Below are 60,405 nucleotides of genomic sequence, written 5' to 3'. Positions count from 1 at the left end.
CGAGCCGTACTGTGAGCAGGAGAACGAAGACCAGTTCCGCGACCCCGAGCCCGAAGGACAGGACTTCCCCGAAGGCTGCGAAGACGGCAAGTTCAATCACATCCTTTGATGCATGTTTCTGTCCTAGTTTTTATAAACACCACCCAATGGCCTGTTTTATAAATTGCATATGTTTTGCTTGCATGAAAACACGGTTGGATAGCCACCCCTTGACTTGTGATGACCATTCCTTGACCACCTAGATTAATGTCTGATTTTGCTTGGACGTTAATCGATATTAGAACGCTCAGGACTTTACTCATAATATGATTTATTTGATAAAGAAAATGTGTGCGTGTGGGAAGGGATAAAATGTGGATTTCAAAAGATGAGTATGGACGAGATGGACGGCATTTCTGTGTGATTTGCCGATTGGTGTGCTTGTGCCTGTGTAGCAGGGCAAGGAAGGGAGATATCCATCTTGTCGTGTCTAAGGACCGAGTTGGTGTGTCATCTCACCTAACTCCATTATCGTGCAAACCACTCGACCGTTGAATGGGCAACGGCGTAGCATAAATCCCACTAGTTGGTGTGGTAGCCATCAGGAGAGCTGAGAGCAACGGGTGACTAAGGAAAAGGGATAAGCCCCGAGTGACTTATGCCCGGTTATACCTAAGTGAACGGTCAATGACCCCCTGGTGCGTCCCGTGATGGCTAGTCAGGCTTAGCTATGGTGGGTAATGGCTATGTTGGGATCTACACCGACACGACGGTGTTCGAGTTGTGGTATCCTACTTGTGGGTAAAGTTGCACACCTCTGCAGAGTTAAGAATCTATTCGAATAGTCCGTGCCCACGGTATTGGGTGGGTTATGGTGTGGTCACATAACTAGTGTTCTTTGGGATGGGCTGGTGTGAGTTGTTTTGGAATTGGTCCCGGCAGTTGTGCCGTGTGCTACGTCGGACGGGGAGTCCGGTAGCAGTTTTAAAACCTGAACTCTGTGTTAATGCCAAAAACTGATTTCTAAATGGTTTTCTATAAAGTAAACCCCTGCATAAAGTATCGCTTTTCGGCAAATTAAACCGTAACCTTATCCTTGATTTACCTATGCATATTATTCTGTTATAACCCCCTCCGTGGGTGTGGTTGGACTTGCTGAGTACGTTTGTACTCACCCCACTCTTACTTTTTACAGAAGAAGACCCGGACTTCGTACCAGACGACGCCGAGTAGGGTTATCGTTCTACACCCAACCTTACCTGTGGAACCGGCCCTGTTGAGATGCCTCCGCTGTCGCAGTACTCTGAGCCCGTAGTAGACCCTATGTGGTTCGCGGTCTGGTGTTATGTCGTAGCCTGGTTAATTATTATTATCATCTGTATCGAGTGTCCGCCAAGGTTTGTAAGGTTTTGAACCATCTGATGTAATAAATGTGGCATCAGCCTCCTGGGACTGATGTTTTGTATCACATTTAAGTCTTCTCTTATGAGGGGACGCCTCAGGGAGCGAAGCGGATCCACCGGCGGGGCGCAGAGCAAGCGGTGGGGGCGGCGCGGAGCTCTTGGCGGGAGCTGGGGTGGTGCGCGGGACCGCCGGCGGTGATGCGGAGCAGGTGGCGCGGGACAGGGCGGGGGCGGCGCTCGCTGGCGGCCCAAGATAGCGGGGGCGGTGCTCGGGGGCGGCCAGGGACGGCGGTGGCGGGGGTGGGTGCGGTGTTCGACGGTGGCTCGGGACGGCGAGGGTAGGGGCCGCGCTCGCCGGCAGCTTGGGACAGCGGCGACGGCGCTCGGGGAGGCCCTGGACGGCGGTGGCAGGGGCAATGCTTGACGGCGGCCTCGGCGCCTCCCCGCGCCGGCCATCCTCCTCCCCGGCGGCCATCCCCACACGCGACGGAGCAGGGGCGGAGGAGGCGAGCAGGGGCCGCGCGCGTCAACTGTTGTGTCAAGGTAGGACCAACGTGGCAGGCCACGTAGGCGGTCAGACCCGGTCAAAGGGGTTTTAGACCTCCAGTGACACACTTAAATAGATTAGGGGGCCGAATCTACATTTTCGGAGTTCGTGGACCTACTTGACACACCCTCACTAGTTTAAGGACCCGCAGTGCATTTTACTCTTTTTTTTTGAAACGGAACCGGCGGGAGAGCTGCCAGTCATATTAGTAAGAAGAAGACTTCAGTGTTCATGATTCTTCATGTCGCATTGTGCTGCCTGTTGTGCTTCCAGCATTTAGAATCAGAAATTTGCAGTTTCGAGGCGATCCACATGCCGTCCAAATTTCTTGACCTTGGATCTATCGGCAGAAAGAATCAGTTATCAGTATGGCAGCTTACTTTAGAGATAATCATCAATTGTGAGCTCAAATCTCGTGGCTGGAGCTGGCATGCTAGCTGTTAAGCAGAGCAAGATCCACTTTGCAAGGATCTTGTGTCTGTTGTTGAGCCACATCACATGTGAATATTAACAGTGGCCATCTCATCGAACAACTAATTATTTATTTTTATAATAAGGAGTAAGGATAATTTAAGGCTATGTTGTTGTTGTTGTTGAAGGAGTAAGGATAATTATAGGGAATTTTTTTTAATACCAATTCATCAGAAGCTCCTGATTTCAGGTTATTCCCTTCAGCAATTTAACTATGTTCCGTGACAATTCGGACAACAAAATGAAATGGTCAGAGAAATTGATAACACGAAATGGTCAAAACTTTGCTCTTTCATCGAGTATTTTCCTGTACACTTTGTCTCATATATACATCAAAATTGTTTCGATGATCAGCCAATCCTCTAAAAGGTGGGATGCTAATCACAGGGAATCAGAGTTGGTTGTTGTATGATCTTTCTACAGGCTAAGAGTATTCAGAAGGGAGACCCTGCATTGGATCAGTCTCCTAAAGACAATCTGAACTTGGCTTTCAAGGTCAACAATCTCCAACTCCAACACCTGCAATTGCCCCTCCTCGCATGTGACTCTCTTCTTCTGGAATGCCTTGGAGACAAGAGACCACTTGCTAGCACTCGGCATCGTGATCTCCTTCGATAGGAGGTCCAATGTTGATTCCAACATCGATATAGCGATCTCTCTTGCTTCAGACAACAACTTGATCATCCTGCAGCTTTCATTGTCAAGAGCAACTTTCTTGTTGATCTTCTTGATTTGCTTCTGCGCCTTCTTGGCCAAGCGAGCATAAGACACAGCCTTGGCCTGAACAGCCACATCGTCTCCTCTCTTGAGAGCCAAATGAATCTCTTGGATGCTCGCCCTGAGCTCCGCAAAGCTCTCTTGCACAGCATTGCAGAGGTCGAGCAAGATGAGAGAGCACTCAAGCTCTTCCTCCACTGCCTTCCTCTGCAGACGCTGGCTGCTTGGAAAGCATATGAGATCATCAATGCAGCTGTAGATGCTCCCGAGCTTGGATAGACCATCAACTATTGTTTCAATGGTTGGAGAGGGTGCAGAGATGGTTGCCTTCAGGTTCTGGAGCTGCTCCTCGATATCGGTTTGGTTGGAGTGAGGGCTTGAGGGCACACTTGCGGATCTCAGGTGGCAGGCCATGTTTGGAATGGAAAAGAAGCTATGGAGCCTCTTTCTGGAGATGAAAGAGAAGTGAAGCTGCTGAAATTGTGTCTTCCCAACTTTGGCTTCCCTGTTTATATAGTGAAAGAGGTTGAAGCAACTGCACAGCTGAACCAGCAGACAACAAGAATCATTCTCATGTGTAATCGTGGTTAGCTGCAACAGAAGCCACCCAACCCAAGAGGCATCTCTAGTAGAGCTTGATTAAGAGGCTGTCATGTCTGCATTGTGGGTGGCAAACTGACTTGCACGGGTGAGGTGCAGTCGAGTTTAGTATCAGAATCAGATTGTGTGGTCCATTAATTAACATGCAAGTTGCCGGTGGAAGAATGAACAGCTAGTTGCCTTCGCCTCACCTCCAGACTCTTAGACACGTTTAACCATCTGATCACAGCATTACACAATGGTTCAATGATAGCTCCTGTCCTCATGTTTCAGCTCTCCATTTTCTGCTTGTTGGTAACTATAGCCAGCTCGAGTGTCCCCACATGTTTCTGCAATTTTCTAGCACACTAAACTCTAAATAATTAGCTTAATCATGCTTTCATGTTGTAATTACCAATAGCAAAGAATCCATTAGAGTGTATAGTATGCACACGCTTTGCCACAGATACCCATCTATCCTAAGCACCATGAGAAAAAAAATGATTTTTTCTTAAAGAGGGAAACAACAGATAAGAGAAGTTATTAACTGTTTCATATTAGCACAATTCACTATTTTGTTCACGGTGGTCTTCAGAGGTAAAGAAAGGCACTCACAAGTACATATTTCCTGAACTGACATTTGATTTTCTAATGCATCGCCAATGCAGAATATTTTACTCCTACAAAAAAGTTACATTCAGTCCATCACATTTGTTTGAACAAGGAGAAAATAGATTTTTTCTAGAAAAATAGCATGGTAGTATCATAGGCATAATGTAAAATGACAATTGCCCCCCTGTCTACCTGTTGACGACCAAAATTGGCAGTAGACTAGACCAACCGGTCTGACCGGTCGCTCCAGGCGGTTTGACCGGTCTTTGACGATGTAGCCGATTCGGCAGGAGCCGACCGGTCTGACCGGTAGGTTTGACCGGTCCAAGCAGAGTCCGAGTACAACTAGAGATTTTCATAGATTTAGATCTTGTAATAGGATTTCTTACGGGACAAGTCCACCCACCCTATAAATATAAAGGGCCACAGCCGATTGAGACATCCAATCGATCAAAATACATCAATATATTACTTTTCTTTATGTTTATTGCCTTTACTTTTGTCTCTAAACCCTAGCTCCTTCCAACCCTTTTCTGCTGTTCTTCCTTCGTCTCCGCGACGTCTGAAGGCGTTCTAGGTGGCCTGCCGATCCTAGAACAACCCTACGCGCGCTTGCCCTGACGGGGTCCCTCCCGGGCGAGCGTTCGTCGGATTTCGCCGTTCTGCACCGGCGAACCGGTCTGACCGGTTACCCCGACCGGTCTGACCGGTCTGAGCATCGGCGCTGCAAATTGTGCCGTCGCTCGCTGCGCGATCAAACGCGTTCGTGTGTTGGCCCTAGATTGGCGCCAATATATTTTGGCGACTCCGCTGGGGAAGAAAGATCTTGGTTGTAAAACCGATCTAATCTACTCCATCTACTACCATGGTGAAGCTGTCGAATCCTGGTGAGATCGATCCCGATAACATCAGCAGACCGTCTGTTGATGAATTGCCGCCCGAGGATCGTCAAGCTTATGAAGCATTCATAAAGGAGTGTGAAGAGGAGAACAAGCGGCGCAAGGAAAAAGAACTTGAAGAAAAGCGTCGGTGGTTCTTGTCTCACTTTTCCAAGAATCGGAAGGGTGATATCTCTAAAGACAAGGAGGTGGTCATTCTTTCGGATGAAGATGAGCAAGTCAAATCAAGTGCTACTGTAAGTGCTACAACACCGCCTACTTTAGAGCAAATTACTCAATTGGTGGTTAATGGTCAAGAAAAGATTATTGCTACTGTTCAAAATATGATTGATAAATCATTAGGCAAGCAACTTTTGATTGATGATAGTGGTACTCCTAGACCTAATATAGATGGCACTTTTTATCATAATACTATGCATCCTGAATCATCGGCAATACCTGCACCACAGTACGGCATGCCGATGAATTTTTATGATGGTCAGAAACCTCCAGAGCAGTGCAATGTGAATGGAACGGTCAGACCGGTTGCACAAACCGGTCAGACCGGTCTCGGTGGGCCGGTTCCAACCGGTCAGACCGGTTTCCCGACCGGTCAGACCGGTCCTGGTGCTCTGGTGGCGTATCAGTCGTCTCCTGAACCTATTATTAGTATGCCTCCTGTTCAGGCTGATTTTAGCCGAACAAATGGGTTTACTAGTTATGGTGTTCCTCCATACGCCACTATGACTTATAATCCGTATACTATGCCTCCCCAAAATTCGGGCTATTCATATGGTGCAATGCCAAACCATGATTATTCGCAGCAAACACCATATACACAGCCGAATCATGCACCGCAAATGCCGAATAGTTCTAGCGCCAATGTTCAGATGCCAAATAATTCTTATTTTAATCAAATACTTGAGAAACATAAGAAAGATTTGGCTAATATGTTCAAAGAAACTTTCGGCGTAGAATTGAAGGACAAAACTCTAGTGTGTCAAAAGCCGTATCCTGAGAGTTTTGATTCTATTCCTTATCCTCAGAATTTTAGAGTACCAGAATTTATTAAATTTACTGGGGAGGATAGTAGAACTACATGGGAGCATGTTAGTCAGTTTAATGCACAAATGGGAACTTATGGGAGTCTTGATCATTTGAAAATTAGAATGTTCCCTTTGTCTTTATCTGGCACTGCTTTTTCATGGTTTTCGGCATTAGCTCCTAATTCTGTGCAAATATGGTCTCAATTAGAGCGTAAATTTCATGATCATTTTTATAATGGTGAAAATGTGTTGAGGCTATGTCATTTAACATCGGTTAAGCAAAAGCATGATGAGTCTATTGCTGAATTTATTAGAAGATTTAGAGATACAAAAAACCGATGTTATAGTTTGGTTATTTCTGAAAAGAATCTTACCGAATTAGCTCTTAATGGTTTGAGGTCTCATATTAAAGAAAGATTAGAAGGATATGAGTTTCTAACTGTTGATCAAGTGTTGCAGAGGGCTTTGGCTCAAGAAAGCCAAAGCAAAGAGTCTAAGTTTAAACCCGATCGTCTTAGTATGCATATGCTACAAGGAGAATCTTCAGACGATGAGGGTAATGAAGTATATGCTGCTGAATTTGTATGGTCATCTAGTGATAAGCCCAGCACTTGTACTTCTTTAAATCCGATTTCTAAAAATCGGCAAGATGAGATTAAATTCACCTTTGATGTGACAAAGTGTGATAGAATTTTTGATGAATTGGCAAAGCTTGGGAAGATTAAGTTCTCTCACACTATTCCATCAGCGGAGGAATTGAAGCGGCGTGCATATTGTAAGTTACACAATATTTTTTCACATGCCACTAATGATTGCAATGTTCTTCGTAGACAAATACAATCGGCTATAAATGAAGGACGATTGGTTATTTCTGCGATGCAAATTGATCAAAATCCTTTTCCCGTTCATACACTTGAGTTGTCAAATCCAAAAGTATTGATTCGGCCGCATCAAGCCGAATCGACTAAAGGGAAAAATGTGGTGATTGGTGAGGAAAGGCATGAGAAAAGGGTGCTGCAGAGTAATACTCCTCGAGCTTCAACGAGGACATCAACACTCGGGGGGCAACGCAAAGAAAATAAGACCGGCAGCAATCTAACCGGTCAGACCGGTGCGTCGAACGGTCTGACCGGTCCACAGGGCGGTCTGACCGGTACCCAGACCGGTCTGACCGGTACTCCTAGTGATTCTGGAAATTCCTCCTCGACCAAATTTAGAACAAGGTCGAGCTTCAAAAAGCTCCTGGCAAAGTATGAGAAGGATGGAATTGTTCAGAGGCACAAGAAACGGCCAGATGAAGCCAAGGGTACCAAGTCAACGTCAACATCCAGTGAGCAATCGGATTCTCGCATACATCAAGGTAATTTTGTTGTTATGCCAAATTTTGAGCCGATCGCTCCATGGTTCTGGTCGTATCCTTGTTATTATACACCTTTGGATTATAGTGGGATGTATATGCAGCCCTATTATATTCAACATCCTTCTATATATCCAAATTGTATTCCACAAAGACCGATTAGCAATAATCTAGTCGAAAAAGAGCTTAATTGCAGCAAAGAATGTGAGAAGGACGTGAAGAAAGATTCAAAATACTTACAGCCGAGGTGGTGTCCCTCCGGTTTATCTCACACTCAAAAGCGAAGATGGCAACGTTTACGCAAGCAAGAAACGATGGGGCAAGAAGTGGAGGTCAAGCCAACAAAGCCAATAGTCATGAAGAAAGTTTGGAGACCGAAGCAAATTGATTCATCATCAACTTGAAGGAAAGCAAGACATGGCCGATATTTTTTATCGCCCTTAGCACAAAAAATGGCCGATGTATCATTGATCATCGCCTTTAGATAATTTTGGTCCAGAAGAATGTTCTTTGGCACGCAAGCTTTGCCAAAGAACAGGGGGGCATATGTTGACGACCAAAATTGGCAGCAGACTAGACCAACCGGTCTGACCGGTCGCTCCAGGCGATTTGACCGGTCTTTGACGATGTAGCCGATTCGGCAGGAGCCGACCGGTCTGACCGGTCTGACCGGTCCAAGCAGAGTCCGAGTACAACTAGAGATTTTCATAGATTTAGATCTTGTAATAGGATTTCTTGCGGGACAAGTCCACCCACCCTATAAATATAAAGGGTCACGGCCGATTGAGACATCCAATCGATCAAAATACATCAATATATTACTTTTCTTTATGTTTATTGCCTTTACTTTTGTCTCTAAACCCTAGCTCCTTCCAACCCTTTTCTGCTGTTCTTCCTTCGTCTCCGCGACGTCTGAAGGTGTTCTAGGTGGCCTGCCGATCCTAGAACAACCCTACGCGCGCTTGCCCTGACGGGGTCCCTCCCGGGCGAGCGTTCGTCGGATTTCACCGTTCTGCACCGGCGAACCGGTCTAACCGGTTACCCCGACCGGTCTGACCGGTCTGAGCATCGGCGCTGCAAATTGTGCCGTCGCTCGCTGCGCGATCAAGCACGTTCGTGTGTTGGCCCTAGATTGGCGCCAACACTACCAAATGCAGGACTTGCTTCATGCACACATGGCACAAGGCAAAAAGCCAGTGCACTATTAACCAATATTCTTAGAAATGTGCGGTTAGATTAAAGAGCAAATGGGGTAATTTACTCACAACAGACATAACCGTGAGTTAGCTTTCTAAGTTTGCTGAAGGTATTGGGTAAATAATCAATACATTCTGTGCCATTTTCATAAGCAAATAAACCTCACCTCAGCTCAGTTGGCTTCAACCTCTGCCCAAATCCTGATCTGTTTCATGTGTGGTGAAATGTGAAGCAGGTCTCCCTAAGGGAATTCGGATTGCTGTCGGCGCTTCTGGCTTTCAGAAAAGTGGATCCTCTACATCTCAGTAATATTCTGCTTGGAAACAAGCAAGACCTCTCAGAGACTCATCAATCGAGTGCCATGATTTACCTGAATACTAGCTGCGGGAAAATACCAATCGCGCTTATGGAGTGGGGGAGGAAGCGGGCTGAAGCTCACCACTTCGTTCGCTCGCCAGTGGTTGTGGCCACCGCCCACCGAGGACCGCGGTTCAAACGCCCGTGTCCCTGCTTCGAATGCCAAACAATAACGATGGCGATCTTGGAGGGCGGTCCATCCTGTGGGGCCTCCGCCGCCGGTGTTCTTCTGCTTCCCCTCGCTGCCTTTTACAGCTGACCTAGCATTTTGCGAAATACCCCCCGAATCGGATCGCGACTATTAATCGCGATCCAAATTTTTGCTCTAGACCCCCTAGATGGTCCAAGTTTTTATAGAAAACACCCCAAATAGTATCGTAATAAATAATCTTGATCCAACTTTTTTCAAAAAACCCCTACATTGGATCGCCTTCGTTTGCTTCTGCTATCCCCATGGCATCCGTTCCCCCGCTGGCGGCCGGCGGTGCCGCCACAAGCGGCCGGAGATCTGGTGGTGGGAGTATCGCCAGATAGAACCTGCCCACTCGTCCTTCGGCTTCTTCTCCCCTCGGTACGGGCGCTGGACGGAGATCAAGGGCGAGCTGCTGCCGCGCCGCGGCCACCGTGCTACGGAACCGCCCCCGGCATTCGATCTGCCCCTCGATCGGGAGTGGTTCCGAGTCAACGATGCGCCCTCATCCTTCTCCGACCGAACCTACTCCATCAGCGGAGGTAAAGATCAAACCTTTAATGATTTGATTCCAGGTGAAATTGCTTGGATTTGGGTGTGTTCTGATCCTTGGCTTGCCGTTGCGTCTTGTGAAATGATGAAGCTAATGGTTGTTTGGACGATTGAAAAGCATTCGGTCAACTGCAAAATCAGTAGCACTGCATAATATGCTTGGCAATGGATACAACAAAATCACTAAATCAGTAGCTCTATACAATATGCTTGGAAATGCATACTGCAAAATGTATGCCTTTTTTTTTGTCTGTCCAGCTTAAGAGGAACCTCTAGCTACACTTGAGGTTAAGATAAGCATGAGATGTTTCGGTAATTGGTGGCAAAATCATCTGCACGGGTGCATAGTTTAATATCAGATTCAGATTGTGAGATCAGAGGGCAAGCTGTGCAATTAGAATTTAGAAGAGCTATTGGCTACGCTGGTTGATGCATGGTAGTAGAAGGCACAGTTGACTTCAGCATTCACGGTGCTTCAGCCTTCATGTCACGCTGGCATGTTCCTCCTGCCTGCTGTGCATTCGGCATTTAGCCCTGTTATTAAAACGACGTTTTCACGACGTGAAAACGACGTTTTCACGAGAAAACGTTCATGTGAAACGGACGTTTAAACGTTAAAACGGACGTTTAAACGTTAAAACGTCCATCGTTTCATTAAAATCTACCCTCCATTCGTTTCAACGTTTTATCGTGCTAATAACCTTGGCATTTAGAATCTAAGTTTTGGAATTTCAAGATGATCCACATGCCGTCCAATTTCTTGTGTGTTGGCAGCTTAATCAAGTGCTGATCAATTATCAGTTGCGCGGCTCATGGCTAGAGCTGTCAGCTGGCATGGTATTAGTTAGGGGAGCAAGATCCAGTTTACATGGATCTTGTGCCTGTTGTTAGCATCAAGAAATTTTTTTCTCACTTATAGACTAATAATGGTGAGCATCTTCTGAGTAAATTTTTTTTCTTTTCCTGAAGAAACTTCAATTGCAGGTCTGCAGCACTTCAATTTAACAGTGGTTGTTTATTTGTTTAGCTGTTGTACATGTCAAGTTAGGAGATAATAAAAGAAAAAAATAATAAAAAAAGTTGACAGCAGGAAATGGATCCAGAACTTTGCTTTCCAATTGAGTATATTTCTGTACACTTTCTCTCATATATACATCAAAATTGTTTCGATGATCAGCAGATCCTCTAAAATGCGGGTGCTAATCGCAGGGGTCAGAGTTGTTGTGTGATCTATCTACAAGGTGAGAGTGTTCAGAAGGGAAACTCTGCTCTGGATCAGTGTCCTGAACAAAGTCTCAACTCCATTTTCAAGATCGACGATGTCCAACTCCAACGCCTGCAATTGCTCCTCCTCGCACACAACTTTCTTCTTCTGGAATGCCTTGGACACAAGAGACCACTTGCTAGCACTTGGCATCGAGATCTGCTTTGAGAGGAGATGCAATGTTGATTCGAGCATTGACACCGCGATCTCCCTTGCTTCAGCCAACAGCATGACTACCCTGCATCCTTGAATGTCAGAAGTAGCCTTGCTGTTGATCTTCTTGAACTGCTTCTGTGCCTTCCTGGCCAATCAGGCATAAGATTGAACCTTGGCCCAAAGAGAGGTATCGTCACCTCTCTTGAGAACCAGCTGCATCTCCTGTACGCTGACCTTGAGCTCTCCAAAGTTCTCTTGAATGGCATTACAGAGGTCGAGCAGGACAAGAGAGCGTTCAAGCTCCTCCTCCACTGCCTTCCTCTGCTGATGCTAGTTGCTGGGCAGACATGTAAGCTCGTCAATGCAGCTGTAGATGGTCACGATCTTGTTCAGACCATCAACCATGGTTTCAATGGCCACTGAAGGTGAGGAGATGGTTGCCTTCAGGTTCTGGAGCTGTTCCTCGATGTTGGCTTTGTTGGATCGAGGGCTGGAAGGCACACTTACGGATCTAAGGTGGCAAGCCATGATTTGAATGGAAGCTGAGGCTGAGAAGCTTCTTTTTTTCTTTGAATGGAAGAGAGAGAAGGCAAGCTGCTGCAATGGTGCCTTCCCAGCTTTGGCTTCCCTCTATATATAGTGAAAGAGGTGAAAGAAACTGCACAGCTGAACCGGCAGACAGCAAGAATAATTCTCATGTGTAAACAACTGGTGAGCTGCAACCGAAGCCACCAAACACAAGAAGCATCGCCAACTGAGTTTTGATTACGACGCTGTGGTGTCTGCAATATGAACGGCAAACTTGCCTGCATGGTTGAAGGGCGGTGATATGAGCATCGGATCCAGATCATGAGATGATTGATTAACAGGCAAGTTGTCGCTAGAGGAAGGAACACCTAGTTGACTTTGCTCACCCCAACTCCAGGTTCCCAAGCAAGTCACATATACTCACCTGATTCCGATGTAATTATAGCATTACACGGTGGATTAGTGAAAATAGCGATACTCTGTTGCCATGTCTCTCTGCTTTTCATTGCTTGTCTGCTAGCAGTATATATCCTTAATCATCCATGTGTTTATGCGACTTTGTAGACCTGAATAACTAGCATAGATTGCTGTCATGCTGCAATTACCAGATTACAGGGTGCGGTCAGGCTACTTACAAAAATGATGTGAACACTATTACATTAGAAATCACACTACATCTTGTGCCCAACAAATTTGGATGTCAAGTACTGGAAAGTGTCCTGCATGACGAAATTGCTTCTATGGGAAGATCATTAAGGTGGACAATAGTTGTATGGAACAAGAAACTACAGTTTAGAGTGTGGTGTCGAAAGCTTATTCAGAAAATTGATCCAGAATAGACTCTCTCCTACCCATCTCTGCCTTCATGTGGTCCACATCCACATTTTAAAGGATTCAGTGATCATCCAAATAGATTTCAACACGCAGAAAAAAGGAAATGTGTATCAAATACAGCAACTTTAAATGTCCACAGAAGTTCGTATGTATTACCCATATGTCAGTGCGTACCATTACAGTTGTCTTGATTTTCTGGGACATTCACTCATGAAACAAGAAAAGATGATTGAGCAAGGGTTTGAAATGGACCTTGGTGGAAACACAGCAACAGAGGGATAATAACAGAGTGGGACACTATTTTCTTCACCTCATTCTCTTCATTTCAAGCATAGGGGCTGGGCAGTGCTTGCACCCTGTCTTCCTGTCAGGCAATTCTCTTCATTTCAAACATAGGGGCTGGGCAGTGCTTGCACCCTGTCTTCCTGTCAGGCCAAGTCATGCTGTGCAATGCCAATGTTGGTCCAACATTAGCTCGACATAAAACATGAAAACTCACTCTGTTCGCTTGGCTTGTCAGCCAACCAGCCAGTAGTACTTTTCTCTCGTACCAAATCAGCACCAGCCACCAGCCAGCCAGCAGTACTTTTCTCTCATAATAAATCAGCACCAGCCACAACCAAGCGAACAAAGCAGTATTTTTCTCTCATAACAAATCAGCCACCAGCCACAACCAAGCGAACAATGTTGCCTAAGGAGGTTAGTCATCCTGTAATGTTAAGTATCATGTGCATGATCTAAATCTTAAAACAAAACTAGATTCCTGTGTGCGTGTTTGCCTCCAACAATTGAGACAAGACAGGCTCCTACACTTATTTAGTTGCCTGAGTTATTAAATTATCAAAAAGAAAAGCATCAACCTGCCTTAGAGATGGGCGACAAACTCACAAGCAACTTAATTGGAACTATTCTTCTTGTCTGCTGATTCAAGTATGCGATGCTTCTACTTATTTCATTATATATAGAGAACCCCAAGGAGGATATCCAACATTAGAACACCATTCCTCTTCCCTTCTCTAGAAAGCAAGATAGCGCTGCAGTTTTTGCTTCAAGCATGGCTTGCCATTTAAGATCTGTGAGTGCGCCTTCTAGCCCTCGCTCCAACGAAACCAGCGTTGAGGATCAGTTGCAGATCATTAAGGAAACCGTCTCTTCAGCCTCCGCATCCATTGAAACAATGTCTGATGTTTTGAGGAGGCTTGGAAGTGTGTACAACACCATCGAGGAGATCATGTGCTTGCCAAGAAGCCAAGTCAGCCTGTGTCAGCCAAAGCAAAAGAAAGCAGTGGAGGACGAGCTCGAGGGCTCTCTTCTGCTGCTTGATCTCTGCAGTGCCATGCAAGAGAGTTTCTCAGATATTAAGGCGAGAGTTCAGGAGATGCAATTCATTACCAAAAGAGGAGACGTTGCAGCAGCCGAAGGCAAGATTCAGTTTCAGTCCTATATCTTCTTTGCAAAGAAGGTCCAGAAGCAGTCCAAGAAAATCAACGAGTCAGCTAACCAGGAGAGCTGCAGGGTGGTGAAGCTGTTGGTTGAACCTTGAAACTAGAGATATTGCTGTCTCGATTCTTGGGTCCTTGTTGCATATCATGTCGAAGCGTATTGCAACGCAAAGTTCTAGCAAGTGGTCTCTCATCCACAAGACATTACAGAAGAGAAGAGTTGTATGCGAACTGGAGCAATTACAAATCTTGGAGTTGGAGATTGCTGATCTAGAGGATGGAGTCGAGACCCTGTTCAAAAAATTGATCCAAAGCAGAGTTTCCCTTCGTAACACTCTCAGCTTGTAGACAGGTGTACCAGTAATGAGCCCATATGATTAGCATCCGCCTTTTAGAGGATCAGCTGATCACTGTATATGAGAAGAATAGTACAGTAAATACTCAGTTGAAAACAAAAACACAATTTTGGTTCACTTCGTTGTTTTACTGTTATAAATCATATGATACAATGACCCAAGTTTGGAGCATTCATTCAAAAGACTTTTTTTCTGTTAATATTGATGATTGTTTTTCGAAGTAGTTAGGGCACATTGCCCAAGATTTTTTAGGAAAAGAAAATCTTTGCATGACTTTATTATGAGATGACCATGTTGCTCGGATGCAATATGTTGCATCAGCAACAAGCAGCAGATCCTTGTCCAGTGGATCTTGTTATCTACAGCTAAGGCAAGCCAGCTCCAATACACAAGGTAGAACGTGTAAGTTGCATGAGTTGCGCAGAATAAAATAGCTACTGACATTGACAACTGTGCAACTACTACATAACACGCATTTCGCCAATAATACTTGGTTAATGATCACTAAACTAATCTCTTGAGCATGCAATTAGGTCAAGATTGGTCAGTAGAGTAAGTTAGTAACTAACATGTTGATTCTTGTTGGCAATAATTGGAACACGAAATGTGATAGATCATTGGGAAATGCACTAAAAAATTTAAAAACACGTGATGAAGGGAACAGACTCCATATGCTGCTGCCAGATCTCAAACCTTGGTAGACAACATTGAGGAGATGAAATGGCAAGATTCTGTTTGCCTACCTTCAAATGATGCCGTCTCATACCCTTTCTGCTTATAAATAGGCCTCAGAAGAGGACTTTACTCATCAAACAAAATTTGTTCTTTGCTTCTCATCTCTTCCCCCTCAATACAGAAAGAAGTTTCAGCTGCATCTTACAGATATGGCTTGCCATCTAAGATCGATAAGCTTGCCATCCAGGCCTCACTCCAGCGAAGCTGAAGTACAACAAGAGCTGGACATTCTAGAGACAATCATCTCCTCACCATCCACATGTATCGTTACAATGTGTGATGGTTTGAGGAGGCTTGGAGACATCTACAGCAGTGTCGAGGAGAGGATTCACTTGCCAAGCAACCAAGTTTGCTCTTCCCAGCAAAGGAGAATGTTGGATGGGGAAATCGAGTCTTCTCTTAAGTTGCTGGATCTCTGCAACACCATGCAAGAGATCTTTGTTGAGTTGAAGGCCATCATCCAGGAGCTTCAAATGGCTCTGAGGAAAGGAGATGATGCAACTGTTCAAGCCAGGATCCACTCCTATAGCCGTTTGGTGAAGAAGGCTAAACAGCATTTCAAGAAGGCAAGCAAGAAGGCCACTTCTGACAAGACAGATTGCGTGATGATCATGCTGCTGACCAAGGCTAGGGAGATCACCATCTCTCTACTTGAGTCCACACTGCAGCTCTTGTCAAAGAAAATCGAAATGCCCAAGCAGTCTCTTGTCTCAAAGGCATTTTACAAGAGAAAAGCAGTTGTTTGCGAGGAGGACCAGTTGCAGGTGTTGGAGTGCAACATTGGAGAGCTTGAGAGCGGAGCAGGACATCTGTTTAGGATATTGGTCCAGAGCAGAGTTTCTCTCCTAAACATCCTTAGCTCATAGATACCCCTTGCACTCTCGACATCCTGTGATTGGCATCCGCATATTTGAGGATCTGCCGATCTTGATACAAATTTCCATTTGTATATATAGTAAGATGTACAGAAAGATTCAGAAAGGAAAAGAAGGCAAAGTTTTGATCCATTTCTTGTTAAATGATGTGATTGTGTACAGTTAGAATAAGATCCACATTTAGCGGATCTTGCTATGTGTCACTAAACATGCAAGATCAAAGCCACATGGGTTAAGCTGTGGTTAGCATGATAAGTTAATCAGCCAGATTCCCCCCTAGCATTTTTGTGCTGTTAATCACTACCATTAAATATTACCTGTACAGAATGGATATAAATTCCCATGCCATGTATTGCAAAATTAATAGCTTTAGCATCTGCATCATTTTGTTAGCATGTTACGGTGTAAAGTACCGTGTGCTTCCTTCTCAAGGATAAAGCACTGGATACATTCTATCGTGCGACTAGCAAAATATCTAGATGATTGGCCAATTACAGATTTGAGCAAGGAAGGCAGGCGAGGTCGACGACACAGGTGGTTGCTTCGGTGGAGTCGAATTGGCCGGACCCGTGGCCGCAGATGAGCCAGCTGCGGTGAGTAGCGGCAATCTGGTAGGTGAAGGGCGTGCCGGTGGAGTCAATTGAGGCTGATATTTGGGAGGGAGATTAGGGATGACAAGTAGGGCCCAACTTTCGTTGGAAGGCAAGATGATAATCAGTGGGCTCATGAGGGCATATGAGGTAATTTCGCATGGTTCATCCAAGCTGGACGTCTGACGTGGATGCAAACTGTGGAAAATATGCAGTGGCATTCGTAAAACTGGCATTTGAATGTTGGTCATCTATAAGAGTGGCAAAAAATTAAACATCCTGCGAATTACACTTTTACAAAATGACCCCTAACCGGTCAAAGATTTAATGGACTAGTTCCCTATTTTTCCGGACAACCCCTTGCTCCTCCTTCCATGGCCATGGACCCCCCATGGGATTGGTCTCCTTCCAGTCCGCTGGCAGCCAACACCCCCGCCGCTGATGAAGTGAACATGCCGGAGAACTGCAGCCAGTGTTGGAAGTGGATCTCCCGGTTGCACGGCCCCTTCCTAGTGACCTTCCTTTTGCTTTCCTTCACCTACTCATCCATGTTCAGATCCACCTTCCCCTTCTCGTCTCCGGCGCGGTGGGCCGCCTATGCTCGTCGAAGCTCAAGGGTGAGGTCCCAGTTCTTTGCGACATGAATACATTTCAGCAACCAGGCGGGCGAGGTCTAGAATGCCGCGAGGCTGAACAGCGCCGCGAGTTTAGTATGTTCGATGGTCTAAATCATGACGCATTCTGCTGATCAGAAGCGACCTGAACTTGTGTACCTTGTTCATGATTGTCGGGTATAAACACACTGGATACCTAAAGATTAAGGGTTAAGGGCTAAGTCGCTCCGTCAGACAGACTGATAGCGGCATCGGTCATCCCCGACCTAGTGGGGGCTTTCCACCTCGTCCGACCCAAGGGGCGGACCCTTTCCGCCCGACCTAAGGGAGAGGTCCGCGCCCCGCCCTACCTATCGACCGAGCCCGTCTTGTTAGGCGGATGGATGGACAGAGGAGGATGTTGGGTTTAGTCCCACATTGGAAATAAATTGTGGAATCCTGAAACTAGAAAGACTTTCATGAGCAGAAGTGTTGTTTTCAATGAATCTGTGATGTTTACTGACAGTTTGTCCACAGATGATGCTTTAGTTGAGAAATTGCAGTCACAAGTTAGTGTGCAGGTGGAGCTTATGGATGACCAGAAAAATGAAGTTGTTGGTAATGATGTTTCAGATAGTGTTCATGATACTGTTCAGCACTCACCTCCAGTTTCACAGTCTGATTTGCAGCATGAGGAGGATGTAGATTTACCTATTGCTCTTCGCAGATCAAAGAGGAGTTGTGGACCTCCAAACTGTTTAATTGAGGAGTGTAATCTAACTTATTATGCTTTGAGTTGTGCTGAACAGGTGGAGGATGCTAGTGAGCCAGCAACATATTCTGAAGCCATTGATTCTGTTGATAAGGAGAAGTGGATCTCAGCTATGCATGAGGAGATGCAGTCTCTTGAGAAGAATGGCACATGGGAGATTGTAAGCTTGCCTGAGAAAAAGAAGACTATTCGCTGCAAATGGGTCTTCAAGAGAAAGGAGGGTTTGTCTTCTAGTGAGCCTCCAAGATTTAAGGGAAGGTTAGTTGCAAAGGGTTTCAGTCAGATTTCTGGTGTTGACTATAATAATGTGTTCTCTCCAGTTGTGAAGTATAGCTCAATTCGGACTTTCTTTAGTATTGTTGCTATGCATGATCTTGAGCTTGAGCAGTTAGATGTGAAGACTGCATTTTTGCATGGAGAGCTCGAGGAGGAAATTTACATGGATCAGCCAGAAGGATTCATAGTGCCAAGCAAAGAGAATTATGTTTGCAAATTAAAGAAGTCCTTGTATGGTTTGAAACAGTCTCCTCGTCAGTGGTATAAGAGGTTTGATTCATTTATGTTGTTACATGGTTTTAAAAGATCTGAATATGATAGCTGTGTTTACATTAAGATTGTTGAGGAATCACCTATATACTTGCTGTTATATGTTGATGACATGCTTATTGCTGCCAAGAGCAGAAAAGAAATCACTACAGTAAAGAAATTGTTGAGTAGTGAATTTGATATGAAGGATCTTGGTGTTGCTAAGAAAATTCTAGGTATGGAGATTACTAGAGACAGAAAATCTGGTTTATTATTTCTTAGTCAGCATAATTACATTAACAAGGTTCTTCAGCATTTCAATATGCATGATTCAAAGCCAGTTAGTACTCCTATTGCACCTCACTTTAAATTGTCAGCTGCTCAGTGCCCTAGTTCTGAGGAGGATGTTGAATACATGTCAAAAGTCTCATATTCTAGTGCTGTTGGTTCTTTGATGTATGCCATGGTTTGCTCTCGCCCAGATTTATCATATGCTATGAGTTTGGTTAGCAGATACATGTCTAATCCTGGTAAAGAACACTGGAAGGCAGTTCAGTGGATTTTCAGGTACCTCAGAGGAACAGCAGATTCTTGTTTGAAGTTTGGGAGAACTGATCAGGGACTCATTGGTTATGTGGATTCAGATTATGCTGCTGATTTGGATAGGCGCAGGTCACTCACAGGTTATGTGTTCACTGTTAGTAGTTGTGCTGTGAGTTGGAAGGCTACTTTGCAGCCTGTTGTTGCTATGTCTACCACAGAAGCAGAATATATGGCTATTGCTGAAGCGTGCAAGGAGGCAGTTTGGCTGAAGGCTTGTTTGCTGAGCTGTGTGGAGTTGGTTCTTGCATTGATCTATTCTGTGACAGTCAAAGTGCTATTTGCCTCACTAAAGATCAGATGTTTCATGAAAGGACAAAGCATATTGATGTCAAGTACCATTATGTTCGTGATGCTATTTCACAAGGTAAATTGAAGGTATGCAAGATCAGTACTCATGATAATCCAGCTGATATGATGACCAAACCAGTTCTTGTAGCTAAGTTTGAGCTTTGCTCAAACTTAGTTGGTTTGACAGTTTAGCCCAAGAGGCTATTTGGCGCCAGAAGTTCTGTTCTTTGTTGTGTTCAGGTGATGATTTTGATATGCTACAAGAAGGAATTTGTCTCAAGGTGGAGTATGTTATATTGTGATCCAAATTCTGATGGGAGATTGTTGGAATTTGGGTTTGGCCCATTAAGGCCCATGTGGTGCAAACTTTTAATCCCACATTGCTAGTAGAAGTTGAGGAGACCACGTGACTCTCCTATATATCTAACCCATATGCTTCACCGGAGAATATCAATCCTATTATTCCTCTTGTAAGCCGCCGCTAGGCGTTGTACACAAACACCCGATATAGTGAAGTTCTTGCTGGCTGGCGCCCGTGGTTTTTACCCTTCGCATTGGAGGGGTTTTCCACGTTAAATCCTCATGTCTTTCTACGGTTTGATCTTTCTATTTTTCATCATTTTGTTCGCCGTCGCTTCTAACAAGTGGTATCAGAGCCCATGGGTTAACAATCTCTTTCACACGTTGACGGGGGAGCCCGTTATCTCCGTTCAATAGTCACGTCTTTGTGACATTGGAGATGAAATTACTCTTGTGACGGGGGAGCTCGTTCGGATCCACATTTGGAGAGTTTTAAAAAAAATTGGCGGCAGCAGCAAAAACATCTCCGTTCGGATTAAAAAAACTTAAGGCCCGTGATGATGACTTCTAATAGAAGATTTGGGCCCAATGTGTGACCGGGGGAGATTGTTGGGTTTAGTCCCACATTGGAAATTAATGTAGGGGGAGTACAACATATAAGACTAAGCAATCCTCACCTATCAGACTAGTCTTTTGGGTTGAGTTAGGCCCATTATCTTAATCCGTTGTGCTCCGTTATGTCTGGGCCTCCATATAGTTTCTAACAGAGGAAACGCGCCCGGCCTATAGCTGGGGCCCGCCATGACCTGTGCCGAACGGTTCTGACAGTGGCACAGGCGGACAGGCGACCAAGCATGCTCTGGCGCCACCTGCGCTATCACAGCGCACAGTGGAGCGCCCCTTCCCATTATGTCCTACGGCGTAGTAGGACGTAGGGTAGGGGCCGGGCGTGCTGCACCAGAACCAAGATATCGCCGCGTATCCCGCTCCGCAGACTACGGGGTCAGATGAAGCCAGCCGCAGAGGCAGAGGGCGGCGACGGTAGGGCTAGGAGGGTCCATGGCGATCAATGGCGACCAGGATGACGGAGGGAGGGCTCCGCAAACTTCTACCTCCTCCTCCCTTCCCTCTCTACGATTGTACACTGTTCTCTCCCCTGTGGTATAAAGGGCAGAGAACGGGCCCCTATGCGGGGGATCGAGCCCAGAGCAGACTCACGAGACTGGGATTGGTCCCTAGATGAACACACCCACGAGCACACCCTCGCCACTAGGAAAGAAGCAGGCGGAGCTCCGAGCAGCTTCTCACCGGCAGCTACCCTAACCAGACGAGGGCCATGAACACTCCAACTTCTCATCAATCTCAGAGACTTGGGACGCCCGTCCCTCTCTCGACCGTTTGTAACCCCCTACCACAAACCAGTGCAAGATACACAAGCAGAACGAACTGGACGTAGGGTTTTACGCCTCCCAGCAGTCCGAACCAGTATAAATCCTTGTGTCTTTCTACACTACCATCCGCCCCTAAACACGCATCCACGAGAATCACTAGCCGGTGCTAAAAAAACACCGACAATGATGAATGCATGTTGGTGGTTTACTCTGTACCTTGTTCCCGATAAAGCAATATAACTTCAACTCAGTTGGTTACATTATTTGTGTGCCGAACCTCAGTTGGGAACTTCAACTCACTGTTTCTACTGCCTTATGCAAGCTTGATAGAACTGCACAAAACCTGAAAGAACTTTCAACTCATGTTTACTGTAATGTGTTGGCATAATTATCAGAAGCTCATCAAATAGGAAAATTAAACCGTGAGCTAAAAAATTAAAATTGTGACAAAATTTTCAGAAATAGAGTCTATTGCTTTCAGCATACAGATTGCAACTTGCAGAAAGATTACGGAGTTCCTAAAAAAGCAATGGCAGCAATTTGGAAACCATGCTGCTACAAATCACACTCACCTAGAAATATAGTTCTACCAACATGTTTCTTAAGCTAAACCCGTCTGCAACTATCCATTTTGTTAGAATCACTGCAGCTGTATGCTTATATCTTTGATGGCTTCACATAACTGCATCTAGGATACATGCCGAGGATGTACTCTTGTAAGGTTATGACTACTGTGTGCATGCACAATTTCATAATTGTTCTTTTTTGCCCGATTTGCTAGTGCATGTATATTTTTCCATTCCTCTTAGAAAGTGAAAATGAGGATGAGGATGAGAAAAACCTAAAAAAATCCACAAATCACATGTGACCTTGGCTGCCATGATAAAAAACATGAGGATGAGAAAAACATGCATGAACATTTCACTGTTGTTCCATGATACCATTCCTATCTTTCCAACTTCAAATTAATCCCCCGTATCCTCCATGTGAGTATTCAAATACACAAAACTACATACTTATTTGAATTGTATGAACATGGTAAATGTTAACAAATATCAAGAGCTATATGAATTGTATGAACAGAGTACATGTTCAATCAGATACACATAAAAAAGGACACATCTCTCTACTTTGAAATGTTACCTGCACCTCTATGGAAAATACAACATCAATTCACATATTCACACTGTTGAGGATAAAAATGCATACTCGAGAAGGTTCTAGAAGAATTTAAAAATGGCAAGAGAGAGGAGTTGCTATGCTTTATGGGAAGATAAGAATTCTCTAGAATTAGATATTTTGCATAGTTGGATAAGGATGAGAAAATTTTTAGAGTTGGATAATTTGTAAAGAAGAGTGTGGAGTTGACACATGGCAACACCATAACAACCATTAATACCTATAAATAAAGGGTCTCCCCTCCTCTCTTGCCATATAATGGCATAAGAGCTCTCAAGTTGAGGGCATGAGCATAATTCTTACTAATTCCAAACATAGACAAGGATGCTTATTACTAATAACATCATCAACTATTACTTCCTCGCTAATTTTTTTCTCATGAACAGTGCAGACTTGACATCCTCCTCCTCATGCGAAGCATGCTTTCTTACCAAAGGAGAAAAACTTATATTATACAGTCTTAGACATTTCAACAGATGAGCTAAATCTTCCAGGATTTGATAAGAAGAATGGATGTCAATGTGAATGATGTTAGCTAAAACATGCATATTAATGTTTACACTATTCCCTGTGTTCGGCCTGACAAGGATAGTAGTGACATATAACCTCTAAGGTACCAAGCAATGAATACCCCAAATCATGTAATTCACAAAACCGTGTAGCAATTGCAGTAGTGGCTCGCCTCGTGTGTGTGGAGCGCTTGCAGTAGAGGAGACTATCATCACCAGTCACATGCACGAGAGTAACATGATAGGCTGTTGGGGTTGGACATATTCATCAACTTCTGCCTAATCTCTTATACATCCCTAAAAACAGTTGACTAACAGCAGCCTACAACAAATATCGCATTTGAATTTAAATCCCTGATTGGTGTGGATGTTTCAAATCATTTTTTCTAGAAATTTCATTTCAAAGTTATGTACACAGTTAAGAGAACTCACTGGAAGATTGACGCCGCCCTCGGCACCTCTCACGTCCCCACCTCCTCCCAAAAGATTACCGTCACCTAGGAACCTCCACGGATTGATGCCACCCCCAGTGCCTCTGCGGCCCCCGCCTCCGCCCGGAAGATTGACGCCACACCCCGGCACCTGAAGGTTGGTTGGGAGAGGAGGAGGAGGAGGAGGAGGAGTGGCGACACAGAGAGAGGGGGAGCGGTGGCGTCTGCGAAGCATAGAGAGTGAGGGGAAGCGGCGACAAAAGAAGCACGAGAGAGTGAGGTGGAGCGGCGACGGGTGTTCGAAACGATCTAAGTTAGGGCTTTGTTTATTGTGGCTTAGTGTGTTGCTGCCGGCCTAGCAAAAGGATTGGGCCTTGCGCTCTGACTAATTAATCCCATCCCACGGCAGCGCATGGAATACAACCTGATTTTTTTTACAATTTAACTCTTTTGTGTTAAAAATAATGTTTACCGCCCTGACCTCTGATTATACTCTTAGCACTAAGGTTTAGACAAAGACATACAAATTTAGGTAAGTATTATGTTTTACCATGGTAAGGCCATGATGTATTTTACTGTGACTAGGACATGTCAGAATTTGGATAAGTATAGATTTTTACCACAATTTTACATTTTAATATGGTTTCATCTCAAATTTACCATGATTTGGCGTAGCCTGGAATTCAAAATTTACTAGAAAACTCTAGCCGCGCTTTTCTCTAGTTTTGTCTAGTGTTATCATGATAAGGTATATTAACATTTATTTTTCATGTACCATAGATATATGTTGTATTAATGAGTAGCCATACTGTAATTTTGTCTATCAATTTTGGGATATGTTTGATTTTTGAAGGTAACGAATCTGGTCAATGCTTAGTACTAGTAGTCCTGTGATTGAGTTGCGCAACCAACTATTCAGCTTGGATTCACTTGCTAATGATCCCAATTGTACGGGATTATCCTACAAAGTTCAGGTTCGGATAAAGCCAACAAGCGTCCACTCTATAGTCTAGATTTATTTGTAGTTTGGGATGGCACGAATTTTTATGGTCAAGTTGCGCCGCTTTATTGAAATACTATGAAGTTTCAGCGAGCCCTGCTTTCAGAACTTCTAATCTAAGGATTGAAGGTTAATTGTTCTAGGCAAGAGGGAAGGACATAGCCAAGCTAAGCTAGCAAGATCAACTACATCATCTGACTACCATTACTTTGCAGTCTACCGTTACGAGTGAGCTTGCACTCACGTCTTATGTCGTGCTTCATTTAGTGCAAGTCTCTGTTCTCAACTCCCACATCATTTCAATTTCAGATATTGAGATGCTGCTCGAAAGCTCTTAATGGTTTCTGATTTTTTTTTTGCAGGAAATGGATTCTGAATATTAACTCATGGGCTATTGAGCTTACAGTTACATAGATCAATGAACCATTTCTATGAGACCAGAACGCAGCAAGTCCTTGTGATCTAGTAGAAAATTCCATGGCTTAGTCAACATCTGACTTTCACAGGCTTGCAGCGCGTGCACATACAACATATTGAACGCTCGAGTGGATTCTCTGCTGTTCGTTATCAGAACATGACAGCTCGATAGTATGACCTCCAGGAGCTGCGTCTTATGCCATCTAGAAATTTGCTGGTACACGTGCATCATGTAAACAGATAGAGGAGATTCACTGATGATAAGAAGCAGCCAATGGAGAGCTGGTACAAGGACTATCATTAATCAACTGTGTAATGCCGTGATCAGATCGGCCAGATAACTGAACGCGTGGGAGCCTGGAGCACTGGAGGTGAGCAAAGTCAACCAGCTGTTTGTAACTCCATCGGCAACATGCTAGCTAATTAGTCCATCTCAAGATCTCGACCTGATGCTAATCTCACCAATCTTCACTCGTGCAGGCGAGTTTGTCATCCATAATGCAGACATGACAGCCTCGTCTTTAAGCTTAGCTAGCGATGCCTCTCGGGTTGGGTGGCTTCTGTTGCAGCGCGCCGCTTGATTACACATGGCAATGATTCTTGTTGTCTGCTGGTTCAGACTTGCAGTTGCTTCATGCCTTGATCATCCTTTCGGTATATAAAGAGGGAAGCCAATGCTGGGTGCAGACACCATTGCAGCAGCTTGCCATCTCTTCCATTTCCACTGAAAAGAGGATTCCCAGCTTCCATTCCGTTCCAACTTCCAAGCATGGCTTGCCACCTAAGATCCGCGAGCGTGCCCTCAAGCCCTCGCTCCAACGAAGCCAGCGTCGAGGAACAGCTGCAGAGCCTGAAGGCGACAGTCTCCTCACCTTTGGCCACCGTTGAAACTATGGTTGATGGTCTGGCCAAGCTCGGGAGCATCTACGGCCTCATCAATGAGCTCACTTGCTTGCCCAACAGACAGCGTCTGCAGAGGGAAGCAGTAGAGGAGGAGCTGGAGCGTTCTCTCGTCTTGCTTGACCTCTGCAACGCCATGCAAGAGAGCTTGTTGGAACTCAAGGCCACCGTCCAGGAGATGCAGCTAGTTCTGAAGAGAAGAGACAATGCAGCTGTTCATGCCAAGGTTCAGTCCTATGCCCACTCAGCTAAGAAGGCTCAGAAGCAGTTCAAGAAGATCAACAGCAAAGCTGCCTCTGACATGGAAGGGTGCAGGGTGGTCAAGCTTTTGGTTGAAGCAAGAGAGATCGCCATGTCTATGCTCGAGTCGACATTGCATCTCCTGTCAAAGCAGATCTTGACGCCGAATGCCAGGAAGTGGTCTCTTGTCTCCAAGGCATTCCAGAAGAAGAAAGTTGTGTGCGAGGAGGAGCAGTTGCAGATGTTGCAGTCCGACATTTCTGATCTCGAGAACAGAGTTGAAACTTTGTTCAGGACTCTGATCCAGAACAGAGTTTCTCTTCTGAACACTCTCAACTTGTAGACAGATCACATGACTCTGACTCCCTACGATTAGCATCCACCTTTTAGAGAATCTGCTGATCACCGAAACAATTTTGATGTATAATATATATGTGAGAAAGTGTACAGAAATATATTCAATTGGAAATCAAAGTTTTGGACCCATTTCCTGCTGTCAATTTTACTGATTCTATTGTTCTTTATGTTTCTTACTTGTGACAGATGAAAGCAAAACTTTACCATTAGATGGCCACTATTTGATTCAAGGGAAAAGTCCGATTTACATCTCCCGAACCATAGTAAAAGTTTGATTTTCAACCTTCAACTACAAAATCGAACAACATAGGCCATGCAACTGTCGAAACCGGGCAAATTTAGCCCCTGGGGTGGTTTTGAAGGTGGTTTGTATTTTTAAAAAGAAATTGAAAAATCTAATTAGATCTAAAAATAAAAAATAATTCATTTTAAACTATAATAATATAAAACTAGTACCAATTTTTTTCTAAAAATGTAACCGATCTATTATTGCTCTATTTGAATCTTAGTTATTCAAAAACAATAGGCATAACTACAAGCAATCAAATATTATGAACATAAAACATTGTATCTGAATAACTGACAAGTATTATGCCAATAAATACTTTACATTTTTAGAAAACTTTGCATACCCATTTCGTAATTTTTTGACTTAAAATGAATTGCATATGGATTTTTAGTTTAAAATGGAATATTTTTAATTCTCACAAAATGAAAACCACCTAAGGGGCTAAATCTGTCCGGTTTCAACAGTTGGATGGCCCCTGTTATCCAGTTTCGTAGTTAAAGGTTGAAAATTGGATTTCTGCGATAATTAGAGGGTGTAAACCGGATTTTCCCCTTAATTCAAACATGAAATGCAGCTCAAATAGGGACAAGATTCATGGGGAGTGAAACTTGCTCACCTTAACCGATATATACTATGGCTGCTCCAGCCATGAGATTTGAGATTGCAGTCGATAGTTGTTCAGACATAAGATGGAGCGGCCCAAAGAAATACAGTAACTAGCACTAGAGTAAGCTGACATGCTGGTTCTTGCTGCCAGAACTACATGGTAATTTTATTCAGTTAGACCCAAAGCACAAGAATATGGAGCAGCTTGCCTATCATCTTGAAATTGCTGCCAATGCAACTTGTTGGGTTTTTCTTGGCATGAGTTTATTCTGGATTTTGTGGTGCTGGAAATACAGTAGCCAATTTATTTCCGTATGTTAGAGTATATTTGTTAGGATTAGGATAGGATCCCGGAACACCATATGTATCGAGGCGGAATCTTGCACCCCACAAGTCTTGTACTCCTACATATACCGCCCAAGAGGCTCACTGCGATACATCTTCCACGCAATCCTCATTGGGCTCATTGCAATACATCTTCCACGCAATCCTCATCGCTTACATGGTATCATGAGACTAGGTTCTAAACCATAGACCTCCGCTTCCACTGCCTTGCACCGCCCCCGGGGAGATCGATCTCCGCCGGGAACAGCGCCCTCGTAGGATGCGCAAGGATACCTCTGATCGGCCGCGTCGTCGTGGTTTCGCACGTACCTCTACCCGTGGCCAATCCATGGCAGTGCCGCTTGTCGTCCTCGTAAGGCACCACATCGCGATGGGACCGCCGCCAGGCCTGCGATGCCTGCGTTGGAGGCCACTGGGTGCCGACATGGGGGCCACCACCTCCGCACGGGTGGCTGCCGCGCACAGATGGGGGCCGCTGGGCGCCGCCGTGGGGGGCGCTGCCTCTCGCGGGTGGCTGCCGCCGAGCGCGTGGATGAGGGCCGCCACCTCCGCGCGGGCAGGTGCCGCCCGCGTCCAGGGCCGCACTGCATGGGGTCACCGGGCGCCGACATGGAGACCGCCCATCAGGCTTCTCCCGGTCGTTGCTGTGCCTAACCGGCGGCTGGGCTGACCAAGCTGAGTGGTTTTGCCTCCCTGCTTGTCTCTTATCCGATGGGATGAGATGATGGTAAGGTGGGAAGGACAAGTCGCTAGGTGCACCCAGCTTGGCATGTGGATGTTTCCCATCTTCCTGTTGCTGTTTTTTCTTTTTCTGATCAGAGATCGGTTTGCGTCGCCCCACCGTTCGTTGCCGCTCCATCGTCAACACTCCCAAGGATGAGGTTGTCGCTATGCCTTCCCAGACTGCAGCGCCGACGCTCATGGTCAAGCCATCATCGCCGGTGTCGCCGCCTCTTCATGCGGTGGCGCCATCTGCTGCAGGTCCTCATTAAGCTGGCACTCGATCCGAGTCCGCGCTTACTGCCGTTTTCGCACGGATACCACCGCTGATATTGCTAAAGGAAGACACTTGAGCGCTTTTCAGCTACCTAGTCTACCATCGCCTTCCGCCGCTCACCGTCTTGCTGCTGTCATCGGTAAGAAGCTGCTGATTTTGTGTACTCACATGCCTTCATTGACGCTTCGGACCTGCACCCTCCTCCACAGCTTCGACCATGTCCACCTCAACCTCGGCTACTTCAGCATTAAGGGGCTATCATCTGATGAGCTACTTCAGTTGAAGCACTCGCACCGGCGTTTTGACTGCAGGGGGATATCATCATTGTTCTCCAGTTTGTCCCTTCATGTTGCTACCACTACGACTGCGGGGGGATGTTAGAGTATATTTGGTAGGATTATATATGATCCCGGACTGTCATATGTGAGTATGGTAAGTTAGGATAGAATCCCGGACTAACATATGTATCGGGGCGGCTGGGCGGCATCTTGCCCCCCAAGTCTTGCACTCCTACATATACCGCCCAAGGGGCTCAATGCAATACATCTTTCACGCAATCCTCATTGCTTCCACCGAATGTTCATCTGTGTATTGAGCATGTCGACACCAATGATGGATCATTTTGATGTGATGCCGAATGAAATTGTTCAGAAGTCTAGGGCAAGTTCATTGGCGAGCAACTCTTTGTCTGAGACAACATTTATTATTCACTCATAACCCGTTGTTTTGAGTCCTCAGCATGACACACACCATCTTTTTTTATTGAAGCTGAGCAAGCACTGAGCCAAGCTTGCAGCCTCATTGAAGCTGTATATACTCCCAAGCTTGTTCAGACCATCAACCATTTTCCTGATGGTCACTGAAGGTGAGTTAACAGTTGCCTTCAGGCTCTACAGCTGTTCCTCAACATTGTGGTCTCACTGGAGCAAGGGCTTGAAGGCACACGCTCGCCGATCTCTGGTGGCAGGCCATGCTTGTATTGCAACGGAAGAATGGAAGATGTCTGAAGCCTCTTCTCTGGAAATAGAAGTGAAGGCAAAGCTACTGCAACGGTGTCTCCCTGCCTTTGGCTTCCTCTATTTATGCAGCGAAAGAGGTTGACAGAAAGAATCCTTCTCATGTGCAACCAATGGTGATGTGCACTTGTGCAGTTGAACCGAGAGGCATCACCAGTTGAGCTTGCATACAAGTTACGAGGCTGTCATGTCTGCATTGTGGGTGCCAAATTCGCCTGCACGGGCATAGGGGTGGCGATCTTCTCCAGATTGTGAGATGGATTAACCAACCTGAAAGTTGCCGGTGGAGGAACGAAGAGCAAGTTGACTTGGCTCACCTCTAGCTCCAGTATCCTCGATCATCCACGCATTCCTGCAATTTCGTAGCTGCTGAATCTCCCTGTCACTCATGTTGCACTTGTTAGCAACAACGAATTCGCTCGAGCGTGTAAGATGCGCCGCACATAACAATGATTTTTCTTTAATTTTACGGATAGAAGGGAGGAAATAGAAAAGGGGGAGGTGGCGGGGCTGACCACATCGCCGTTGCGCTCGGATGTGGTGACTCAGGATGGGAACAGCGATCCTAGCGCTGGCCGGTGGCCACGACTTCTGCAGCGGAACTGAGACAGCGGCGCGTCCCGCAGGTGCCCTCAGGCTGAGTACATGGTCTGGTAGCACAAAGCAATAATGCGGAGGTTCATACACAATAATTTCAGTCGTTATGACCACACAAAGCAACAAAGCCCCAGCCTACGTATTCACGGCACTGCTGGTCGTCCCAGCACTCCCGTGCTGAACTGGACTTGATCCTCAATGGGTCCATGTAGGGTTCCTTTACTGCCTTCAGGTAAACGTACACAATAACACAAGGAGATTATAAAAGAAGGTAAGCATGCGGAATGCATACATCAAATAAACACAATTCATTGTAAAAAGCTAGGGAATGCATACCGGGTGGGAGTCAACTGGAGACGTCGCCCAATCTTAAGCTTCTGTCTGACATAATGCACATAGGTGTTTGTTTTTAGATGCTGAAAACAGTAATAACTAGTTAGTATAGGACCAGCATGTAAATTGTGAAGTATTGGCCAAGAAACAATATATAAAATTCATTAACAAACCTTATGGATAAAGAAGGTAATGTGTTGTAAAACTTCATCATCCACCTCAACCTAAAAGGCAATAAAAGAAGACATCAATTGAAAGAATAAAACACTGTCTAAGTGGCATGTCTACAAAATCATACTTACATTTGTTGGAATGTATTCCATGCACAATTCAAACTGAAAAGAGAAACATACGAGGAGTCATCAGTGCTATAAAACATAATCAACAAGAATAACACAAAACACATGGTCACGAAATATGGGTAATGCTTGTTAAGAAACCAGAGCCTACTTGATCAGACAGGAAAGACGAAGCACCCTCAATCTGAAGTTTAATCAACGAACTGCGTGAAGGGAACATATTTGTTGCATAGATTTCCTCCAAAGCCTGTGTGAAGCTCATCTGCTTGTTGAAGAAAGAAAACAGAAACCACCGAAAAAAATGAACTGTGGTTTGGGAATATCCAGAATCCTCTCTATCTTGTTTTCCCTTCCATAGTACATATACATAACATGGACATATGCAATGGGCTCTAGGCCCTTGGGCTTTACAACTCAACACTCCCCCTCAAGATGGATGATAGATATCTATCATTCCCATCTTGTTACATGCGACATTACATTCTTTTACTCCTAAGCTCTTAGTTAAACAATCTGCTACTTGACCACCGGAGTTAACATGACTCAACTCTATTATACAGCTATCTAACTTCTCTTTAATAAAGAAACGATCTATCTCAACATGTTTTGTTCTGTCATACTGAACTGGGTTATAAGCAATGTTGATCGCCGACTTGTTATCACACCAAACTCTCATGGGAACATTCCGCAAGACATTTAACTCTGTCAGGAGATTTCTTACCCATAACACCTCACTCACCACTAGAGACATAGCTCTGTACTCTGCTTTGGCAGTTGAATGGGATACAACTGATTGCTTCTTACTCTGCCATGACACCAAATTTCCTCCAACCAGCACACAATAGCCCGAAGTAGATCTCCTATCATCAAGGCAGCTAGCCCAATCAGCATCACAATAACTTTCCACATTCAAATGGGCATTGCTTCTGAACATAAGCCCCTTTCCCGGATTACTCTTTAGATATCGCAAGATCCGATAAACTGCATCTAAATGTTTACTTCTAGGATCATGCATATACCTGCTCACAATACTTACTGCATAAGAAATATCAGGTCTTGTATGACATAGATAGATAAGCCTCCCCACAAGTCTTTGATACTTTTCTTTATTTATTGAGTGACCTGATTCAGCACATAGCTTGTGGTTTGGATCCATAGGTGTTGACGCAGGCCGGCATCCAAGCATGCCAGTCTCATTGAGCAAGTCTAGGACATATTTCCTTTGAGAGAGAACAATCCCTTTAGGAGATCGAGCAACCTCAATACCAAGGAAGTACTTGAGCTGACCAAGATCCTTGACCTCAAATTCTACTTAAATTCTCCTTCATACGTTTAATCTCCACTTCATCATCACCTGTGATAATGATATCATCTACATATACAGCCAAGAGTGCAATCTGGCGTCCAGAATGTCGATAGAATACAGTATGGTCCCCATTGCACTGTTCATACCCCATACCACATAGTGCACGACGAAATCTATCAAACCATGCCTGAGGAGATTGCTTGAGGCCATATAAAGACTTCTTCAGCATGCACACCTTACCATTTATCTCTGGTTTAGAGAAACCAGGGGGAAGCTCCATGTACACCTCCTCTTGGAGGTCACCGTGCAAGAAAGCGTTCTTAACATCCAATTGATGCAATGGCCAACCAAAATTTGCCGCACAAGAGATTAAAATTCTCACTGTACTCATCTTCGCAACTGGTGCAAATGTCTCATCATAGTCAATGCCATACGTTTGACTATATCCCCTTGCCACAAGTCTAGCTTTGTACCTTTCCACTTTGCCTTCAGGGTTTTGCTTAACAGTGAAGACCCACCTACAACTGACAGCTTTCTTTCCCACTTGTAGTTTTACAAGATCCCAAGTCTTATTCTTTTCAAGAGTTCTGAACTCCTCTAACATAGCTTCTCGCCACTTAGGATCCAGCTTGGCTTCTTTCCAATCTCTTGGAATCTCTACAGCTTGTAATGATGCAATGAACACTCTATATGCAGGAGACAGTGATTCATATGAAACATAATTACTTAGATCATGGTCAAAGCCATACCTTGTTGGAGGTTTCTTAGCCATACTCCGTGCTTCCTTTCTTAGAGCGATGGGCAAATCAATGGAAGGATCAATCTCTTCTCCCCCTGTCTCGATAGACTCATTCCCCCCATTATCAGAAATATCAATGCTAGTGGTTGAACTATGTTGCTGGTCCACTAGTTGTGGTTGCTCCTCTTCCTGTATCTCCAAAACGAGCTGCTCAGCTTGTTGCTCCAACGGCTGCACTTTGGTTGTCATTCTCCTTCTAGTATAAACCCGTAGTGTGCCTTGTTCTTGCCTTGCTTGTATGTTTCCAATGTCTTTATTCTTTTGCGTGTCATCCGCACGGGAATCACTCATAGGATATGGTATCGAACCTGTCATGATTTCCATTCTCCTTGATTGGTTTTCTTCCTTCTCTTGTAATATATTTATATCATTTTCGCTTAAGCTCGAGTCACCTTCGAGATCAAATAGGGAGCTTAAATCAGTTTTCTCCCATAATAGGGTTCAAATTCTCGGAACGTTACATCCATACTCACAAAGAGACAACGCTCAGTAGGGCACCAACATTTATATCTCTTTTGTCCAGAAGAATAACCAACAAATATACATTTGACGGCTCGGGGATCCAACTTACCCACAGAAGGCTGGTGATCCCTAACAAAACAAGTACACCCAAATACTTTAGGTGGAACTATAAACTCATTCACTCCTCGCAACATCTCATAAGGAGTTTTCCATCCAAGCAATTTTGAGGGAGTACGATTAATCAGATATACTGCGGTCATTACTGCCTCATTCCATAAGAATTTTGGCACATTCATAGTATACATAAGTGAACGAGCTACCTCCTAGATGTGACGATTCTTTCTCTCAGCCACTCCATTTTGTGGAGGTGTATCTTGACATGTGGTTTGATGCAATATCCCATGAGAAGATAGAAAATTTCCAAACTCATTATTCACATACTCAGCTCCATTGTCCGTCCTCAATACCTTCACGCAAGCATCATATTGATTCCCCACTAGTGAGTAAAAATCTTGAAAGCACCGCAAAACCTCACTCTTATGTTTCATGAGATATATCCATGTCACTCGTGAATAACAATCGATAAAAGTTACAAAGTAATTCATTCCACTAACAGAGAAAACTGGGCACATCCACACATCAGAGTGAATAAGCATAAAAGGGGATATGCTCCTAAGTCCCCTACTTATATATGTCTCTCTTGTATGCTTCCCATACTCACATGCATCACATACAAGTTTTCTCTTGTCTATCTTTCTCATCATTTCTGGGAAAACTTTGGCCATGGTGTCAAATGATAAGTGGCCTAGTCGACAATGTTGAAGTATCACTCTAGCTTCATCTTCATTCATACTAGCTACCAAAGCAGCATCCAAGATCTTACCATCTTCCTTTCGATCAAGGTACCACAGTCCGCCATGCCTAACACCAATTCCAATTTTCTTTCCAGTCCTTCTTTCTTGAATAATGCAATGCTCTCGATCAAAAGAAACTCGGCAATCTATTTGATCAACTAGAGCACTCAAAGATAACAAATTTACAGGAAATGATGGAACATGTAGCACTGATGGCTATTGGAGGTGCGTCGGATTAACCGGCGTTAAGTATTTTCTGGCAGCTTTTCTCTAACGGCTATATTTGCTTGTGCTGCCTATATATACCCCCATGGCCGGGTCATTTGAGAGTGCTGGAGTTGCTGAAGCATACTACACTTGAAGAACACCTCCAACCACCATAGAGCTTCATTGTACATCATATAGGATTGAGCACACTTGTGAGAGTGCTTAGTGCTTGTAATAGGGATTAGTTCTTGCGAGAGCTCCCTTGAGAGAAGTCTTGCTGCGGCAAGCATCTTGTGTACTCGTCGTGTGACCCTCCGACTTGGTGTGGAGAGGCAACGACACTTTGTGCGGGGAAGGAGACCCCTCTTGGTGAGAAGCTCCGATAGTGAAGACGGTGCCGTGGGTGACGCTTCGAGAGAGACGGTGGCGGTGGCCTTGTCTTGGTGTCTTGGGGTCACTTAGCCTTTGCTTGCCGGGAGCCTTGGTGGTGAACGCAAGACGGTGATCAAGCGAAGAGACTCGGCATCACACTTGTTCGTGTTGGACAAGTGGCCGTGGACATAGGGAGGGACTTGGTGTCCTAACCGAACCACGTTAAATCGTGTCTTGGTGTCTTCACGGGAGTTTGCATATTCTCTCCTTCACCTCTTTACTTACCGTATTACGTTTCCGCATTTACTCTATCTTGCGTGTTTTTACTTTCCTTGTTAGTTTGATTAGGATTGACTATAGGTTGCAAGTCTTTTAGGGGTAAGTAGAGAGTAGCATAGATAAACCTTAGTCATAACTAGCATGTGTAGGACGTGTTAGGTTTATCTCATGCAAATAGATTGAGCCCTAGGATAGAAAGCGATTAGCGATCCTATTCACCCCCTCCCCCTCTAGGGTCGGACACCCCGGTGATCCTTACAGTAGGTCCGGCCGCCTGGACCTAATCGGCCTTGTTTGGTTTCCTCTTCTCTTCTTTTCTCTTCTAGGATTCTTCTAGAAGAGAATCTTGTATGCATAGACCGTTAAATAAAGTCTGTTTGTAAAATCTCTTCATTGATTGATGTAACTTTTCGCGATGAATCTAATGATGATAATTAATTGATAATTGGCTACAGTGATACTACAGTAACCACCCTCTAATTATGTGGTCAAATGCCTCATTAGATTCTTCAGGATTTCAGCGCTGGGATTCTAAAGTTGGTTTTCTAAACTGCTTTTATTTAACACCCCTAATTAGCGATCAAAGTGCTTTCTAAGATCTTCTAAGAAGAAACCAAAAATTGTGAAAGACGACTGAAGACTTTGAATAGTCCAGCTTATCCACTTCAGGGAAAAGAATAAAAATAAAAAACAAACAAGACAACTCGACATCTAAAACGAAATGAAAAAATCTCAAAAAAGAGAAAAAGAAAGGAAGGCTGGCTGGCTTGTGCTTCCACCGCTCGCCGCTGCCATCTACTCATCTCAGGCACCTGCGGGCCTCTCCGGCGACCCGCCAGCACCATACCTTTTGAAATATGCAATGCATACTTGGAACATTCTAAAAGATTGTGGAAATCACGAAAAACTAACTTTGCAATGCATAAGAATAAGATCATACCATGGTAAGAGGGTTCTAGAAGAGTGGAGAGCAAGTATGAGTAATAGTTATCATGCTTCATGGTAAAGTATAGAATTCTCTAAAGAAAAAATATTTGTATGATAGAATAAAGATGAAGAGAAACGTAGAAGAGTGTAAAAGATGGATACATGACAACACCATATGAACCATGGAGTCCTGTAAATAGAGGTATCCCCATCCCCTTTGCCATACCATGATATAAGAGGTCTTAACTAGGAGATGTCAAGATTGCCATATAGTATAGTTGTGTCATGGTAGGATAGCCACATAGAGTGTAAGTGTCATCTCGTATTGTATCAAGTTGAGTTGTGAATAAAGGTGTGAGTTCTCTTGTAGAGTGTTAGTCTCCCAATATCTAAGTACTTAGTGTATAAGTTGTGATCTATTGTATGCTGTCTCTGCCACCCGGGATCACAAATGGTCTGCGCTTCATCTTAGGAAGGCTCCGCCTCTCTGAAGCCAGCTTCATCTATTGGTAGGCTCTGCCACCCGGAAGCGAGAAAGCAGTTTTGCTGTCAAAAGGATCTTATACACTAAGTAGATGGAAATTGAAAAAACTAATCGACTCTATAGTGAGTTAGTGTGTCTTAGGTGTAGGTCTCTGCATAGCCGGTACTAAGGCCACCTCGGTTGCCAACGTACCCTATAACTGCTAAAATATCCCAGCGAGCAACAAAACTCAAACAAGAAGAATCACTTCGAACATCGCATCGATTTCTTTTTTTTAGGGTTTAGGGTTTCCCATACACTGAACCAAGAAAAGAACTATCAGTTATTGTCTTCTTGAACATCGAGACTCTGAGAAGCAACAAGTTGAGGAAGAAGAAAGAAACAAGATGTGTTGGACAACTCGCCTTGAGTGGAGCAGTACTCTTACTTGGCCTGGTCTCCATAGTTCAGGCATGACTCCTTATTTCGTCAGTTAGGTCGTGGCTGCTGGACGAGTGGCACCCAATCCGAGACTTCGAAGATTATCCGCTGGATCCCTCGGCAGTCGTATTCCAAACTCTGGATTCTGACATCGCGAGCTGGGACAGCGGGAACCCCGTTCATAGTGAGCGTCACCTTCAAGGTGAGGCATCATGAGCCAAGATCGTGTTAGATGACAAAGGAATGGGACAAGAACGGGATGAGAAAGATTGGATAAAATTTTTCTAGTACCGAAACAAGGTGGCCGGCGCCATCGTGATGACGGGCGACATGATCGTGTCCGCAATAGTTCATGCAGACAATCGATGGGCAAACTGTGCAAAAACAAAGTGCTTGCGCAGCCAGATGCAAGGCCCTCATCAAGCAAGATGTTTAGGTGATCCATGGGTTATTTCCAAGGATTAGAGAGGATTAAGAGGGGAGAAGACGGGGTGGGGTGGAAGACGAGGCTCAGGGCATTGGTTAATATAGTTGAGCATCAGACAATGAAGCCTGGTTTCGCTTCAAAAAAGTAACGGCTTGGATATCTGACTGCCCCCAATGTGGGGGCCTGTAGATCCAATGGCCGTCACAACACGAACCGGATGTTCAGAAATATGATTTGTGGCAGCCATTCAGAAATATGTTTGCTAATGTTCTTATACTAGATGATGTGTCGTTATATTAGACGTTAGGGTGCGTGGCATTCTTTCATCGTGCAATGTAACACAATGTTTGTTCAAATAGGAGGTTTCATGGATATGTCCTTCCTGTCCATGGAGGAACCATATCCACTAACCATTTGCTTGTTTCCATAACTCCAAACGTCAGGATGTACAAACAACTGAAGAATTATATTTTTATTCAAATCCCTTCAAAGATCATGTCATGTTTGCATCAATGAATTCCTTCGTCGCTACAAATTGTAGGCTATTATCTTTCTCATAAGTCAAACTTTTATAACTTTGACCAATTTAAAAAGTACAATAAAATATATATTAACATCTAGGATATGAAATAAGTGAACAATGCACTTTCAATTTGTTCATGGTGTATCTACTATAATGGAATAATATAGAACTAATTTGACATTATAAATATTTGTGCATTTTCTTTATATAATCTTGATAAAAGCTTGAGAGGTTGAACTTACGATAAACTAAAAAAACATCGATAGTACCACACAAATACAGAATACTCAATTTCTTTGGTTCTTTCTATTTTGGCACACTGAACTGTCTGAACTGTCTTGATCCGATTGCGGTTGATCCACGTACTACTGTTCTCTTTCAGCACTATTTAGTTGTTGCATTTCTTTTTCAAGGTGCTAGCAACTATAAATAAAAAAAGGTGCTAGCAACTAGTTAACTGTTGCATCATAAGTGACGTGTTTTCCGATCGGACGTTTGGGTGCTAGCTACGCCCTATAAAACTTCACAAGCGGCGGGCCGGGCTAACGACCGAAGGAGCGTAGCACGGTCCATCTCGTATCCACACAAGTTCCTCCACGAGTTGCACTCGACGCCGTCGGCGAGCTTCTCGACGGACCTCGTCGCGAGGTTCAACGCGAAGGCGCTGCTGGTGTTGCCGCCTTCTCCGATGGTGAAGAGCAGCATGCCGCTCTTCTCGCCGAACCATCGCAGCTTGAGGGCCGTTGCCCCTGGCACCTCGAACTGGGGCAGGCGGATGAATCCTTGCCTCTCCCATCGATCAGCCACCGTGCTCATGTCATCGTCGACGCTCTGCAGCTGTAAGGTCTCCACGATGATGGCGAGGTGTCGTCTTCGGGTCCTCCCCACGCAGACATAGCTCAGCTCCCCGTCCGGCGACACGCCCAGCAGCCGGAAATCTGGTAGGAAGTGTGACGTTTTGTAAGGCACCCAGCACACGTCCATGGTGGCCGCCGCGCCGTCCAGCCGAACGCCGAACGCCGCGCGGTGCATGGGCCAGTAGGCTACGCCACGGAGCACGGCTGCTGGACCTAGCTGCTGCAGCATGCGGCTGCTGATCTTGGCGCCGGGTTTCCGGCCTTCCGGACCCCAGCAGCTGGCGTCTGAGGAGTAGCACCTCAACGCCGTGAAGCCGCGGCGATTGTAGACAAGCAGAATGCGGAAGAATCCGAGCGTGCAGCGCGGCGGCAGTGGTGCGACGGTGACGTCGAGGTCGTCCCTGGTGAGGATCTCGCACGCGTAGTAGCCAGGGCAGTCCTCGCCGGCGAGGGGCGGGAGCACAGGCACGTCCCCCGTCACCGGATTGCACACGCAGAGGGTGAGGCCGTCGGCACGGGCCTCGCGCCGGAGCTCGAAGACGACGCGGCCGTTGCGGGACGCCACCGGGCGGGCGAAGTCGAACAGGTCGCCGTCCAAGTCCAGACGAAGCGAGGCGGATGCCATCGGGATTAAGCGCGGCTGTGCCGACCCCGTGGTGGCAGCGATCTTCCTCCGCGCGCGGGCGGTGCGGCCGCCGCCGTCCTCTGGCCCGTGGAGGATGCCGAGGGCGAGGTGGGGAAGGAAATAAGGAATAATCCGGCGCAGGGCCTGGGCAGGGCGTGGGCGATGGCGGCGGCGCTCGTGGCCACGACGCGGCCCCAGCGCCTGCACGTCGCGACGCAGCGCGCGACCCCAGTGTCGCCCGAGGGCACCCGGGAGAAGATCGCAGCGAGCGCGTCGTCGGGGAGGATGCCCACAGGCGCGCCATCCTCGCCGGGGACGTCAAGGTTGGCCTTTTTCCTTCTCCGGTGGCAACGGGACAGGCACAGCCCTGCTTCGGCGTACGGCGCCGCGGTCGTCGTATGGGAACGGGAGGCTCGTCGCTGTGGCGGCATCTGTGTCGCCAGTCGCCGGCCGGAGTTGGACGCGACGATGAGAGTTGGGAGCAAGCACGCCACGCGTGCCCGCCATAGCGAGTTTGTAGGGAGCGTCGCGTAGTCATAGTTGACGGACTCGGTCGTCGGGGCCTCACTTTTTGGGCCGGGCCAAGATAGTTCTTGGGCAATGCTCCTTTCAGTGCATTTAGGCCCAGTAAGGCTCGGCCCAGCCACTGTGGAACTAGGTGGCCTGCAACTGCAACAGGAAGAGGCCAAAACCGGCGGCGCCGACGCCGGGGAGCTCCGTCCGTCGCACCGTGGGGGTTGCCGCCGCCGTACGTCGAGGACCTTCGTTGGCTGCACCAGCGAGGTCTCTGCCGTGCTACCCGCACGGGCCATGAGGTCTCGCTCTACTCTCTGTTCTTTACTTCGAACAAGTGGCGTTCTGTTACCATTCATCTCGATTGCTGATACATGAATTGGTTCCGCTCGATCGGTTCTAGCAAGGGGAAGCACTGGGATTTTGGATGCCCGAAAAGTTGCCACGCATGGTCCATATCGTGCTTGGCTGCTTGCAATTGGGGTGATGGAACAAACCCAATAATGCTAGACGCTAATCACACGGTGATGCGTCTTGGGGTGGAGCTGGCGTGCTTAGCATACGCAGAGCAGGCCAGCTTGATCCGCACAGCAAGGGGATTGGGGTGCTGATTGGCGGGCTAAGCAAGTGCGGCGTGCGAGGTAACATGGCCACTTGAAAAATCAAAGACAGTAGGCATTGGAGATGCACATGCTTTTGACAGATTCAGACCCACTAACCTTTAGTTAGTGGAAGTTAGTGGGTGGTCCACTGGCCGGAGCATTATTCCTGTAATCATGTCATTAGTGCAATTACATTTTGTGCTCATTAAACAGGGAAGGTTTGCCTGGATCAAAATTGTTTTCTTCAGTTCCACTACTCTCTGTACATTTACAGGTACTGTACATGTATGAGGATTGGCAGATCCTTTTAAAATGCGGAGGCCAATCGCAGGATATTAGAGTGTCTACACTTGAGAATCTATGAGCTAAGGATGTTTAGGAGGGCAACTCTGCTCTGGATCATCCTCCTGAACACAAGTTCTGCTCCATGCTCAAGATCTCCCATGATGCACTCTAATGCCTGCAACTGCTCCTCCTTGCAAACAACCATGCTTCTCTTCTGGAATGCCTTCGAGACAAGAGACCTCTTGGGCATCGCCACTTCCTTTGATACAAGGCACAATGCCAACTCGAGAAGACAGGCGGCGGCCAATCTTGCCTTGAGCATTAGCTTGACCAGCTTGCACTCGCCAGAGGTAGCCTTCTTGCTAGTCTTCTTGAATTGCTTCTGTGCCTTCTTCACCAAGCGGGTGTATGTATGGACCTTGGCCTGAGTGCTTGCATCGTCTCCCCTTCTGAGAGCCACCAGCAGATCTTGGATGGTTGTCTTCAGATCAGCAAAGCTCTCTTGCATGGCGTTGCAGAGATCCATTAGCTCGAGAGAACTTTCCATTTCCGCATCCAACTCCTTCCTTTGCTGAATGGAGCAAACTTGGTTGCTGGGAAAGTGGATGATCTCCTCGATGTGGCTGTAGACATCTCCAAGCCTCCTCAAACCATCGCATGTTGACTCGATGGTTGCAGAGGGGGAAGAGATGCTTGCCTCCAGGCTTTGCAGCTCAGCTTCAACTTCAGCCTGATTGGAGAACCTCTTTGATGGCAGGCTAACTGATCTTAGATGGAAAGCCATTGTTTCTGCTGGAGTATCTGAGGCTTGAAGACTTGAGATGTTGGGGAAGATAGAAGAAACTTTGGTTTGATGTGTCTATCCCTTCTTCAAGGCCTATTTATACACCAGAAGTAGCTAAGAGAGCATCTTTTGAGTGGTAGACAGAGGGAATCATGCCAATTTATCTCCAAGATGTTGTCTGTTGTGGTTTCATGAAAGTGCTACAGAATTGCCACACCATCAAGGTTTTCCACGTGATTATGTTACTCTGGACCACCAGGCATCTTGATAATGGGAGTGACACTCTGTCATGTCCCAATTATTGGTAGAAAGGATCTGAATTTGCTATGGGTCTTGAATATAGTGCAGGTTAAGTTGTTTAACAGGTTGTTAACTAGATATTATGTGGTGGCATGTGTATTAGTACGCTTATTAACAGTTAGGAGTAGTAATGGCTGGGAGTCTGTGTGTGTAGGGTTATTTTTACAGGTTTGTTTCCCCCCGAAAAACAAACAAATCCTGTGTACTCTGGGTGCCCCTCTCTCTCTCTCTTAATATATTGATACACAGATCTCCTGCGTGTTCGAGAAAAAATGGCTGGTAGTCTGAAATGAACAAAAACAGAGTTGCATGGAAAGTTCCTCAGTTATGGGCTTGACTCTGCAATCCAAATGAGGAAGAGTGAATTACATTCACCTGTCAAAATACATGTTTCAGGATACCCGGTTCAAGGATTGTGTGAATTCAATTCATTCGCATGTGTAGATGGATGGTCTTTTGACCAACACTCAGCAGGCAGCATCAAAATCAGTAGTGACAGAAGTATGGCATGAGCATGACTCCTTTCATCATACTGTAAATGATGGCAAATTGTCTGGGAATCTCCATGGGGTTCAGTGACATCAAGGGCAAAGGTATTACAACATTGATTGTGCACTTCAATGACATGCGAGTAACATTTATTTGCATGGTAACTTCTGCCACGAGGCTCATAACTGTGACATCACTTATTTAGCATCAATGCCAAGTTTTACAAGATTGTAAACTTTTCAAAGTAAATTAACTTTCAAAGTTGAAAAGTTTTTGAATTAAAATTGTTCAGAGTCCCAAAAATTAATTTTAACTTTTAAATTTCAAAATCTTTAAACTTACAATAATATTTTGAGACCCTAAACAGTTTTAATTCAAAAATATTTCAACTACAAAATTGTAGATTACGTCGAGGCTACCATTTTGATATAAAGTTTATCTTCATTCAAATTCATATGAAAAAGTTATGAATTACTTTTGATATATAAATTTTAGATCGCCTTGTTTTGACCCATATAAGACTCAAAATCAAGTTTAAGGATCGGAATGACATGTTTGAACAAATTTGAGGACGTAATCGTTTGATTTTCTAGTTTAGGGACCGGGATGACATAGTGGAACAAGTTTAGGGTGTTGAATGCGCGTTTTGCAAGTACCGGGACCGGGATGAGAACGCGGAACAAGTTCGAGGACCGCCGGTGAAATTTACTCTTATATTTAACAGGACTGGAAATGCCCACTTCATTTGAGATTAGTTTTATTTGTTGCGTGTAAATTATATATGCTCCAAGCACAAAGATTTTTTTTCCCATACATGTGCCAAGGTATAAATGATGTTAGGGGCATGTATAAATTATATAATTCACACCATGAATTGGCAAAAGAACTTTTAGCTTTTGTTCAGTGAAACATGGCCACAAGTATACATGCTGCAAAACTGTTCGATAATTGACTAATCCTGTAAAAGGTGGATGCCAATCACAAGGGATTAGAGCTTGGGGTATCTATGAGCTAAGAGTATTCAGAAGAGAAACTCTGCACTGTATCAATCTCCTGAACAGAAGCTCCGCTCCGCTCTCTAGATCTCTGATACTGCACTCTAATGCCTGCAATTGCTCCTCTTCGCACACTAATTTTTGGAATGTTTTGGAGATAATAGACCACTTGGGCATCTCAAATTGCTTTGACAATAGGCACGATGTGGATTCAAGCAGCAAGGTAGTGATGATTCATGCTTCTTCCAGTACCTTCACCACCCTGCAATCCTTCTTATCAGAAGTAGTCTTTTTTGCAGACTGTCTTGAACTGTTAATGTGTCTTCTTGGCCAGCTGGATGTATGCCTTGACTTGAGCAGCTGCAATGTCTCCTCTTTTGAGAGACATGAGCAGCTCTTGTACAGTCATCTTCAGGTCGGTAAAGCTTTCCTGCATGGCACTGCAGAGGTCAAGCAAGATGAGTGACCGTCCAAGCACTTCCTCTACTGCCTTCTTTTGCAGGGTTTGGCAGAGGCTAGCTTGGTTGCTTGGTGTGCACATCATCTCTCCAATGCCATTATAGATGCTTGTAAGCCTCCTCAAACCATGGCACATTGTGTCAATGGTTGCCGAGGGTGAAGAGATGATTGTCTTCAAGTTCTCAAGCTGCTGCTCAACTGCGGCTTCGTTTGAACGAGGGCTAGAAGGCAGACTTGAGGATGTCAGATGGGAAGCCATGCTTGGGGTTGATGCTTTGATGCAATATATGGAGAACTGGAGATGGTAGAGAAGATTAGGCAAGAGAAGCTGCCGTTTGTTGGTGCTCAACCTTGGCTTCTCCCTCTTTATAAAAGAGTTGCAAAAGCAATGGCATGGATAGAGAAAATGACAGAAGGAATCTTGGTCACCACCCTCCATATGTCATGCACTTTTGGTACAGACAGATTGTGGTGCACCTGCAGTTTAATACTTCAACAAACATTAATGAGTGAGCTTATCGACCTGGCATGTCTCAATTATTAGGGACAATTACTCTGCATGAGGGTTTACGTTTCTTTCAGATCCAGATATGAGATCATGAAGGAAGGAGGGAACTGTAGTTTGGTGTTAATTTAGAGGAATAATTTGTCTACTCTGATGATAATTCAACCTTGCAATGTGTTTTACGCTTCCATTGCTCGTACAGCACCCGCTGGCATGTTTCAGCCAACTACAACAACAGCAAGGACTGCCATGTAAATATGACTTTTGACTCAATGAACAGTATATTTGTGTCGGTGTCCTGACCCGATGGTCCGGCACCAACTAGTGATGATGCTGCATGTTCCTCGTCTCAGATGGTTGATGCAAGAGGCAACTCAGTAACACACGGGTTTATCCTGGTTCCGGCCGTTGGGCCGTACGTCCAGCAAAGGGGTGTGCGAGAGCATTGTACTGTCTTGCACCGGGGGTGCCCGTAGTAGGGGTACAAGCGAGGCGAGAGATGGAGGGAAGCTCACAGGTCTCTGTTAGAGGAGGAGTTGATTGAGGCGAGTGCCAATATCGGGGCTCAGAAGGGCGTATGTGCCCTGTGAGTGGTGCTGAGTGTTGTGTTCTGCCAGATGGATCAGCCCCCCTGAGATAGAGCCCGCCTCCCCCTTTTATAGACACAAAGAGGGGCGGTGTACATGCACGGGAGAAAGGAGAAGCCGTCGTCTTCTCCCCGAATCGCGGGGGTGCAGTGGTCGAACACTGTAGAAAATGCACTGTGGGGTATAGCGTCTGGCGTGGCAGTCGTCCTGGGCGTTGTCCTTGGCCTTGCAAAGATCGCGCCGTGTAGCGAAAATGGTCTCTCATGCCATATTTCAATATAATATTTTGGCGATTGATGACACACACAACACTTAGACTAATATAATTGTTAAGATGACCATTCTCAGGCTTTTAGGTTCAACCGATTAGCGGACGGGGGTCGAGGGGGAGCCGCCCCTCGCGGGTCTCAGGGCAGCGCCCTGAAACCTCTTCGGTCCAAAGGACAAGAATTGAAGAGACCGTGAAGAAATCCAAGTCAAAGAAATCAAGACAAAGATACTTTAGTATCACCGGTTAAACCGGCGCTGAGAAAATCACATACGTCAGTGCATTGACTTGGAGCACACCAGGAAGTTTAGTATCACCGGTTGAACCAACGTTAGGAAAGTTGAGAACGTCGGTGCAATGGATCCAGAAGCTGAGGCAAGGTCTATACACCGGATGAATCGACGATCAGGTCTTGGTGAACGTCGGTGCAGTTGTCCAGAGAGTTTGTTTTTCAGAGTTCACAGGACAACTACACTCACCGGTTAAACCGACGCAGCATCGGTTGATTGCCCGTACACGCAACGGCTAGTTTTTGAGGCGGGCAGTTTAGTATCACCGGTTGAACCGACGATGGCTATTGGAGGTGCGTCGGATTAACCGGCGTTAAGTACTTTTTCTGTCAGCTTTCCTCCAATGGCTAGTTTGAGGGGTTGGGCTATATATATCCCACCCCATGCCTCATTTGGTGTGTGCTGGAGTTGTTGAAGCCTACTACACTTGAAGAACACCTCCAACCACCATAGAGCTTCATTGTAAATCATATAGGCTTAAGCACACTTGTGAGAGTGCTTAGTGCTTGGTTAGGCTTAGCTCTTGAGAGAGTAAGCTTGAGTGAAAGTCTTGTTGCGGCAAGCAACTGTGTACTCGTCGTGTGACCCTCCGACTTGGTGTGGATCGGCAACGACACTTTGTGCGGGGAAGGAGACCCCTCTTGGTGAGAAGCTCCAATAGTGAAGACGGTGCCGTTGGTGACGCTTTGAGAGAGATGGTGGTGGTGGCCTTGTCTTGGTGACTTGGCGCCACTTAGCCTTTGCTTGCCGGAAGCCTTGGTGGTGAACACAAGACGGTGATCAAGTGAAGAGACTTGGCATCACACTTGTTCTTGTTGGACAAGTGGTCGTGGACGTAGGGAGGGACCTGGTGTCCTAACCGAACCATGTTAAATCGTGTGTCTTGGTGTCTTCACGGGAGTTTGCATATTCTCTCCCTTACCTCTTTACTTACCGTATTACGTTTTCGCATTTACTCTATCTTGCGTGCCTTTACTTTCCTAGTTAGTTTGATTAGGATTGGCTATAGGTTGCAAGTCTTTTAGGGGTAAGTAGAGAGTAGCATAGATAAACTTTAGTCATAACTATCATATGTAGGACGTGTTAGGTTTATCTTATGTAAATAGATTGAGCCCTAGGTTAGAAAGCGATTAGCGACCCTATTCACCCCCTCCCCCTCTAGGGTCGGACACCCCGGTGATCCTTACAAGCCGGCACCCTTGTAGCTCCAGCGGGCGGCGTGGTCGTTGCTGTAGGGGGTACCATCCTCCAAGCGCGGCGTGGCGACGTTCCGAGGGTCCTGCATGCCAGGGTCTTGTCCTGGTCAAGGTCGGAGCCGCTTCCGAGGGTCATGCCCATGCCATTCGAGGGTTCCTGCGGAGGAAAAAGCACGAGGGAAGTACGAGGAGTTGGCAGCACAGTGGCTGGAGCAGTGTCGAGCACGTCTTGCACTGCGTCGCAGGTTCCCACAGTGTCGCCAAAGCGTCCGGAATGGCGGAACAGTGACCGGAGTTGGCGGACGGGACTCCGGTCACAGCCACTGTGGGGAACGGCGGCCTGACGCCATCTAACCCGGGCGCTGTGGAGGAGTGGTTGGTATTTAATGCCTCCGTACGGCGGGCGGGCGAGCGGAAAGGCCGTTTGTCCTTCCTGCCGAGGGGTGGCCTCGAGCGAGGCGGAGTCGATCCGCTCTCTCTCGAGGGTAGGCTCGCTACCCTCGAGTGAGGCGGAGACACGGGGCGCGGTCGAGGGCCTCGGCGGGGAGCCCTCGAGCGAGGCGGAGATCGCCCCTCGGGTTCGAGGGGGCTTGGATGGGCCGCACTGTGTACGTGGGCTGCGTATTGGGCTTCTTTGAGTCATTTCCTTTCTTCCGGATTGAAAGGAGGCTGTAGGCCTTCGTGGGCCCGGTTGCCTAACATGTGTTTACGTTTTTAGGGCGATTTTAGTCCCCTGGTTAGGGTGTCCCTAATCATGGTACCCGATAATTTGACACTTAACATTAAGTTTCAACTGTCTATCTTGAGATGCCATATCAAATTAATAGCAAAAGATCCTATGAATGCAGCAAAATGTAAGACTAAGTGGTGTTGACAGCCAATTCTGGCAGTTTAGAGGCCAACCGGTCTAACCTGCCGGGCCGACCGGTTAGACCGGTCTGCCCAGTTGTAATCCGAGTAGGCTTCGTTTTATTTTGGAAATTCTTGTATAAACCGACTTGGAGAGGGGTACGACTTCCCCGGCCTATAAATATAAAGGCTAAGGCCGATTGAGGTAATCCCAATCGATTCACACATTTATCCTTTACTTTTTCCTCCAAACCCTAACTTTTCCAATCTCATCTGCTGTTCTTCGCTCGTCTCTATGGCGTTCGATGGCATTCTGAGTGGCCTGCCGACCTCAGAGCAACCCTAGATCCACGAGCTCCGACGGGGTCCCTCCCGAACTCGAGGTTTTAGGTCTTCGCGGCATTCTCTGTAGAACCGGTCTGATCGGTCGCCATAACCAGTCTGACCGGTCTGTGCGCAGGGAGCCCGTTGGTGAAGATCGTGTCGACGATCAACGCGCGTTCTAGCGCATTCGAGTGTGTTGGCGCAAATTAGTGTCAACACACTTTTTGGCGACTCCGCCAAGGATAGATTAATCTGGTTTTTAAACCGATCTAATCTAGTTCTCAAAGAAGATGGGCATCATCACCGACCTCGACGAAGGCAACATCTCCACATCTATCGAGGAACTCAGTGAGGAGGAGCGCCAAGAGTACTTGGTGGTCAGGGAGCACTTCAAAGCACAATTCTTGAAGGGATTCAAGAAAAATCAACAAGGCCAGGTCACGAGGGTTCAAGACTTCGTGATGCCCTCCTTCACGCTCAAGAATAAGCAAGTCAAGGTAATAAGCGATGTAAGTACCTCATCTTCTGACTTGTTTAGCCAATTATCATCTCTTATGGATAAGAAGATTGCTGATATATATAAGCCCATGAATGATTTAAAGGATCAATTAGACATCATGAAAAAAGGCAAATATGCAGATGATAATTGTGCTTTCCAAACTGTTAGTTCATCGGCTACGCCAGCATCTGTTCCAGAACCACTATATGGCATGCCGACGAATTATTGTGCAGGGCAAACATCGCCATTGCAATTGGTACAGCCGAATATGGCAACAGACCGGTCAGACTGGTGCGATGGTGGTCAGCCCAGTAATATCTACACCGAACACGTCTACTCCTTGCTCAGCAACCCTTAGCCGAAATAATGAGATGACAAATTGTGTGCATCCTTCTCCTTCACAAGAATCTGGTCCTCCACATGAACCGATTCTTGTTAATGTACATGGAAGTTCTATGGGGCATGCATCGATAAGTTCGGTTCAGACGATGGTACAAGATAATTCTATAGAACATCATCTTACTTCTGTAGCACAAGCATCCACGAGTGGTAGATACAAAGCCGATCCCGCTAGGTTAAAAGAGGATCCGGTTAGTGCGATGAAAACTAAATTCGGTGTAGATATAGGTAATTCTGCATTATACCAAAAGCCATATCCTTCTAAATTTGATTTAGTTTCTTTTCCTGCTGGTTGGTGTGTTCCTGATTTTGTGAAATTTAGTGGTGATGATAATAAAGTACATTGGGAGCACATTGACCAATATATCTTACAACTGGGAAAAGCTGGTTTTCATGAGGCTTTGCGCATTCGCTTATTTTCATTATCTTTGACTGGAACCGTTTTTTCTTGGTTTTCTTCATTGGCCCCGAATTCTATTCAATCTTGGAATCAGTTGGAACGTAAGTTTCATGATCGTTTTTATAATGGGCACAATGAAGCTAAACTGTCGGATTTGGCATCGGTTAGGCAAGGCCAAGATGAGCTTGCTTCGGATTACTTCCGAAGGTTTAAAGATATCAAAAACCAATGTTTAAATTTAACAGTTTCTGAAAAAGAATTAGCTGATTTGGCTTTTGATGGTTTGCGTTCTTATTTTAAAAAAGAACTCGAAGGCTTTGAGTACTACACTGTTAATTATTTGCACATGAAAGTCTTGGGTTTAGAATTTAGACTCCAAAATGCAAAAGATGCCCATAATACTCATCGGTCTATACATGTTGATTGTAAATCTGATTCGGATGATGAGAAAAAGGAATTTGCTCAATTCATATGGCCATCAGAAGCTAAGCCATGTTCTTGTTCATCGCTTAAGCCGATTCCGAAGAATCGGCAAGAACAAGTTCGTTTCACATTTAATGTTTCTAAGTGTGATCACATATTTGATGAATTGCTTAGAAGCAGAAACATCAAGTTGTCACATGTCATACCGCCACTTGAGGAGCTAAAGCAGCATGCATATTGCAAGTGTCATAATACTTTTTCTCATGCAACTAATGATTGCAATATCTTTCGTCAAAAAATCCAATCGGCCGTTAATGAAGGATGATTGGTAATGCATGAGGTAAAAGATGACAAGGCGTCATTCCCTGTCCATACGATTGATTTGGATAAAGCCAAGGTACTCATTCGGCCGGAACAAGCCGAAGGAGCAAAAGGAAAAAATGTTATCATTGGTGAGCCAAGGTCGAGAAATGTCAATGACAAGGTTCGGGCTAGGGAAGTAACAATGGAGAAGACTCCTGATGGAGAGGAGTCACTGAAGATCATTGTCAAAGCTTCAAGGCCCGGAGGTCAAGAGAGTTCCTCACAAGACACGAGTCGGCCTGCTGCCCAGGCATGACCGGTCTGACCGATCGTCTCAACCGGTCAGACCGGTCAGGCAAAAAGCCGACCCATAACTTTCAAGTCTAAGCACCCGGAAGAAGGTACTAGGAAGGTTAATGAGTCAAAGATGCATGGGAGTTTTACAAAGCAGAAGCTCACCTTTGCTCAGCTACTGAACAAGTACACAAAGACCGTTCCAAAAGATCGGCCACTAAAAAAGAACCAAGTTCACCTCCGCGTCAAGGAAAGCATTCTTCTCCTAGGGGAGAATCCAGCAAGCGTAGGGGTGACAGCACTACAACGTTCCCTCCTCAGAAGGTGTATGCTACCACGCCATGGGCGTCACCGGCATCGGGTTTTTCTTGTCCTACATGGGGGCATGAAGGAATTTGGATGTATTGTTATCCGATGCTATACCCACCATCTCACCACAGGGAGGAGGATCACAGAAGGCCTGTGTTCGGCAAGGATGCACGACCAGTGCATGACCGATTGAGATCCAACCAATGAGGTCAGAGGTGGCAGCCTGCACCAGTCTGACCGGTCGCCACTGACCGGTCAAACCGGTCTCATCAGAGGCCGGGCAAAGCTCATTCTCCGAGACAGGTTTACCGTGTCAAGGAGAAGAAAGAAGAGGTACAACCCACTATTGATCCAGAGAAAGCTAAAGCCGATGATGTTGTGTAAATCGGCAATATCAAAGTGGTTGTCAATGATGCGGGTACAAGACCGATGGTTTTTGGTAAATCGGTCAATCCTTCTATCCAAAGGCCAATCATGGCTAAAGATCATGAGGCTAGTAGTAGTAACTCAACATCAAAGTACTTTCAACCAAGATGGTGTCCTTCAGGGTTGACTCGTACTCAAAGAAGGAAGCTACAGCGTCTACGTGCTCAGGAGAAGAAGGAAAAAGAGTTCAAGAGGCTGAGGGACAAACAATCCAATCACTACAGACCAATGGTCCCTCAAGGCAAGGTATGGAGGGTCAAAGCAGTTGACCAGCCAGCATGACCGGTTGAACTGCATCAGGAGACCGGTCTGACTGGTACAAGCGACCGGTCTGACCGCCCAGAGCAACCGGTCAGACCGGTTGAGGTTGCAGCAGAACAGAAAGCCGAATCGGCAATTCCTGTTTCGGTTCCTTGCGGTGGAGAAACACTGCTAACATTCTCCGTACAAGGCAATGAGGAGCTAGTGGATCATGAGGCTACACCAAAAGAGCAGCAATATGGAGCTCGACGATATTTAAGTGCTCGGGGGGGCAAAATATTAGCAAATGATAATTTACCTCATGAAGTTTCTATGCAACAGATCAGTTCGCAAGGGGCTCTCAAGACTTTGATCATGTATTTGAGGTCTTGAGCTGGTTGAAAATTGCAACATCAGCGGATAAAAGCCGAATTAGAAGTTTTTTAATTCAAGCTAGAAAATTGGCAAACTATTTGTAATAAGGCATATTGATGCTCTTACTTCTATTCTTCGGTTAAAGAATGAAACCGAATTTGCTTGGGGGGCAGAATAGCAAGTGGTCTTTGAAAAGATCAAGGTTTATTTGTCTTCACCACCTATGCTCAAGGCGCCTAGGAGAGGGGTTCCTTTCAGACTTTATGTGGCTGCTGAAGACAAGGTTATTGGGGCTGTTTTGACTCAAGAAACCGAAGGGAAGGAGTATATCATTACATATTTAAGCCGACAACTTATTGATGCGGAGACGGGGTATACATTTATTGAGAAGTTGTGTTTATCTCTTTATTATGCTTGTACCAAATTAAGGTATTATCTACTATCTAGTACTTGTATAGTAGTATGTCAAACCGATGTGATCAAACATATGTTACAAAAACCGATTTTGAGTGGTAGAATCGGCAAGTGGGCTTATGCTTTGGTTGAATATGATTTGGCTTGTGAACCTTTGAAATCTATGAGAGGCCAAATTGTGACGGATTTTATTGTTGAGCATCGGATTAATGACAAGCATGATCTAGAAGTCGGCTATATTACTTGCACACCATGGAAGTTGTACTTTAATGGATCAGTTTGTGATGATGGTCAAGGGATTAGTGCTGTTCTTATTTCTCCGAATGGTGCTGTTTTTGAATTTTCAAACTGATTGGAAGAAGAGTGTACAAATAACCAAGTTGAATATGAGGCTTTTCTATTTGGCTTGGAATTCTTGCAATCCATGGGCGTGAAGCATGTTGAAGCATTTGGAGATTTTCTTCTGGTGGTGCAGCAAGTATCTAAGGTATGCCAGTGCTATAATGGTTCTCTAAATGCATATCTTGATAAATGTCTCGATATTATTTTTTCTTTCGATGAATTTATTATCAAACATATTCCGAGGGAAGAGAATGGAAAGGCAAATACTCTGGCTCAGCAAGCATCTGGCTATAATGTTACGAAAAAATATTTCAACATTCGCAAGCCGATGCAAACGAAAGCCGAGTCTCTAGTTCTGGATGCACCGGTCCGACTGGTCAGCGAGACTGGTCTGACCGCCCAGACCGGTCTGACCGGTCCAGAAACCGGTCTGACCGGTAATGCAGCTGTTGGTTCTGATTCGGCCAAGAAAGACGATTCAATTGTCTCGGCCGAAGCTCAGGATTGGAGGGTCCCTCTTATATCATATTTGAGAGATCCTGGTCATGGAGCGGAGAGAAATATTCGGCGTTTGGCTTTTAAGTATGTTTTAATTGACAATGAGCTTTATCGTCGAACTGCCAAAAATTTGCTTCTCAAGTGTTTAGACTCGGATCATGCCCGGATTGCTATGGGTGAGGTTCATGAAGGTGTTTGTGGTACTCATCAATCGGCTCCCAAAATGAAGTGGTTACTTAGAAGGGCCGGTTTCTATTGGCCCATCATGCTATCCGATTGTTTCAAATACTATAAAGGGTGTGAAGAATGTCAGCGGTTTGGTGATTTGCAATTAGTGCCTGCTGCGTTAATGCATCCTATTATTAAACCATGGCCGTTCCGAGGTTGGGGGTTGGATTTCATTGGACAAATTAATCCTCCATCTTCAAAGGGGCATCGCTTCATGTTGGTTGCTACAGATTATTTCACTAAATGGACCGAAGCGGTTCTTTTGAAGAATATGACACATAAGGAGGTAATTGAGTTTATTACTGAGCATATTATTCATAGATTCGGCATTCCACAAACTTTGACAATGGATCAAGATTCTTCATTTATATCAAAAGAGGTGCGTGCCTTTGCCAAATCTTATAAGATTAAGTTGCTCAATTCATCTCCATACTATGCTCAGGCCAATGGGCAGGTCGAGTCTAGTAATAAGATTTTGATCAAACTTGTCAAGAAGAAGATAGAAGAAAATCCTAAGAGGTGGCATGAAGTGTTATCCGAAGCATTGTGGGCTCATCGTATATCTAGACATGGTGGTCCTAAGATTACTCCTTTTGAGCTTGTGTATGGTCAAGAGGCCGTTTTACCCGTTGAGGTAAATCTAGACGCATATAGATTGGCAAAGCAAAATGACCACTCCGCTGTTGATTACCATGATTTGATGATAGATAATATTGATGAGGTGACCGACAAGCGTTTGAAGGCTTTGAAGGAGATTGAGAAAGACAAGCTTCGGGTGGCCAGAGCTTACAACAAAAAGGTAAAACTTAAATCTTTTTAGGTTGGGGATCTAGTTTGGAAGACAATTTTACCTCTTGGGATGAAAAGCAACAAATTTGGCAAATGGTCGCCAAGTTGGGAGGGTCCATACAAGATTATCAAAGTTATCTCTGTCAATTCGTATATGGTGGAGACGGTGCAAGGTGAGCGTCTACCAAGGGCTATCAATGGGAGGTACTTGAAGAAGTTCTATCCTAGCGTATGGCAAAGTGCATGAGGACGAAGATGGCCGGTATTGGATATCGCCCTTAGTTTTATTTTTTAAACTTGTTTGCTCTGTGTAAAATATGTAAATCAGGATAGTTCTTACTTTTTGGCTTGTGAAACTCACCAAAAAGCAGGGGGGCCATATGTTGACAGTCAATTTTGGCAGTTCAGAGACCGACCGGTCTGACCGGTCGGGCCGACCGGTCTGACCGGTCTGTCCAGTTGTAATCCGAGTAGGCTTCATTTTATTTTGGAAATTCTTGTATAAACCGACTTGGAGAGGGGTACGATTTTCCCGGCCTAGAAATATAAAGGCTAAGGCCGATTGAGGTAATCCCAATCGATTCACACATTTATCCTTTACTTTTTCCTCCAAATCCTAACTTTTCCAATCTCATCTGTTGTTCTTCACTCGTCTCCACTGCGTTCGATGGCGTTCTGAGTGGTCTGCCGACCTCAGAGCAACCCTAGATCCACGAGCTCCGACGGGGTCCCTCCCGAGCTCGAGGTTTTAGGTCTTCGCGGCGTTCTCTGTAGAACCGGTCTGACATGTCGCCATAACCGGTCTGACCGGTCTGTGCGCAGGGAGCCCGTTGGTGAAGATCGTATCGACGATCAACGCGCGTTCTAGGACATTCGAGTGTGTTGGCGCAAATTAGTGTCAACAAGTGGTAAGTCTGACAGTGAACTTCTACAGCATATGAATGCCGAGAGTTTCATATGCGAGTTGAATGCAGAGAGTTGCAAGATATTTGAACTTTTAAGGTACATGAATATATGGTTTCACTTCTAAAGTAAATTTCTTTGGTGGTTTCAGTTTGGATATGATTGTACATATTACATAGATACAGAACTGGTTTTCCAAATGGGGCCACTAGTACGCATACAAGCAGATACCCAATGGTGTCATTCCCTTCGTTTATTTTTTTTTACACTTTTCCTGATTTGAATTCCAGATTTGTTTCTTTGGTTGAGTTTTGGGTCGCTGCAGTGACCTAGAGAAGACCAAACTTGCGTTCCTAGAAGCTAGGCTAATTAATATTAAAAATGAAGTCCATTAAACCAATTGTTAGCAAAAGTGAGTGATAGATAACACATGAACTATGCAATTTCTATTTCCAGATAATAGAACCATGTTTTTAATCTACTGTTTTATCTTTAGAGCTGTATACATTTGATGTACAAAATTTCATGCTGATTGACAGGTCCTTTAAAATTTGGATGCCAATCGCAGTGCACCGGTGGAGAATTTACGAGCTGAGAGTGTTCAGAAGAGCGACCCTGGTTTGGATCAAATTTCTGAAAAGATTCTCAACTGAACTCTCCAGGCCTACAATACCCAACTCCAGTGCCTGCAATTGCAACTCCTCGCATGAAACTCTCCTCTTTTGGATTGATTTGGTGATAAGAGACCACTTGCTCGCGCTGCAGGTAGCCATTGTTAGAACTAAGCTTGACGATGAGCGGAGTGCGTGCGTGTGTGTGTCTAGTGCTTGTGCGGGGCGAGCGCGGCATGCCCGACGAGTGTGCGCCGGGGGTGCACGGGCATGCATGTGTTTGCGTTTGAGTCAGGTCGTGTGGGCATGCGGGAGCAGCTGGCTGAGTCGTGCGTAGCATGCATGTTGGATAGAGTCTTAGGCGTGAAAGTAGGGAGAGGCCGGGTCGTCAGGGACGCATGCACAGCGTGCGGACGAGAAGGCCGGACCGTGCAGATCGTGGGCGATCGTCGGGGTGCGCGGAGGTCGTGGCTCCGTGAGCGTGTGTTCCCCTGGGCATAAAAGCATGTGTACTCCTCCTGTAATCAGGGCCGAGTCTAGCTTAATAAAGGGCCAACATACAGAGCGTTCGTCGCTCGAGACGTTCGTCGCCAAATCCTTGTGTACTGTTCATCTTCCTCCTCCCGACACCGCGTGTTCTCGAGTGTGCAAGCGACAGCCGGCATCCGTGAGCACGTGAGGCAGATCGAGAGTGAGCTAGGGGCCCAACAATTGGTATCAGAGCCGGTTTCGACGGAGGTGCGCAGGTGGTGGCCGGCGGCGTGATGGCGTCGAGTGATGACGGTGCGGCGAGTTCGCTTGGCCGTGTGTCGGCCCGCGCGTGATCACCGGATGGAGGCGCTGGCAGTGGATCGTGTGTCGATCCTGCCGAGCGTGATGCGCTCGACGGCGTGTGTCGCCGGAGCCAGAGAAGACGGCGTTTGTTGCAGGATCGAGGAGCCGCTGGCGGAGAAGCCCAGCGTGTGTCGCTGAGGGAATCGCCAGCGGAGAAGACGAAGTTCGGCGTGTGTCGCCGAGAAAGCAGATGGTGGCGCGCGGCGGCGACGTGCGGAGCGGCAGCCGTTGGCGCGGAGGAGAAGCTGTGCGTGTGTGGAGCGCGACTGGCCGTGTGTGCGAGCCAGAACGCGGTGCACGCGTGTGTCGGGTGCGGAGGCGCGTGTGTGCGTGCAGCCATCATAGGTGATCGTGTGGCGATCAAGATAGGCGTGTGTGCGCCGGACTGCATGTATGCATGCGCAGCGTTCGCGTGGGTGATCGTCAGAGCGATCAGTGGAGCGGAGATCGTGTGGGAGATCGGAGCTGTGATCGTGCGTGCGATCGGGCGGCAGCAATCCGTGGAGTGATGCGCGTCAGTCGCGTGGAAGACAGTGATGGCGGAGTCGGGCAGGCTGGAGCCTTACAGCGCACAAGGAGCCGGCCCGGGAACGCGTGGACGTCGCGCGGACGTGGTGGCCGCACTATGCGGATCATGGCGAACGGCGGTGATGCGAAACACGGTGGCAATGGTGGTGCACGCGGTGCAGGAGACGACGCTGCACGCGGACGTCGGCGAGGATCCAGTGAAGCCATGAAGACGAAGGTGTCGCCACGTCAAGCTTAGGGGGGTGATTGTTAGAACTAAGCTTGACGATGAGCGGAGTGCGTGCGTGTGTGTCTAGTGCTTGTGCGGGGCGAGCACGGCATGCCCGGCGAGTGTGCGCCGGGGGTGCACGGGCATGCGTGTGTTTGCATTTGAGTCAGGTCGTGTGGGCATGTGGGCGCAGCTGGCTGAGTCGTGCGTAGCATGCATGTTGGATAGAGTCTTAGGCGTGAAAGCAAGGAGAGGCCGGGTCGTCAGGGACGCATGCACAGCGTGCGGACGAGAAGGCCGGACCGTGCAGATCGTGGGCGATCGTCGGGGTGCACGGAGGTCGTGGCTCTGTGAGCGTGTGTTCCCCTGGGCATAAAAGCCTGTGTACTCCTCCTGTAATCAGGGCCGAGTCTAGCTTAATAAAGGGCCAACATACAGAGCGTTCGTCGTCAAATCCTTGTGTACTGTTCATCTTCCTCCTCCCGACGCCGCGTGTTCTCGAGTGTGCAAGCGACAGCCGGCGTCCGTGAGCGCGTGAGGCAGATCGAGAGTGAGCTAGGGGCCCAACAGCCATTTGCTTCGACAAGAGCTCCACTGCAGATTTGAGGGCTGAGACAGAAATTCCTCTTGCTGTAGTCAATAAACTGACCAACCAGGTATCATCATCTGAGGTAGACTTGCTGACAGCTTTCTTCAAGTGATGCTTTGCCCTCTTCACCAAGCGGGCGTAGTATTGAGCCTTAACCTGAGCTACTGGGAGGTCTCCTCTGTTGAGAACCATTTGCAGCTCCTGGATGGTTATCTTCAGGTCAGTGAAGCTTTCTTGCATGGTGTTGCAGAGATCCAGCACCTGAAGCGACCTCTCCATTTCTTCCTCCAGCCTCCTCCCATGTACCTGGTTGCTATGCAAGCATATGGCCTCGTTGATGCTGCTGTAGACATCTCCAAGCCTCCTCAGACCATCGTATACCCCTTCAATGGTGGCCGACGGCGTAGAGATGAGCGAACTTATGCTGTGCAGAGCTTCTTGAATTTCAATCTTGTTGGGATGTGTCACAGACGGCCAGCTTGTCGATCGGTGATGGCTGGCCATGTTTGGGATGAAATGTTGTGCAATCTTTCAGTGTGGAGATGGGAGATGATATAGGCGAAGTGAGCAAAAGATGAACTGATCGTGTTGGTACTCGTAGTCCCCTACTTATAATCAGGAGGTTGAGGATGGTGTGTGTACACTGGAAGGACAGCAGGAACCTCCATGACCACCACCCCATCTACTCCTGATTGCAGGGCACAGACAAGTTGATGCCCTTCATTTGTTGTCTAACCCACCATGTACCGCTGACTAACATGGCTGGGCTGTCATGTTGGATGCGTTGCCAGCAGAGTACAGTGCACGAGCGAGGGCTTGATGTGCTGTTTGGACGTTTGGGTTCAGGGGACGGCCTGGAGTCTGAAAGGAACAGGAACAGCCGAGGTTCATGGAAGGTTCATCAGTGCTGATGCATGTTTGTGCAATCTGAAGCAGGATCGGCCTTTTGTACTCACCTGGTAAAGGGCATGTTCCAGGAATGTCTGGTTCAAGCGCCGCCTGAATTCGATCCATTCAGTATGCGTGGATGGATGGTTTTCTTGCTCGTCGTTCAGCAGGCAGCATCAAAATCAGTAGCCGTGAAAGTACGTGTATGAACATGATTCCCTGGTGATTAATTCCTTGTATCGTAAATGAGAGAAAAATTTCTAGTAATCTCCATGGGTGCAGTGACATCAAGGGTGAACCGGTGAAGAACTGAAGATATTACTGGAAGCTCCATGCTCCAATTTGATTCAATTTCAGCCAAACATGCTGCTATGCATTTTGTTTGGTAAATGGGGAAAATAACCAACTGAGCTGGAATCATGTCTACAGGAATAATGCCTCCAGTCTGTTCAATATACTGTCACCCTCTTTAGTTCATGTCGTGTCAACGCATGATAGTTTTTTTTTTCCATATTGATCGATGCACATCTTTATCAAGCTTGATGTCATGGTGACCGAAGCATGAGTTGTGTGTTTCTTCAGGTAGTATTTCTTTCGATTGAAGTTTCAAGTCTCTCACACCATATCAAGTGTGAAAATGCATAAAAAAACACATATATGATATACGAAGGCACAAAAAGAGAAGTTACGAAAAGAGAAGCTGAATTTCGTCCAGTGGCATGTCATGTACATGTCTGAATTTTGATTAACAATTCTTTGCCTGTGCCGCTGTGGTATGATCCATGATGCATCAGAGATTGAACTATGTAAGCATTAGCATTCTGAAAATCGCATCAACGCCTCAACTTTCTTATAGTGATAATTTTATCCCTGATGGAGCACCCAAGTGTCAAAACTTTTACATGCAGGTCATGTGTCGATCTACAGGCACAGCTATGCTACATTTTAACCTCTGATGAAATGAAACTAGCAGCTGCGCATGTTGAGCAAGAACACCCTGCACTGCACCAGCCGCCTGAACAGCAGCTCCAGCCCGTCCTCCAGCTGCTGGATCGTGTCGCCCAGTGCCCGAAGCTCTCGCTGCACCCGCACCGCGGCCTCGCCGTCGTGCGAGTCCTTGGACGGCAAGGAGGCGGCGGTCTCGTCGGCGTCCTCGCACGCCACCCGGGCTCTCTTCCGGAACACCCACGCCACGCACGTGGACCAGCTGTTCGCCGGACGACGGGGCCCTGCTGCCGCCACACGCCGGGACAGCGCCGTCACGACGCGCTCCAGCACGGCAACGGTGAGCCGCCGCGCCTCCAGCAGCGCGTGCCCGCCGGTGTCCGCCGCCCGCTCGGACGTCCTGAAGCCGGCGCGGCGGCGCTGCCTCCTGGCGTCCGCGCACGCCCGCTCCGCAAGGCGCGCGTACGTGCGCGCGGCGCGGTCGGCCGCCGCGCCGTCCCGGCGCCGCACGGCCGCCTCGACTTCGAGCGCGCACGCGCGCAAGCCGCCGAGCGCGTCCCGTGCCGCGGCGCACGCGTCGAGCAGCGCCACGGAGGCCTCCAGCTCGCCTTCCACCTGGTCGGCGCGCGCGGACCTCGCGAGCGACTCGGCGTGCTCGTACACGCGCGCCACGCCCTCCAGGGCGCCGGCCATCGCCGCCGGCGAGGCGCAGGGCGCGATCAGGACGTGCTGCCTCAGCCTGCACAGCTGCTGCTCCGCCGTCGCGCAGTACTCCATGCCCATGGCGCGCCGACCGATCACTTCACTGCCGGCGTAGTCCGTCCGTACGTTGGTGACGGATTCGCAGTACACTTGTCAAGCTGCTCGATCCATGGCCGGACTGGCCGTGCGATCGCATATATACCCTGGGCATGCACGCAGCTAAACATGGCAGGTTTCCCGGGCGCTGTCATGTCGGCGGCGGTGGGCCGGCCGGCAACGGCCTGGCTGGCATGCCACCCGCGGCCGGAGCAGCCCAAGACGCACGACGGAGGCACGTACTAGGAAGCGTCGCCCGAGTGCGCCGCGGTTGAAGTGGTTGGGCGTGCATGAACGTACGCACAGCACAGGGTACGTGGCGTCTCCATGGCCGGCGGCGGCGAATTGGCGAAGCTGCCGCGGCGTTGCGGCCAGCACAGGTGCAAATCATTGGCTGCGCGCCAGGCTACCGGATCGCGTACGGGATTATCCATAGAAGATCGGTCGGACCCGTACAGGCCTGCGATTCTGCCGGGAGATTTCAGGGTTCCAGATGGACATGCTTGGATTGTTAAATGGAGG

At 46.5% G+C, this 60,405-nt stretch overlaps 5 protein-coding genes and 5 pseudogenes across 11 annotated transcripts; 3 read left to right on the top strand and 7 right to left on the bottom strand.

The window, feature by feature from the left end:
• Positions 1–2,659: 2,659 nt before the first annotated feature.
• Positions 2,660–9,421, bottom strand: LOC120678837. 7 transcript variants are annotated; one of them, XM_039960236.1, is made up of 5 exons: positions 9,226–9,421; positions 8,953–9,099; positions 4,312–4,376; positions 3,909–4,064; positions 2,660–3,792 (listed from the first exon to the last, which is right to left on the bottom strand). In XM_039960236.1, the coding sequence occupies exon 5, from the start codon at positions 3,529–3,531 to the stop codon at positions 2,818–2,820; it is 714 nt and encodes a 237-aa protein (XP_039816170.1). In that variant the 5' UTR covers positions 3,532–3,792; positions 3,909–4,064; positions 4,312–4,376; positions 8,953–9,099; positions 9,226–9,421; the 3' UTR covers positions 2,660–2,817. The 7 variants fall into 7 exon arrangements, with proteins under 7 accessions (XP_039816170.1, XP_039816168.1, XP_039816167.1 ...); XM_039960234.1 differs by having other exon boundaries at positions 2,660–3,796; positions 3,909–4,500; positions 8,738–9,099; XM_039960233.1 differs by having other exon boundaries at positions 3,909–4,500; positions 8,738–9,099.
• A 1,630-nt stretch (positions 9,422–11,051) lies between these two features.
• On the bottom strand, positions 11,052–12,725 carry LOC120678838 (annotated as a pseudogene).
• A 520-nt stretch (positions 12,726–13,245) lies between these two features.
• LOC120678836 lies at positions 13,246–14,636 on the top strand (annotated as a pseudogene).
• Positions 14,501–16,311, top strand: LOC120678839 (annotated as a pseudogene).
• Positions 16,312–25,236: 8,925 nt separating this feature from the next.
• LOC120680160 lies at positions 25,237–26,206 on the top strand. Its single transcript, XM_039961785.1, has one exon. The coding sequence runs from the start codon at positions 25,443–25,445 to the stop codon at positions 26,154–26,156; it is 714 nt and encodes a 237-aa protein (XP_039817719.1). The 5' UTR covers positions 25,237–25,442; the 3' UTR covers positions 26,157–26,206.
• Positions 26,207–38,225: 12,019 nt separating this feature from the next.
• On the bottom strand, positions 38,226–39,625 carry LOC120678311 (annotated as a pseudogene).
• Positions 39,626–40,528: 903 nt separating this feature from the next.
• Positions 40,529–41,501, bottom strand: LOC120679768. Its single transcript, XM_039961423.1, has one exon. It carries the CDS (start codon positions 41,376–41,378, stop codon positions 40,668–40,670), a length of 711 nt encoding a protein of 236 aa, XP_039817357.1. The 5' UTR covers positions 41,379–41,501; the 3' UTR covers positions 40,529–40,667.
• A 1,531-nt stretch (positions 41,502–43,032) lies between these two features.
• Positions 43,033–43,955, bottom strand: LOC120679721 (annotated as a pseudogene).
• Positions 43,956–55,066: 11,111 nt separating this feature from the next.
• Positions 55,067–57,756, bottom strand: LOC120679449. Its single transcript, XM_039961036.1, has 2 exons — positions 57,239–57,756; positions 55,067–55,256 (listed from the first exon to the last, which is right to left on the bottom strand). The coding sequence occupies exons 1-2, from the start codon at positions 57,754–57,756 to the stop codon at positions 55,067–55,069; spliced, it is 708 nt and encodes a 235-aa protein (XP_039816970.1).
• Positions 57,757–59,106: 1,350 nt separating this feature from the next.
• On the bottom strand, positions 59,107–59,868 carry LOC120678310. The gene has a single exon (XM_039959435.1). The coding sequence runs from the start codon at positions 59,866–59,868 to the stop codon at positions 59,107–59,109; it is 762 nt and encodes a 253-aa protein (XP_039815369.1).
• Between the last annotated feature and the right edge of the window lie 537 nt (positions 59,869–60,405).

This window comes from Panicum virgatum, chromosome 6N, assembly GCF_016808335.1.
Source record: "Panicum virgatum strain AP13 chromosome 6N, P.virgatum_v5, whole genome shotgun sequence".
In the NCBI taxonomy this organism is placed as follows: domain Eukaryota; kingdom Viridiplantae; phylum Streptophyta; class Magnoliopsida; order Poales; family Poaceae; genus Panicum; species Panicum virgatum.
The sequence above is the reverse complement of the archived record's forward strand: the minus strand, read 5'-3'. Positions and strand labels throughout refer to the sequence as shown.

Bases quoted from the DNA above. Each gene is read 5' to 3' on its own strand.
- LOC120680160 (XM_039961785.1), top strand. From the start codon at position 25,443: ATGGCTTGCCACCTAAGATCCGCGAGCGTGCCCTCAAGCCCTCGCTCC.
- LOC120679768 (XM_039961423.1), bottom strand. From the start codon at position 41,378: ATGGCTTTCCATCTAAGATCAGTTAGCCTGCCATCAAAGAGGTTCTCC.
- LOC120679449 (XM_039961036.1), bottom strand. From the start codon at position 57,756: ATGGCCAGCCATCACCGATCGACAAGCTGGCCGTCTGTGACACATCCC. The intron at 55,257-57,238 runs AATGGCTGTTGG...CTTAGTTCTAAC, and splicing joins GTGGAGCTCTTGTCGAAGCA to AATGGCTACCTGCAGCGCGA.
- LOC120678310 (XM_039959435.1), bottom strand. From the start codon at position 59,868: ATGGGCATGGAGTACTGCGCGACGGCGGAGCAGCAGCTGTGCAGGCTG.
- LOC120678837 (XM_039960230.1), bottom strand. From the start codon at position 3,531: ATGGCCTGCCACCTGAGATCCGCAAGTGTGCCCTCAAGCCCTCACTCC.